Here is a 72089-nt window from a genome sequence, read left to right on the forward strand (position 1 = left end):
TTGCACTATACTGTGCATGCTCCCCATGAGCACATGTTGAATCTTTATAAATATTTTCAAATGAGGAAAATGAATCTATAACTCAACTGAGTATGACCTTCCTATCATCAAGGACTCATACTTAAATCAATCACTCAACCAAGTGGGGATGCATATTTGACTCAACCACCCAACCAAGTGGGATTACATATTTGACATGACCTCAAAAGTCCATACATGAATGAATATGACAATTATTACATCATAGGTATCAACATGACCTTTACATCAAATGACAGATATGACATTAATAACTGAGACCAAAATTTCTTAGTAGTAGCATAATTCAACAACCATAACGCCAACAATGTGTTATCACTCAGGTTGTCCTTAAGCTCCTGAAAGGATACGACCGAGGTAACCACAAACCAATCTTTGGACTGCAGGTTCTAGCCCACCTGCAATCAGAGAGGGCTCTCTCTTTCTGATTTAGCTTTGTTGATGATGATTTTAGCCTAGTTATTGGGTTCAAGGGGTTTTGTTTATGTTTTGGTGGGAAGGAGGATGCTTTCAAGTAAAGAGGCAAAGCATAGTGTGATAAGTTTCAAACCATTGGGCGTGGAGTCATGGAGTAAGACTGCTGGTGCGTTTTCTTGGTCACAAGAGAGGAAAATGGAGTAAGACAGCTGCATATGAAACAATCGTTCAAGGTAAAGAGATGGATTGAAAGGCTAAGGAATGAGAGGCAATTAAGAATCTCTCATTAAGGTTAGCAAGGGGAATATAAATGAACCCTATCTAGGAGCAGCTAAGAATTCCTAGATAACAGTCATTCGTAAGTGAAATAGATCGAACATGAGCCATATTGCAGCACAAGAATTCCAAATTCATCCTTCAAAAACCATTAAAAACACATCAAACAGTCCATTCTCCAAGCTTTCAGCAATCTTTGATTAAGAAAAACATATCATATATACAATGCGAGTCTCTCTTGGAGTACATTTGCCAACCAACCCTTTTTATAGTGCAGAGGGTGGTATATATACAAAAACTCGATACAAAAATATCTAGATGATGAGTTAATAGCTCATAACTTCTTTACCAACTCCTAAGGAGCGGTTGATGAGAAAGTAAATGTTGAAATAAAGACAAATGTAACAGTTGTTCTTTTTTGTCAGCGAATGTTGACCTTTGAGTTCATTCGAGTCGACTGGACTGCGCTCTCAAAAATCCGCGCTCTTAGGCTTGTCGTCCCAACTCTTTGCTTCGTGGTTTCTCCAACCTGCTCTGCGTGCTCCTTAACTGCCCTGTCTGGTGTTTGCTGCTGACCTGTAGCTGACCGAGATTTTGAAATAAACAAAAAAGGGGCAAAAGCTGAAATTAACCAGGCAAAATGGCCAGCATTGCCTGCCACCAATCCTCGGGCGGTAACTGATGCTTTTGTATTTTGAAAAGTGTATCATCGGCCTTTGTATACTTGTAATAGTTGGGTGGCATCTCAAATAGATGGTTAACTTCATGTTCCATGTAAAATAAGTTTTCCAGCCTGTCATAGAGAGTTTGTCCTGAAGGAGGTCCTGCTTGTGTTAGAGAACTTGATGAAGCAGTAAGTTATTTTTGTGACATAATTATTGAGCCTAGTTGCATATTGGTCACGTGTCAATAACTTTCCAGTGCTGGTTAGTAGGCTGGGAAATCCTTTAGTCTGTAGTGCTGCAAGCTTTATTTCAAAATTGTCTACATCCCTTTGTATTTCTCGACATCTTGCTTCTAGAGTTTGCACAAAGCTTCTCAATGTGAGCACCCTCTTTGCTGTCAATATGGCATCTGTTCTGTTCATGATATGCGGTGCTGCCAGCTCTTCCTTAGTCTGATGATTTAGAAAATTGATCATTCTGTTGGCCTGCTCAGGCATGTTTCCCAATGCTGCTTTGGCTCTCTGAGTTTCAAACTGAGCAAGGCCAATTAGTTCTACTTGTTCATACATTGCCTGAATTGACCTCCATTGGTTGGTGATTGACTGATTAATTTTGGCCCACAGAATCTTCTTTATTTCATCCAGGGTTTTGTCCAATGACAGCTCTTTCTCCAATGTTTTAACTTTGTCCTTCAGGGCCTTAATTTCCCTTGTCTGCTCAGCCACTGTCATCTTGGACTTATCATATTTTTCTTCCAGTTTGGCCAGCTTTCTTTGGCCTCTTTTATCTCTATTGCTTGCAGCTCTAGCTCCTTGATAGCTTTTGCCAATTCATCCATGCTCATGCTAGAGTCAGGAGCTATTGTTGTTTCTGCTGTAGCATCTGTAGCTATTGTGGTTGCCGGAATAATTGGAGGGGTCGTTGCTGCTGGTGCAGGAGGAAGAACAACAACAGTTGGAACTATCTGAGGTGGCTGGGAGGTCGAATCTCCCTGCTTTTCTTGTAGTGCTCTCTCCAATTCTCCTTCCATCTCAATTACTCTCTCGTTCAATTGCATCAACAAATCCAATGTATCCTCAACTTCTTTCTCTTTCACCAGTTCTCCTGTTTGAGGGTGCTCAGTAGGAAGCAACCTCAATCGCTTTTTTAATGCAGCAATATCATCATATTTCTTCTTCATAAGGGCCCTCACACCCTTAGGATCCTTAGGATCATGTCCTAAGTCAATAATAATGTCCTCCAATGTTTTAATTCTGTTGTCCTTGGCTGTGGAGGACATTCTTTCCAAGTCAAGCTGAGTGTTTGTATTCTTTAAAGATTCCTTCAACTCATGGGCCAATGTGGCCTTCTCTACAAGGGTGGCATAAACCATCTCCCCTGTTTGCTTATGTAACTCTATTTGGTCCATGGGGTGAATGTCCTTGGCTAGAACCTCTAACCTTGTCTTAACAAAGTCTACGGCTGACTGTGGCTGTTGAACCTTGGGCTTGAAGTGACTAAGAACCATCTTTTCTTGCTTGATATCATATGATTCCATCAACCTTTCCTGCTTGGCAGGTGTTGCCTTAAGAAATTGGTCATACAATTGCACTCTTAGTAGCTCATTTTGAGCTTTGATTTCTTTGAAGCTGGCTTTGATGCTAGCTGGTCTCTTGCCTTGTTGTGTGGAGGAAGACACCTCCATGCCATGCTGTCTGTCTTGCTCTTGCTGAAAGGAGATTGTAGGTGTATGTTGGTTTGCTTCCCTTCTCGGGCTTTCTCTGACCTCTTCACTGACCTCCTCCTCAATTTTAGGATCAACTCTTTGCCTCTTAGCTTCGGGCTGCTGTGTAGACCCACTAGTAGGTGTGGAGTCTTCTTGGTCTCATTTTCTACCTCTTTCTCCATTGACAGGAGTCTGTAAGACTGGCATTTGGAGTGCCTGTGTTTGTTTTGGAGGGGCCCATTCTTGGGAGTATTCCATTGAAGTGACAGGCTGTTCTGTGACCATTTCTTACTCTGTCTCCATTGGCTCTTTACCTTTAGCTATACCTGTTGCTGATGTAGATGCTCCTTGGGTAACTTGTAGAGCTGGAGCTGTAGATGTGCCCTCTTGAACTTGGTATGGCAGCTTGAAAGTTACTTGGTCAGCAGAATCCAAGTCAATAGTTTTTTGAAGATCTTTAGCAGTTTGCTCCAAAATTTCCTCTTGAGTGAATTCTCCAACTAAAGTGCCTTGTGCCCACACATCTTGATTAGCATATTTTTCAATCTGTGGGATTTTGCAGTGTTCATAGGGTGTCAATCTATATTTGAATCTTCTAGCATTAATAAAGCCAAGCGGGTCATAAGGGACCCACTAGAAACTTCTTTTCAACTTAAGTTGATCCTTGAGTATCAGGTCAGCATCTTGCCAACCTTCCTTCTTGTTCATGATGAAGGGGCCTAGGTGGTCTTTAAATTTCAGTTGAGCCTTCTTCTTGGTGCTGTGAAAATGAGTCAAATCTGAATTGATAAGCTGCCTGTAGTATTCCAAGGCAAACAACCTCATTAGTACATATCTTGGGAGCCTGTAAGGACAAAGCTCGCAGCCATAGATTCTGATGACAGTGTGATCCTGGTATAGGTACCAATCACCTAATTTGTAGTTCTTAGATAGCTGCAATATCTTCTGCATCTCATAAGTTATTCTGGAGGGGGAGCTTTCATTAAGAGGCAGGAGACTGGATAAACAAATTGGTCAATGAACTCACAGTATGAGTAAGGAGAATGTTGGACTTGATGGAATACTGATGACCAGAAGACAACAGATCTCCTTGCTCCCTTTGAATCCAATTTCTTGATGGGACACTGGAAGCTTTCAGACTGATAATACATGAACAAATGATAGATGTATGAGGAATATTTGAAAACACCCTGCCTATCTAGCTTAATGAGCTGGTCATCGATTCTATTTGCTATGAAATTGGCATAATTATACTTGACAGCAGGAGGTTGTCCGTGGCTGAATGAAGACAACAGAACCAACACTGTCTCATCTACATGTTCACTTGTTGTGAAGCCTAACACATAGGATATCATGTCTACAAGTAGCTTGCCTACCTCATTGAAATGGTCATAAAGGAATGGGGGTGGTTCCTTAGGTTGGCAATCTGCCCTCATGAATGTCTTAGCAATTCTTTCAATCTTGGGGCCAGGGAGCCAGGAGGCTTCTTCCAGCAAGTTATTCATGGAGAAGGGCAATAGTATCTGATTCTGCTTGAAGTTCAACATCTGGTTGATGGAGTCAGGAGTGATGCAAAAAAGTACGCTCCCAGATGGAGACTTAACAACCCTCTGACTTGGCTCATAATTTGCAGCACACAAGGTGAATAATCTTAGGAAAAATATTGACAGAGGGGAGGAAATAGTGTGGCAAATTGGACTCCCATATGCCATTCATGTCAGAGTTGTTTAAAAAATTGTTTCTCAGCTGGCAGTAGGTATGCAGATGATTCATGTTCCCAACTAGGTCTTGAATAAGGTAATCTGTGTCAGCCAAGGCCATTGACTCAAGCTCTTTACTTGGTGGGTTCATGGGAGTGATGTTTAGAGCAGATGGAGTGGCCATTACGCAGCTTTTGAATTCTTGTGCTGAAAGGAGCACTAATGCAACAACTGGCTAACAAACTTGCTTGCACCAATTAGCAGAAGTAGGTTGAACTGAACTTAAATGCAATAGTAGCTTGACTACTTGGGAACTTATGCTGTGAGAGACCAACTTTGCGGAGTTTTGGGTCAAATTCCCTTCTTTTAGTGAATTCTTTGGAGCTAGAGATCGTGAGGAACAACTGCAAAGGGGCTGAGGACAATTATAGTTTCAGTGGATTGACTTAAACAGTGCAATAAGGTAAAATAGGGCAATGCAGAGCTACTGCGAGACTTTTCCTGCAGGCCGAGCTCTAAACGGAACTCGCTAGTGAAATTGTAAATGGGCACAAGGTTTACGAGGCTTTTTCTGAAGTGAAGGGTTTCCAATGGTTTTGAATGAAGATTTAAGCATGGCAGAGCTGCCAATTGGGGAAATCTGCAGGTTTACAGTATGTGCAGTGGATTAAATGAAGAACAGGAGCGAAAAAAGGGGAAGATATGACAAATACCTGGTTCAAACAGCGTCGAGAGTGGACGAGCTGGAGCAAAGGTATGCTATGAAGCCAAATTTGCAGGTCGCAGCAGCTCAGCTGGACGTTTTTAGCTTTGGGAATGCAGAGAGTAACAAGGAAGAACCAATACTTAACCAACGGGTCAATAGAAATGAAAAAACAATGGTCATTTGCGTGCTTTTATGCAAAAATAGTTATTTGGCGCTTTTGGTGTTTTTCCCGAATGACATCTGCATCATGGCCTTGGCGGGTCTCGGGTACGGACAGGTGATGTGGCAGCTGACATGGTGGCAGGGTGGGGAGAGGTGAGAGATGAGGTGGCGGGAAACATGGTACAGCAGCGGGCTGCAGGAAGGTGACGCGTGGTGAAACGTGGCGCTGATGTCATGCAGGCGAGGGCAGTATCCAGGTTTTGTCGCACTGCTTTAGCGCCTGGGTGGTTTGGGAGGAGGGGGCTCCACCACAGTCGAGGAGATGACGCGTGGGAGGAGTACAACGGGAAAACCGCCGATCTCCCGGACGCTAACCCTCGGCATGTCGGGGCATGAAAACACCCGCCAACCGTAGATCTTGGGGGAGCCAGATCTGACGGCTAGCGGAACAGATGAGACGGCAGAGGGATAAGGGACGGGGCCCGCGGTGCATTCAATTAATTTATTATATGGTGGGGGTTTAAACATTAGGAAAGTGGGTTTATGGGGTTATACGCGAGCGGGGTAGATATTTACAGGCAAAACTTTAGGATAAGGGAGGATTATGGGTGTTGTAGGGTTAGGGTTAAGGAGGAATGGTTATTAGTCTGACCAGTTGTCAGACTAACTCCAATTACGACGCGGATGGGTTAGTAGGAGCCCCAGATGGACTACTGCCTCCCGGACTTAGAAAATATGGCTATAGTGCCAGGAGGGTTATTTAATATTTTTGGGATTTTATATAGCTTTTTATATAGTAGGGGATAGGGAAATGATTTAGGGAGCTAAATAATAGAGTTAGAGGTTAATATGAGTTTATGAGGTGAAAGTAGAGCGGAAGACTAAGTTTGAGAAGTCAAACTTAGACATAGGGGTAAATGAGAGTGAGAAGTGATTTTACACAAGAAATGTGGCTTCTTTTCATTGAACAAAGCCAAAATTTACCTTGATGTTTCACAGAAATGAAGCAAGACTAGGACTTATTGGGTAGATCCCAAGGTCCTTTAGGGGGATGTTAGTAAGAGACTTTTTAGGGGGAGTAAAGGGAAATTAGAACATGCTTCCAGAATTCTGCCATCAAAGCACTGCTTTGCTACCTCTGCCACTGATGAGATGAGCTTTCTTTGTCAAGGCCAAGACTGAAGATGATCTTTCTTCTGCAACCCCAGGCTACCTACCTAGCCTAATACACCTAGCATTTCTATTACTTCAGGAAGGGTGCACTTGGACTTGCAAACCCTGATTGCTTCTTTCTTTTTAACTGCCCTCCTATCTAAAAACTACCCTTATTACTTCCAAGGGCCCAGATTAAGCAGTTGGGTGCCTTCATTCTCTACCTAGCTACTAATCTGCCAAGCTTAAACTGTTTGGACAAATTTTCCTTCTCTATTCTACAACATCAATTTAAACCTAGCGAAGCCAAGCTTAGGCTATTTGGTCTTCCCTTAACTGAGAAATCTTTCAAAAATGGAACTTTTGCAGCATGAAAAAGATGAACATTTTTGGAACTTCCACTATCAATCATGAAATATGAAACCTATTGCAATAGGAGGCTAACAGTGGCTCCACTTGGGGATGGATTTTCCTTGTGAAAAGCCAAGAACAACAGGTCAGATTGCCTTAATCTTCAATTATTTGTTGTATTCTAAAAACTTTCCCTTTGCTGGCTGCTTTATTTATATATATGACAACAGACTTGAAGGGCTTAGGGCCTTCACTTCAGGCTTCAACTGCATCAAGCTACTATCCAAACAGAAAACTGAAATCCTACCTACCTACCCTAATCAACACCTGTTTGCTGGTTAGGTAAAATGAAACAACTAGTGCAACCACTTAAGCACTTGTAGAAAGAAACAAACTGTTTGGCTTATAGTTGGTGAAATCAGAAACATTGTTTGGTCATGTGCCCCCATAATCAAAATTGTGACATATAAAGGCCACTGCTGAACTACTTGGTCCTCATAGAGAAAATATGTTAAAGATTTTGAGTGGAGAAGATCCTCCATGTAATCTGCTACAGGATCAACAAAAGCATCATGTGGGACAGTTTCTTTTGGATCTTCTTGGTCTGATGGAACAACTGTATCCTTAGTAACAAATTTTGCAGGCAATACTTCAGTCCTTCTCTTGAAAGCTTGATTATCCTCCATCTGTAAGTCAAAAGGTAGTACAATTTCCTCATGACCCGGAGAAGGAAGATTTTGAAAAAATTCTTTAGGATCGTGAAAATCATATGACTCGATTTGAGAATGCAAAAGTTCAATCTCATTTTCATGTTCTTCCACAACTAAATCAAGAAGACACATCTTGATTCGAGGCTGTTGTATTGCTTTAACCTTTGACAACACCAATCTAAAAAAATTTCATCAAGTTCATATTCTGATAACAACCTGCTGAATTCATTTACAGCTTGTTCAAATTCATCTTCCACACACCCGGTCATCCTGTTTGACTATTATTACTTTGAAACGGGATTAATTGGCTATAGTGGTGTTGTGAAACTTGAAGCTTTTGGTTTTGAACAAAAATATTCTGACATTCCCTTTTCAAGTCCGTCCCTCTAGTGGAGTCTTGTTTGAAAATAAAGTGGAGTCGCCAGGTGGATGATCAACTTTGGAGTGCCTGATCTCTGTCCACCATCACAGATCAGAACTCAACTTGTAAAAATGGTTCTGAAGGAAACAGATGACCTTCTCCAGAAAACGAGAAAGAAACTTTTGAAGGTCTGGTTCTTTCCCAGTGGAGCTTCCCAACTTGATTTGTGAAATTATCTGAGGATTGTCCCCAGTTGAGTCACCATTATGTTATCACTCAGGTTGTCCTTAAGCTCCTAAAAGGATACGACCAAGGTAACCACAAACCAATCTTTGGAATGCAGGTTCTAGCCCGCCTGCAATCAGAGAGGGCTCTCTCTTTTTGATTTAGCATTGTTGATGATGATTTTAGGCTATTTATTAGGTTCAAGGGGTTTTGTTTGTGTTTTGGTGGGAAGGAGGATGCTTCCAAGTAAAGAGGCAAAGCATAGTGTGGTAAGTTTCAAAGCATTGGGCGTGGAGTCATGGAGTAAGACTGCTGGTGCATTTTCCTGGTCACAAGAGAGGAAAATGGAGCAAGACAGATGCATATGAAATAATCGTTCAAGGTAAACAGATGGCTTGAAAGGCTAACGAATGAGAGGCAATTAAGAATCTCTCATTCAGGTTAGCAAGGGGAAGATAAATGAGCCCTATCTAGGAGCAGCTAAGAAATCTTAGATAACACTCATTCGTATGTGAAATAGATCAAACATGAGCCATAAAAGAATTCATATTTATGCCTAAATCAAGAGGAAAACATTAAGAATCCACAGAAACAGAGCGTAGAGTGCAGCTAAGAAAATTCTAAACCAATCCTTCGTTCTGTAACTTGAGCATATATGAAATTGAAATAACATAGGTGAGGAACACTTATTGATTCATATTGCAGCACAAGAATTCCAAATTCATCCTTCAGAAACCATTAACAACACATCAAACAGTCCATTCTCCAAGCTTTCAGCAATCTTTTATTAAGAAAAACATATTAGATATATAGTGCGAGTCTCTCTTGGAGTACATTTGCCGACCAACCCTTTTTACAGTGCAGAGGGTGGTATATATACAAAAACTCGATACAAAAATATCTAGATGATGAGTTAGTAGCTCATAACTTCTTTACCAACTCCTAAGGAGTGGTTGATGAGAAAGTAAATGCTGAAATAAAGACAAATGTAACAACTGTTCTTTTTTGTCAGCGAATGTTGACCTCTAAGTTCATTCGAGTCGGCTGGACTGCAGTTTCAAAAATCCACGCTCTTAGGCTTGTCATCCCAGCTCTTTGCTTCATGGTTGCTCCAACCTGCTCTGCGTGCTCCCTAACTGCCCTGTCCCGTGTTTCCTGTTGACCTGTAGCTGACCGAGATTTTGAAATAAACAAAAAAGGGGTAAAAGCTGAAATTACCTGGGAAAAATGGCCAGCATTGCCTGCCACCAATCCTCGAGCGGTAACTGATGCTTTTGTATTTTGACAAGTGCCTCATCAGCCTCTGTATACTTGTAATAGTTAGGTGGCATCTCAAACAGATGGTTAACTTCATGTTCCATGTAAAATAAGTTTTCCAGCCTGTCATAGAGAATCTGTCCTGAAGGAGGTCCTGCTTGTGTTAGAGAACTTGATGCAGCAGTAAGCTGATTTGTGACATAATTATTGAGCCTAGTTGCATATTGGTCACGTGTCAATAAATTTCAAGTGTTGGTCAGTAGGCTGGGCAATCCTTTAGTCTGTAGTACTGCAAGCTTTATTTCAAAATTGTCTACATCCCTTTGTATTTCCCGACATCTTGCTTCTAGAGTTTGCACAAAGCTTCTCAATGTGAGCACCCTCTTTGCTGTCAATATGGAATCTGTTATGCTCATGATATGCAGTGCTGCTAGCTCTTCCTTAGTCTGATGATTTAGAAAATTGATCATTTTGTTGGCCTGCTCAGGCATGTTTCCCAATGCTGCTTTGGCTCTCTGAGTTTCAAACTGAGCAAGGCCAATTAGTTCTACCTGTTCATACATTGCCTGAATTGACCTCCATTGGTTGGTGATTGACTGATTAATTTTGGCCCACAGAATCTTCTTTGTTTCAGCCAGGGTTTTGTCCAATGATAGCTCTTTCTCCAATGTTTTAACTTTGTCCTTCAGGACCTTAATTTCCCTTATTTGCTCAGCCACTGTCATCTTGGATTTATCATATTTTTCTTCCAGTTTGGCCAGCTTTTATTTGGACTCTTTTATCTCTGTTGCTTGTAGCTCTAGCTCCTTGACAACTTTTGTCAATTCATCCATGCTCATGATTCAAGAGCTGTTGTTGTTTCCACTGTAGCATCTGTAGCTGTTGTGGTTGCCAGAATAATTGGAGGGGTCGCTGTTGCTGGTGCAGGAGGAACAACAACAACAGTTGGAACTATCTGAGGTGGTTGGGAGGTCGACTCTCCTTGCTTTTCTTGTAGTGCTATCTCCAATTCTCCTTCCATCTCAATTACTCTCTGGTTCAATTTCATCAACAAATCCAATGTATCCTCAGCTTCTTTCTCTTTGACCAGTTCTCCTATTTGAGGGTGATCAGTAGGAAGCAACCTCAATCGCTTTTTTAATGCAGCAATATCATCATCTTTCTTCTCCATAAGGGCCCTCACACCCTTAGGATCCTTAGGATCATGTCCGAAGTCAATAATAATATCCTCCAATGTTTTAATTCTGTTGTCCTTGCTTGTGGAGGACATTCTTTCCAAGTCAAGCTGAGTGTTTGTATTCTTTAAAGATTCCTTCAACTCATGGGCCAATGTGGCCTTCTCTACAAGGGTGGCATAAAACATCTCCCCTGTTTTCTTATGTAACTCTATTTGGTCCATGGGGTGAATGTCCTTGGCCAATACCTCTAACCTTGTCTTAACAAAGTCTGCGGCTGACTGTGGCTGTCGAACCTTGGGCTTGAAGTGACTAAGAACCATCTTTTCTTGCTTGATATCATATGTTGCCATCAACCTTTCCTGTTTGGTAGGTGTTGCCTTAAGAAATTGGTCATACAATTACACTCTTAATAGCTCATTTTGAGCTTTCATTTCTTTGAAGTTGGCTTTGATGCTAGCTTTGATTTTGTGTGTTGTCTGTCTTGATCTTTCTGAAAGGAGCTTGTAGGTGTATGCTGGCTTGCTTCCCTTCTCGGGCTTTCTATGACCTCTTCACTAACCTCCTCCTCAATTGGAGGATCAACTATTTTCCTCTTAGCTTCAGGCTGCTGTGTAGACCCACTAGCAGGTGTGGAGTCTTCTCGGTCTCATTTTCTGCCTCTTTCTTCATTGGCAGGAGTCTGTAAGACTGGCATTTGGGGTGCCTATGTTTGTTGTGGAGGGGCCCGTTCTTGGGAGTATTCCATTGAAGTGACAGGCTGTTCTGTGACCATTTCTTGCTCTGTCTCCATTGGCTCTTTACCTTTAGCTGTACCTGTTGCTGATGTAGATGCTCCTTAGGTAACTTGTAGAGTTGGAGCTGTAGATGTGCCCTCTTCAACTTGGTATGGCAGCTTGAAAGTTACCTGGTCAGCAGAATCCAAGTCAAGAGTTTTTTCAAGATCTTTAGCAGTTTGCTCCAAAATTTCCTCCTGAGTGAATTCTTCAACTAAAGTGCCTTGTGCCCACGCATCTTGATTAGCATATTTTTCAATGTGTGGGATTTTGCAGTTTTCATAGGGTGTCAATCTATATTTGACTCTTTTGGCATTAATAAAGCCAAGCGGGTCATAAGCGACCCACCAGAAACTTATTTTCAACTTAGGTTGATCCTTGAGTATCAGGTCAGCATCTTGCCAACCTTCCTTCTTGTTCATGATGAAGGGGCCTAGGTGGTCTTTAAATTTCAGTTGAGACTTCTTCTTGGTGCTGTGAAAATGATTCAAATCTGAATTGATAAGCTGCCTGTAGTATTCCAAGGCAAACAGCCTCATTGGTACATATCTTGGGAGCCTGTAAGGACAAAGCTCGCAGCCATAGATTCTGATGACAGTGTGATCCTAGTATAGGTACCAGTCACCTAATTTGTAGTTCTTAGATAGCTGCAATATCTTCTGCATCTCATAAGTTATTCTAGGATGGGGAGCTTTCATTAAGAGGCAGGAGACTGGATAAACAAACTGGTCAATGAACTCCCAGTATGAGTAAGGAGAATGTTGGACTTGATGGAATGCTGATGACCAGAAGACAACAGATCTCCTTGCTGCCTTTTAATCCAATTTCTTGATGGGACACTGGAAGCTTCCAGACTGATAATACATGAAAAAATGATAGATGTATGAGGAATATTTGAAAACTCCCTTCCTATCTAGCTTAATGAGCTGGTCATGGATTTTATTTGCTATGAACTTGGCATAATTATACTTGACAGCAGGAGGATGTCCGTGGCTGAATGAAGACAACAGAACCAGCACTGTCTCATCTACATGTTCACTTGTTGTGAAGCCTAACACATAGGATATCATGTCTACAAGTAGCTTTCCTACCTCATTGAAATGGTCATAAAGGAATGGGGGTGGTTCCTTAGGTTGGCAATCTTCCCTCATGAATGTCTTAGCAATTCTTTCAATATTGGGGCCAGGGAGCCAAGAGGTTTCTTCCAACAATTTATTCATGGAAAAGGGCAATAGTATCTGAGTCTACTTGAAGTTCAACATCTAGTTGATGGAGTCAGGAGTGATTCAAGAGAGTACGCTCCCAGATGGAGACTTAACAGTCCTCTGACTTGGCTCATAATTTGCAGCACACAGGTCAATAATCTTAGGAAATATATTGACAAAGGGGATGGAATAATATGGAAAATTGGACTCCCATATGCCATACATGTCAGAGTTGTTTAGAAAACTGTTTCTCAGCTGGCAGTAGGTATGCAGAGGATTCCTGTTCCCAACTAGGTCTTCAATAAGGTAATCTGTGTCAGCCAAGGCCATTGACTCAAGCCCTTTACTTGGTGGGTTCTGTTATCTACCTATACCAATAGGTTTCATATTTCATGATTGGCAAAGAAAGTTCCAAATATGCTCTACTTTGATGATGCAAAGATCCCATATTTTCAAGGAAAGGCAACATGTGTATATAGCTTGATGTTGTCTCAATTTTGATGGATGGTCTAACAGCCTAATCTGGATCATGCCATGTTTCAATTTTTTGTTGTAGAATAGAGAAAGAAGTCTGTCCAAACTGTTTAATCTTGGCAGACCAGTAGCTAGGTAGAGAATTAAGGTTCCCAACTGCTTAGTCTGGGACTTTGGAAGCAATAAGGGTAGCCTGAGGTAGAGAATCAAAATAAAAAGCCAAAAGAAAAGAAAAGGCACATGAGGGTCTGCAAGTCTAAGTGCACCCTCCATGAAGAAACAATAAATGCTAGGCAAGTAGATGGGTAGGTAGATGGGGTTGCAGAAATGTCATTCGTTTCAACTGAATTTTGCTGGTCTAGCATAAAGGAACATCAGTGGATAGGGAAGCTCCTCTTCTCCATCATGTTGCAGCAAAGCAAAGGAGCATGTCTAACTTCCTATTTCCCCCCTTTCACATTCATTACTAACATCCCTTCATCAGTTGTGTTCATGAAAGAATTTAAGGTTTTATGTTGGTTCTTATTCCTTTAAAAGCCACATTTCTTGTCTAAAATTCTTTTCATTTTGATCTACTCCCTAGGCTAAGTTGTTTTTATATAAACTTAGTGATATCACTCCTCATTCACCTCTTCCATTCATATTAACCCCTAACTTCTTAGTATCTAAATCCCCTATGTTACCTTTTCCCTATTATTATAAACACTATGGTGTATAAACCCCAAGCATTCTATAAATATCCCTTCCCCCCATGGCATTATAGCCATATGTTCACAGTCAGGGATTAAATTGACCTCTGGTCAGTTTAAGAACCCAAACCCTACCCCTCTTCCCCCTTCAGAAGTTATCTAAACCATTAACCCCTTAATTTGCTAAAGAACCTTGTAAAAAACCCCATTTTCACCCCTAACCCGCTTCATTTGCAAAATATACATAAAAACCCACTTTTCCCATTTTACCCAAAGTATTGGCGCAATGCGCGTTTTGATAAAATACATTGAAAAGTCATACAAATTCGCCAAAGTCCACAGTCCTGTTGGGCGTGCTTTTCAAACAAATATATTATTTTAATCTCCACCCACGTCCGTATCAACCTGGCACCTTAACGATCCGTCGACCGTCGGATCTGGCCCTTTTCATCCGACGGCTCTCATACATTTCGGACCGGTCCCGACGTCCGTAAGTTACCTTCCGAAATTTGTCAGAGGGTGACGTCAGGCCTCTGCCACGCGTCACCCCCAAATCGTATCGGAGCGCCCTCTGACAATTCTGCTTCCGTATAGAGAGCAGTGCGATATTATACCGCTTACCATTTCTGGTTTTTGTGAACCCGCCTTGCCAACGTCACTGCTACATCACCGCCGCGTCAGCGCCCCCGTCTGCCATTACTCTGACCTGCCCGCCACCTCACCATCCCCGTGGACCACTCCCATGCCGCCACGTCACTCGATGACATCATGCTAACGTCATCCGACCTTGACCCCACCTGATGACGTCATGCTGACGTCATCCAAAAAAAGCGCCAAATAACCCAAAAATCCATATTTTGGCCAAAAAATCGTGTTTTTCATTACTTTTGCAAAAAACGACTGTTGCACCTCTGGATGTATTTTACGACCAAACAAGCGTCAACGTGCTGAATTCGACCCGAGGACCATTGGTGCGCCAATTCCACCTGCATTTGTGACTATTGCCGACAGTTACCAGGTATTTATCCCAGTCTTTCCCTCTGCGCCTGGTTCTATCCTGCATTCTCCAACAATAGCTTAAAGAGTAAGAAAACACTGTGTTTACCGGTAAATCCCCTGCGGCTAGCCTCCATTTTCGATTGTAAAATCAAAATTCCCCGGCAGAGCCTTGTTTACACAAGTTTTCACAAAACATACGGTTGGTTCGCGCATTCGTGAACTGAGAACCCAAGCTGCATCAATTTACCATGAAGAGAGTCTTTAAGGCCAAGCATTTGCCCTATCAGTGCTCTGTGCAGTGTTTCAATTGCTGCCATTGCCATTTTATCCTCTGTTCCTCAGTAAATCACCTCTCTCTCCAAGAAATACTCCTTTGTGTTGCTCTGCATAGTAACACCAGTGCATACAAACAGAATCCTGAAGTAACCATGGATGCACCAGTAGCTCCTGTAGCCTTGAATATTGCTCCATTAAATGCCCCTCAGAGAGAATTGGAATGGCAACCATTAGCAGACCTGGATTATCAAATATCAGAAGAAATGCTAATGCACAACAAGTACCACATCCACTTGTTAAACGAATTGAAGATTAAACACGAGACTGGAACAGATGTATTGGGCATTTGGGATTCTTTCCTCCCTATCTTCAAGCTCCCTCAGGTCAACCAGTTTCCTGACCTAATCCACCTATGTGCTGACTCCTATGACGCCACTCAGAGGGCTGTGATTGACCCTTCAGGCTCAGTTGTCTTTTATATCACCCCTCAAGCCATCAGAGAGATGCTGCACTTCAAAACTGATAAGAAACTAGTTCCTTTATCACTGGAAGATCTGATAAAGCAAGGAGCTAAGCTGACAGATGCTCAGGTCACCAAGCTGAATCAATTGTACATTGACTCTGACACTGTGAGGTATCCTCCCATTTCTCATGTATACCTCAACCAATTGGGCAGGCACCTTGTAGACATGATCAATCCCATTTTGGGCTATAATTCAATTGAGTTTGTTGATGAAACTGTGTTGGTGATGATGCTCATGTTCTCCCCTGGCAAGTCTCCAATCTGCTATGACTATGCCACCTACATATCTGACAAAATACATGAGAAATTGATGAACTTGGCAAGAGAAAGGGTTTTCAGATACACCTCCTACATCTACCACTTAATTTTGTATTATCAACATGAGAAATTTCATTTTGTTGTGAAGAGAGTGGATGCACAAGGCAATCCAAGGTCAGTAGTCTATTGGTCCTCTGCTATCCACTGCAGATCTTGTTCTCCATATTACACTTATTGTGAGTTTATAGACCTTTTCATCCACCCAGCCATGTCTCTGCTTCTGAGCTCACCTCCTCCTAGACTAACTGATGAGATGCAGAGGATTCTTCAGCTGTCCAAGGTATACAGCATTGGGGATTGGTACTATTACCAAAACCACACAGTTATCAGAATATATGGGTGTGAGTTTCCCCCATACAGATTGCCCAAATATGTGCCCATGAGATTGTTTGCCCTTGAATACTTCAGGCAGTTTGGAAATGCTGATGTGCTACATTTTTCAGGCAAAGGCAAGAAATCACAGCTCAAAGTAGGAAACCAATTAGGCCACTTCATTTACAACAAAAGGGAGGAAGGTTGGCAAGAAGCAGACAGAATGCTAGAATCCCTTGGCCGACAGACCAGTTTCCTTTGTAAACCTTATGACCCCAATCACTTTATAAATTTAAGAAGGGTCAAGTATAGGCTAGCCAGTTATGACCACGTAAGGTTGCCTCACATAGAAAAATATGCAAATCAAATAAAGTGGAGGAGAGGCACCTTAGAGGAAGTTGTCACACAAGAAGAATTAAATCAAAGAGCAGTTAAAAATTTCCAAAAGATGGCTGACTTAGAGCTTTGTGCACAGGTATTTGCTCTTCCAGGCACTCAAGTGGGAGCAGCTGCCTCATCCTCCACAGCACATCAGCAAGCAGCCAAAGCTACTGATCAAACCTCTAGCAAAGGCAAAGAGAAAGAGATGGAGCCAGAGCAGCCACCTCATGAACAGGTGCAGCAGCAGGAAGTGCAGCAATAGCAACAGGTACAACAGCAACAAGGGGGGCAGCAAGAAAAAGAACAGCCAGTGCAACAAGAGCAAACATCACAGGCCCCAAAATCCACTAGGCAGCAAGCTCAGGACACTCTGCCTCCTAGGCAGGAGACAACACTGGAGGCCTCAGTCCTCCAAACCCAACAAAAAGAAGACATAAGTAGAAAGAGAGACAAAGAAACTCCCCTCACAACATCAACAACTCATGGGGAGAAAAGACACAGAATGAATCCCCTCTTAGAGGAAGAAATGCCTATAGGGCAATCTTTGGGCATGGGCCCACCTAGTATGGAAGCATCAGCAAGTTCCTTCCAGCAGGAACAAGAGAGGACAATGGGAGGAGAAGTCAGCTCTTCAAGCCAGCAAGGAGGAGGTGAACTGGGCATCAAGCAACAATTCATTGATATAAAGAAGAGGAATGAGCCCATAAGAATACAGCTATATAATCATTTGTTGAAAATGTCTCCCACTAACCAGCAAAGACTAATGTCTGCATGTGATGTCCAGCAAGGCAAAATGATCATGAGCCATTTTATGCCAGCAGTGTTGCAGCCGCAGTCAGGTGCAGATTACATAAGGACCAACCTTGAGGTCCTTGCCGGGGACATCCACCCAATGGATCAAATCGAATTACATAAGCAAACAGGTGAGATGGTGTATGCCTCCTTGGCAGATAAGACATTGGTGAACTACAGGCTAGAAAATAGCCTAAATAATACAGCTGCCCAACTAGAGTTGGAGAGAGCATCCTCTCAAGAAAAGGACAATAGAATCAAAGCCTTAGAGGAGATAATCATAGAACTTGGGCATGATCCCAAGGACATCAAGGCTGTACAAGCATTATTGAAGTTAAGAGATGCAGATATGGCAGCACTAAGGAAAATGGTAAAAGTCCCAGCAACCATTCACCCACAAACTGGAGAAGTTGCCCAGCTGAGACATGACCAAGATGCAACAGCTATGCTGGTGTCATTATACAAACAACTGATCCAGACACAGGAGAAATTGGGAGAATCAGAGGCTGCACAGGCTGCACTGCAGGCAGCATTACAACAAAAAGAAGGAGGACAAACATCTCAGCCTCCTCCAGAGATAATTAACCTTGAGGAACCTCCTCAAACTACTGCTCCTCCCCCTGAAAAGACAGAACAGGCAGCGCCTTCCACATCAGCACCAGCGCCAACCAGAGAGCAGGCTCCAAGCCTGGACATGCAGAAGTTAAGGAGTGAAATCCAAGCCCTGGAAGCCCAAATGGCCGAATTAAATGAGGCCAGGGAAAATTTGGTCAAATTGAATGAAAGATATGATAAATCAAAACAAAGTGTTGCTGAGAAAGGAAGAGAGATAAAGGGTCTCAAAGAGAAGATAAAGGAGCTGGAGAAGGAGCTCACACTTGATAAAGTAGTGGCTGAACTCAAGAGAGTCCTATGGGCCAACATTGGCCAATCCATAACTGATCAATGGCAATACATTGAGACCATTCATGAGAAAATAGAGCTCATAGGGAAATCACATAGAGAAATCCAAAGAGCAAGGGCATCTCTAGGCAAAATGCCTGAGGTTGCCAACAGAATGATTAATGTACTTAATAACAGAACAAGTGCTCAACTAGCAACAATGGGAATTTACAACAGGACTGAGACCATTTTGCTAATAAAAAAGTCCTAACACTAAGAAGCCTGGTGCAAACATTAGAAAGAAGAAGCCAGGATATGCAGACAGAGGTTAATAAGTTCATGGACAGATTTGTGGCATTGCAAAATAGAGGTCTTCCTAGCTTACTGAACAGCGCAGGAAGACTACTTTCTAATGAAAATTATGCCAAAAGGGTCAACACATTTGCTACAAATCAGATTACAGAAAGGCGCAGTACTTCAGAAGAATCAGGGCCAGCATCAGGGCAGAGTCTCTACAACAGGGTTGAGAACCTATTTTTCATCATGGATGAGATCAAACATTTGTTTTAAGTGCCTCCAAATTTCTATAAATAAACAGAGGCAGATGAGACATTAGAGGCAATCCTGAGACATCAATTGCCCACACAGGAGGTCTGGACCAAAATGATACAGTTAATACTGTAAACCAGAGCCTGTATTCAAGTTTTTTCATTTAAATATATAAGTTATCATGCACAGGAAAATTTTGATAAAATCAGCATGTATGGAAAAGAATGGGCTGAGCCAACTCAGCAAAACTATTCGGCCACTAAAGCAGCACTGACAGTCACAGGTGATAAGGCCGAAAAGATACAGGAGGACAGAGCCACAAAGACACGTCATCCACCATTTATAACAGAACATTCAACCGTCTCAGCGGCCTCCAAAGGTCAAAAAAGTCTTCTAACAGAATTGAAGAGCATTTATGTTGTATTCAAAACTGTAATAACTTCTTATCTGTTGTTCTGTACAAGTTGGTGAACATATTTATTTCTCAGATGACTCAACGCTTCAGATATTTTGTATCACCGTTTGTATATATTCCCCCCTCGCATAAGCTTGCACGGGGTTGTTGTTGATTTCTCTTCTAGAGTTCTTATGCTGTAACTTTTCAGAGTATTAATACAAAAGATGATGGAATTTCCAAATCTCTGTGTTATCTGAGGCATTCTGGTGTTTTGCTGAGAGTTACAGGATTCCTGCGTACTTCATGGCACAATAAGTTCTCCTTAAAAACTCTTCGTTATGTGTTTTGTTATCTTTTCATAGCTCATTCATGTTTCTGTGTCTCATAGTTAATGGCAAAGAAAAAGAATAGTTCCAGGATTTATTCACAGAATACCCTGAACTCAATCTATGCTGTTATAAGTGTTTTTCTTCAGTTATAGTCATAAGGTGTAATTCTTAACTGTTGCACCTCCAAACTATATCTTTCACAGTGATTGTTGTTTCAGGAATTCAAGTTTGCTCCAGTGCAATATATCTCTTTCTTACACCCCAGGTTAGTGGAAGATTCTTAATTGCTTTTCACTGGTTAATCACAGTTCATAATCACAATTTAACTTTTGTTTCATGATGTATTTGAATGGCCCTGCAGTTTCAACAACTCAACTTAATATCTCAGACAACCTGTAGCCACAGACTCCATTGCCCAATGGACTAGAATTATCTGAAGATTTCCACCTTAGGTACAAAAGACATCCCTCAACCAAAACACAAAACCAAACCCCTGAATTCATAACTAGCCTAAAATCTTCACAAAACAGAGACAAACCTTAAAGAGAGAGCCCTCTCTGATTACAGTTTGGCTAGAAGCTGTAATCCAAAGATTGGTTAGTGGTTACCCCGGCCATATTCCCGTGGGAGTCAAAGGGAACAATAGGTTTCATATTTCATGATTGGCAAAGAAAGTTCCAAATATGCTCTACTTTGATGATGCAAAGATCCCATATTTTCAAGGAAAGGCAACATTTGTATATAGCTTGATGTTGTCTCAATTTTGATGGATGGTCCAACAGCCTAATCTAGATCATGCCATGTTTCAATTTTTTGTTGTAGAATAGAGAAAGAAGTCTGTCCAAACTGTTTAATCTTGGCAGACCAATAGCTAGGTAGAGAATTAAGGTTCCCAACTGCTTAATCTGGGACTTTGGAAGCAATAAGGGTAGCCTGAGGTAGAGAATCAAAAGAAAAAGCCAAAAGAAAAGAAAAGGCACATGAGGGTGTGCAAGTCTAAGTACACCCTCCATGAAGAAACAAAAAATGCTAGGCAAGTAGATGGGTAGGTAGATGGGGTTGTAGAAATGTCATTCGTTTCAACCGAATTTTGCTGGTCTAGCATAAAGGGACATCAGTGGATAGGGAAGCTCCTCTTCTCCATCATGTTGCAGCAAAGCAAAGGAGCATGTCTAACTTCCTATTTTTCCCTTTCACATTCATTACTAACATCCCTTCATCAGTTGTGTTCATGAAAGAATTTAAGGTTTTATGTTGGTTCTTATTCCTTTAAAAGCCACATTTCTTGTCTAAAATTCTTTTCATTTTGATCTACTCCCTAAGCTAAGTTGTTTTTATATAAACTTAGTGATATCACTCCTCATTCACCTCTTCCATTCATATTAACCCCTAACTTCTTAGTATCTAAATCCCCTATGTTACCTTTTCCCTATTATTATACCCACTATGGTGTATAAACCCCAAGCATTCTATAAATATCCCTTCCCCCTGGCATTATAGCCATATGTTCACAGTCAGGGATTAAATTGACCTCTGGTCAGTTTAAGAACCCAAACCCTACCCCTCTTCCCCCTTCAAAAGTTATCTAAACCATTGACCCCTTCATTTGCTAAAGAACCTTGTAAAAAACCCCATTTTCACCCCTAACCCGCTTCATTTGCAAAATATACATAAAAACCCACTTTTCCCATTTTACCCAAAGTAATGGCGCAATGCACGTTTTGATAAAATACATTGAAAAGTCATACAAATTCGCCAAAGTCCACAGTCTTGTTGGGCGCGCTTTTCAAACAAATATATTATTTTAATCTCCGCCCACGTCCGTATCAACCTGGCACCTTAACGATCCATCGACCGTCGGATCTGGCCCTTTTCATCCGATGGCTCTCATACATTTTGGACCGGGCCCAACGTCCGTAAGTTACCTTCCGAAATTTGTCAGAGGGTGACGTCAGGCCTCTGCCACGCGTCACCCCCAAATCGTATCGGAGCGCCCTCTGACAATTCTGCTTCCATATAGAGAGCGGTGCGATATTATACCGCTTACCGTTTCTGGTTTTTGTGAACCTGCCTTGCCAACGTCACTGCTACATCACCGCCGCGTCAGCGCCCCCTCCGCCATTACTCTGACCTGCCCGCCACCTCACCATCCCTGTCGACCACTCCCAAGGCACCACGTCACTCGATGACGTCATGCTGACGTCATCCGACCTTGACCCCACCTGATGACATCATGTTGACGTCATCCAAAAAAAGCGCCAAATAACCCAAAAATCCATATTTTGGCCGAAAAATCGTGTTTTTCATTACTTTTGCAAAAAACAACTGTTGCACCTCTGCATGTATTCTACGACCAAACAAGCATCAACCTGCTGAATTCGACCCGAGGACCGTTGGTGCGCCAATTCCACCTGCATTTGTGACTATTGCCGACAGTTACCAGGTATTTATCCCAGTCTTTCCCTCTGCACTTGGTTTTATCCTGCATTCTCCAACAATAGCTTAAAGAGTAAGAAAACACTGTTTTACCGGTAAATCCCCTATGGCTAGCCTCCATTTTCGGTTGTAAAATCAAAATTCCCTGGCAGAGCCTTGTTTACACAAGTTTTCACAAAACATACAGTTGGTTCGCGCATTCGTGAATTGAGAACCCAAGATGCATCAATTTATCGTGAAGAGAGTCTTTAAGGCCAAGCATTTGCCCTATCAGTGCTCTGTGCAGTGTTTCAATTGCTTCCATTGCCATTTTATCCTCTGTTCCTCAGTAAATCACCTCTCTCTCCAAGAAATACTCCTTTGTGTTGCTCTGCATAGTAACACCAGTGCATACAAACAGAATCCTAAAGTAACCATGGATGCACCAATAGCTCCTGTAGCCTTGAATATTGCTCCATTAAATGCCCCTCAGAGAGAATTGGAATGGCAACCATTAGCAGACCTGGATTATCAAATATCAGAAGAAATGCTAATGCATATCAAGTACCACATCCACTTGTTAAACGAATTGAAGATTAAACACGAGACTGGAATAGATGTATTGGGCATTTGGGATTCTTTCCTCCCTATCTTCTAGCTCCCTCAGGTCAACCAGTTTCCTTACCTAATCCACCTATGTGCTGACTGCTACGACGCCACTCAGAGGGCTGTGATTGACCCTTCAGGCTCAGTTGTCTTTTATATCACCCCTGAAGCCATCAGAGAGATGTTGCACTTCAAAACTGATAAGAAACTAGTTCCTTTATCACTGGAAGATCTGATAAAGCAAGGAGCTAAGCTGCAGATGCTCAGGTCACCAAGCTGAATCAATTGTACATTGACTCTGACACTGTGAGGTATCCTCCCATTTCTCATGTATACCTCAACCAATTGGGCAGGGACCTTGTAGACATGATCAGTCCCATTTTGGGCTATAATTCAATTGAGTTTGTTGATGAAACTGTGTTGGTGATGATGCTCATGTTCTCCCCTGGCAAGTCTCCAATATGCTATGACTATGCCACCTACATATCTGACAAAATACATGAGCAATTGATGAACTTGGTAAGAGAAAGGGTGTTCAGATACACCTCCTACATCTACCACTTAATTTTGTATTATCAACATGAGAAATTTCATTTTGCTGTGAAGAGAGTGGATGCACAAGGCAATCCAAGGTCAGTAGTCTATTGGTCCTCTGCTATCCACTGCAGATCTTGTTCTCCATACACTTATTGTGAGTTTATAGACCTTTTCATCCACCCAGCCATGTCTCTGCTTCTGAACTCACCTCCTCCTAGACTAACTGATGAGATGCAGAGGATTCTTCAACTATCCAAGGTATACAGCATTGGGGATTGGTACTATTACCAAAACCACACAGTTATCAGAATATATGGGTGTGAGTTTCCCCCATACAGATTGCCCAAATATTTGCCCATGATATTTTTGCCCTTGAATACTTCAGGTAGTTTGGGAATGCTGATGTGCTACATTTTTCAGGCAAAGGCAAGAAAGCACAGCTCAAAGTAAGAAACCAATTAGGCCACTTCATTTACAACAAAAGGGAGGAAGGTTGGCAAGAAGCAGACAGAATGCTAGAATCCCTTGGCCTACAGACCAGTTTTCTTTGGAAACCTTATGACCCCAATCACTTTATAACTTTAAGAAGGGTCAAGTATAGGCTGGCCAGTTATGACCACGTAAGGTTTCCTCACATATAAAAATATGCAAATCAAATAAAGTGGAGGAGAGGCACCTTAGAGGAAGCTGTCACACAAGAAGAATTAAATCAAAGAGCAGTTAAAAATCTCCAAAAGATGGCTGACTTAGAGCTTTGTGCACAGGTATTTGCTCTTCCAGGCACTCAAGTGGGAGCAGCTGCCTCATCCTCCACAGCACATCAGCAAGCATCCAAAGCTACTGATCAAACCTCTAGCAAAGGCAAAGAGAAAGAGATGGAGCCAGAGCAGCCACCTCATGAACAGGTACAGCAGCAGGAAGTGCAGCAACAGCAACAGGTACAACAGCAACAAGGGGGGCAGCAAGAAAAAGAACAGCCAATGCAACAAGAGCAAACATCACAGGCCCCAAAATCCACCGGGCAGCAAGCTCAGGACACTCTGCCTCCTAGGTAAGAGACAACAGTGGAGGCCTCAGTCCTACAAACCCCACAAAAAGAAGACATAAGTAGAAAGAGAGACATAGAAACTCCCCTCACAACATCAACAACTCATGGGGAGAAAAGACATAGAATGAATCCCCTCTCAGAGGAAGAAATGCCTATAGGGCAATCTTTGGGCATGGTCCCACCTAGTATGGAAGCATCAGCAAGTTCCTTCCAGCAGGAACAAGAGAGGACAATGGGAGGAGAAGTCAGCTCTTCAAGCCAGCAAGGAGGAGGTGAACTGGGCATCAAGCAACAATTCATTGATATAAAGAAGAGGAATGAGCCCATAAGAATACAGCTATATAATCGTTTGTTGAAAATGGCTCCCACTAACCAGCAAAGACTAATGTCTACATATGATGTCCAGCAGGGCAAAATGATCATGAGCCATTTTACGCCAGCAGTGTTGCAGCCGCAGTCAGGTGCAGATTACATAAGGACCAACCTTGAGGTCCTTGCCAGGGACATCCACCCAATGGATCAAATCGAATTACATAAGCAAATAGGTGAGATGGTGTATGCCTCCTTGGCAGATAAGACATTGGTGAACTACAGGCTAGAAAATAGCCTAAATAATACAGCTGCCCAACTAGAGTTGGAGAGAGCATCCTCTCAAGAAAAGGACAATAGAATCAAAGCCTTAGAGGAGATAATCATAGAACTTGGGCATGATCCCAAGGACATCAAGGCTGTACAAGCATTATTGAAGTTAAGAGATGCAGATATGGCAGCACTAAGGAAAATGGTAAAAGTCCCAGCAACCATTCACCCACAAACTGGAGAAGTTGCCCAGCTGAGACATGACCAAGATGCAACAGCTATGCTGGTGTCATTATACAAACAACTGATCCAGACACAGGAGAAATTGGGAGAATCAGAGGCTGCACAGGCTGCACTGCAGGCAGCATTACAACAAAAAGAAGGAGGACAAACATCTCAGCCTCCTCCAGAGATAATTAACCTTGAGGAACCTCCTCAAACTACTGCTCCTCCCCCTGAAAAGACAGAACAGGCAGTGCCTTCCACATCAGCACCAACGCCAACCAGAGAGCAGGCTCCAAGCCTGGACATGCAGAAGTTAAGGAGTGAAATCCAAGCCCTAGAAGCCCAAATGGCCGAATTAAATGAGGCCAGGGAAAATTTGGTCAAATTGAATGAAAGATATGATAAATCAAAACAAAGTGTTGCTGATAAAGGAAGAGAGATAAAGGCTCTCAAAGAGAAGATAAAGGAGCTGGAGAAGGAGCTCACACTTGATAAAGTAGTGGCTGAACTCAAGACAATCCTATGGGCCAACATTGGCCAATCCATAACTGATCAATGGCAATACATTGAGACCATTCATGAGAAAATAGAGCTCATAGGGAAAGCACATAGAGAAATCCAAAGAGCAAGGGAATCTCTAGGCAATATGCCTGAGGTTGCCAACAGAATGATTAATGTACTTAATAACAGAACAAGTGCTCAGCTGGCAATAATGGGAATTTCCAACAGGACTGAGACCATTTTTCTAATAAAAAGAGTCCTAACACTAAGAAGCCTGGTGCAAACATTAGAAAGAAGAAGCCAGGATATGCAGACAGAGGTTAATAAGTTCATGGACAAATTTGTGGCATTGCAAAACAGAGGTCTTCCTAGCTTACTGAACAGCGCAGGAAGACTACTTTCCCATGAAAATTATGCCAAAAGGGTCAACACATTTGCTACAAATCAGATTACAGAAAGGCGCAGTACTTCAGAAGAATCAGGGCCAGCATCAGGGCAGAGTCTCTACAACAGGGTTGAGAACCTATTTTTCATCATGGATGAGATCAAACATTTGTTTGAAGTGCCTCCAAATTTCTATAAATACACAGAGGCAGATGAGACTTTAGAGGCAATCCTGAGACATCAATTGCCCACACAGGAGGTCTGGACCAAAATGATACAGTTAATACTGTAAACCAAAGCCTGTATTCAAGTTTTTTCATTTAAATATATAAGTTATCATGCACAGGAAAATTTTGATAAAATCAGCATGTATGGAAAAGAATGGGCTGAGCCAACTCAGCAAAACTATTCAGCCACTAAAGCAGCACTAACAGTCACAGGTGACAAGGCCGAAAAGATACAGGAGGACAAAGCCACAAAGACACGTCATCCAGCATTTATAACAGAACATTCAACCGACTCAGCGGCCTCCAAAGGTCAAAAAAGTCTTCTGACAGAATTGAAGAGCATTTATGTTGTATTCAAAACTGTAATAACTTCTTATCTGTTGTTCTGTACAAGTTGGTGAACATATTTATTTCTCAGATGACTCAACGCTTCAGATATTTTGTATCACCGTTTGTATATATTCCCCCCTCGCATAAGCTTGCAGGGGGTTGTTGTTGATTTCTCTTCTAGAGTTCTTATGTTGTAACTTTTCAGAGTATTAATACAAAAGCTGATGGAATTTTCAAATCTCTGTGTTATCTGAGGCATTTTGGTGTTTTGCTGAGAGTTACAGGATTCCTGCGTACTTCATGGCACAATAAGTTCTCCTTAAAAACTCTTCGTTATGTGTTTTGTTATCTTTTCATAGCTCATTCATGTTTCTGTGTCTCATAGTTAATGGCAAAGAAAAAGAATAGTTCCAGGATTTATTCACAGAATACCTTGAACTCAATCTATGATGTTATAAGTGTTTTTCTTCAGTTATAGTCATAAGGTGTAATTCTTAACTGCTGCACCTCCAAACTATATCTTTCACAGTGATTGTTGTTTCAGAAATTCAAGTTTGCTCCTGTGCAATATATCTCTTTCTTACACCCCAGCTTAGTGGAAGATTCTTAATTGCTTTTCACTGGTTAATCACAGTTCATAATCACAATTTAAATTTTGTTTCATGATGTATTTGAATGGCCCTGCAGTTTCAGCAACTCAACTTAATATCTCAGACAACCTGTAGCCACAGACTCCATTGCCAATGGACTAGAATTATCTGAAGATTTCCACCTTAGGTACAAAAGACATCCCTCAACCAAAACACAAAACCAAACCCATGAATTCATAACTAGCCTAAAATCTTCACAAAACGGAGACAAACCTTAAAGAGAGAGCCCTCTCTGATTACAGTTTGGCTAGAAGTTGTAATCCAAAGATTGGTTAGTGGTTACCCCGGCCGTATTCCCTTGGGAGTCAAAGGGAATAACCTGGGTGTTAACAGGTTCATGGGAGTGATGTTCAGAGCAGATGGAGTGGCCATTACGCAACTTTTGAATGCTTGAGCTGAAAGGAGGACTAATGCAACAACTGGCTAACAAACTTGCTTGCACCAATTAGCAGAAGTAGGTGGAACTGAACTTAAATGCAACAGTAGCTTGACTGCTTGGGAGCTTATGCTGTGAGAGACCAACTTTACAGAGTTTTGGGTCAACTTCCCTTCTCTTAGTGAATTCTCTGGAGCTAGAGACCGTGAGGAACAACTGCAAAGGGGCCAAGGACAATTATAGTTTCAGTGGATTGACTTAAACAATGGAATAAGGTAAAATAGGGCAATGCTGAGCTGCTGCGAGATTTTTCCTGGAGGCCGAGCTCTAAACGGAACTCGCTAGTGAAATTGTAAATGGGCACAAGGTTTACACGGCTTTTTCTGAAGTGAAGGGTTTCCAGTGGTTTTGAATGTAGATTTAAACCCGGCAGAGCTGCCAATTGGGGAAATCTGTAGGCTTACAGTATGTGCAGTGGATAAAATGAAGAACATGAGCGAAAAGGGGAAGATATGACAAATACCTAGTTCAAACAGCGTCGAGAGTGGACGAGCTGGAGCGAAGGTAGGCTATGAAGCCGAATTTGCAGGTCGTGGCAGCTCAGCTGGACGTTTTTAGCTTTGGGAATGCAGAGAGTAACAAGGAAGAACCAATACTTAACCAACGGGTCAATAGAAATGAAAAAACAACGGTCATTCGTGTGCTTTTATGCAAAAATAGTTATTTGGTGCTTTTGGCATTTTTCCCGAATGACGTCAGCATGATGGCCTTGGCGGGTCTCGGGTACGGACGGGTGATGTGGCAGTTGACATGGTGGCAGGGTGGGGAGAGGTGAGAGATGAGGTGGCAGGAAACATGATACAGCAACGGGGCACAGGAAGGTGACGCATGGTGAAACGTGGCGCTGATGTCATGCAGGCAAGGGCGGTATCGGTGTTTTGTTGCATTGCTTTAGCGCCTGGGTGGTTTGGGAGGAGGGGGCTCTGCCACAGCCGAGGAGATGACACACGGTAGGATTACAACGGGAAAACCGCTGATCTCCCGGACGCTAACCCTCGGCATGTCGGGGAATGAAAACACCCGCCCACCGTAGATCTTGGGGGAGCCATATCTGACAATTGGCGGAACAAATGAGACGGCGGAGGGATAAGGGACGGGGCCTGCGGTGCATTCAATTAATTTATTATATGGCGGGGGTTTAAACATTAGGAAAGTGGCTTTATAGGGTTATACGCGAGCTAGGTAGATATTTACAGGAAAAACTTTAGGATAAGGGAGGATTATGGGTGTTGTAGTGTTAGGGTTAAGGAGGAATGGTTATTAGTCTGAGTAGATGTCAGACTAACTCCAATTAGGACGCGGATGGGTCAGTAGGAACCCCAAATGGACTACTGCCTCCCGGACTTAGAAAATATGGCTATAGTGCCAGGGGGGTTATTTAATATTTTTGGGATTTTATATAGCTTTTTGCATAGTAGGGGATAGGGAAATGATTTAGAGAGCTAAATAATAGAGTTAGAGGTTAATATGAGTTTATGAGGTGAAAGTAGAGTGGAAGACTAAGTTTGAGAAGTAAAACTTAGACATAGGGGTAAATGAGAGTGAGAAGTGATTTTACATAAGAAATGTGGCTTCTTTTCATTGAAGAAAGCCAACATTTACCTTGATGTTTCACAGAAATGAAGTAAGACTAGGACTTATTGGGCAGATCCGAAGGTCCTTTAGGGGGATGTTAGTAACATACTTTTTACGGGGAGTGAGGGGAAATTAGACATGCTTCCAGAATTCTGCCATCAAAACACTACTTTGCTACCTCTGCCACTAATGAGATGAGCTTTCTTTGTCAAGGCCAAGGCTAAATATGATCGTGCTTTTGCAACCCCAGGCTACCTACCTAGCCTAATACACCTAGCATTTCTGTTGCTTCAGGAAGGGTGCACTTAGACTTGCAAACCCTGATTGCTTCTTTCTTTTTAACTGCCCTCCTATCTAAAAACTACCCTTATTACTTCTGAGGGCCTAGATTAAGCAGTTGGGTGCCTTCATTCTCTACCTAGCTACTAATCTGCCAAGCTTAAACTATTTGGACATATTTTCCTTCTCTATTCTACAATATCAATTTAAAAGTAGGGAAGCCAAGCTTAGGCTGTTTGGCCTTCCCTTAACTGAGAAATCTTTCAAAAATGGAACATTTTCAGCATGAAAAAGATGAACATTTTTGGCACTTCCACTGTCAATCATGAAATATGAAACCTATTGCAATAGCAGGCTAATAGTGGCTCCACTTGGGGATGGATTTTCCTTGTGAAAATCCAAGAACAGCAGGTCAGACTGCCTTAATCTTCAATTATTTGTTGTATTCTAAAAACTTTCCCTTTGCTGGCTGCTTTATTTATATATATGACAGCAGACTTGAAGGACTTAGGACCTTCACTTCGGGCTTCAACTGCATCAAGCTGCTATCCAAACAAAAAACTGAAATCCTACCTACCTACCTTAATCAGTACCTGTTTGCTGGTTAGGTAAAATGAAACAACCAGTGCAACCACTTAAGCACTTGTAGAAAGAAACAAATTGTTTGGCTTATAGTTGGCGAAATCAGAAACATTGTTTGGTCATGTGCCCCCATAATCAAAATTGTGACATATAAAGGCCACTGCTGGACTACTTGGTCCTCATAGAGAAAACATGTTAAATATTTTGAGTGGAGAAGATCCTCCATGTAATCTGCTACAGGATCAACAAAAGCATCATGTGGGACAGTTTCTTTTGGATCTTCTTGGTCTGACGGAACAGTTGTATCCTTAATAACAAATTCTACAGCCAATACTTTAGTCCTTCTCTTCAAAGCTTGATTGTCCTCCATTTGTAAGTTAGAAGGTAGTACAATTTCCTCATGACCCGGAGAAGGAAGATTTTGAAAAACTTCTTTAGATCGTGAAAATCATATGACTCGATTTGAGAATGCAAAAGTTCAATCTCATTTTCATGTTCTTCCACAACTAAATCAAGAAGACACATCTTGATTTGAGGCTGTTGTATTGCTTTAACCTTTGACAACACCAATCTAAAAAAAATTCATCAAGTTCATATTCTGATAACAACCTGCTGAATTCATTTACAGCTTGTTCAAATTCATCTTCCACACACCCGGTCATCCTGTCTAACTATTATTACTTTGAAACGGGATTAATTGGCTATAGTGGTGTTCTGAAACTTGAAGCTTTTGGTCTTTGAACGAAAATATTATGACATTCCTTTTTCAGGTCCGTTCCTCCAGTGGAGTCTTGTTTGAAAATAAAGTGGAGTCTCTAGGTGGATGATCAACTTTGGAGTGCTTGATCTCTGTCCACCATCACAGATCAGAACTGAACTTGTAAAAATGGTTCTGAAGGAAATAGATGACCTTCTCCAGAAAATGAGAAGGAAACTTTTGAAGGTCTGGTTCTTTACCAGTGGAGCTTCCCAACTTGATTTGTGAAATTATCTGAGGATTTTCCCCAATTGAGTCGCCATTATGTTATCACTCAGGTTGTCCTTAAGCTCCTGAAAGGATACGACTGAGGTAACCACAAACCAATCTTTGGACTGTAGGTTCTAGCCCACCTGCAATTAGAGAGGGCTCTCTCTTTCTGATTTAGCTTTGTTGATGATGATTTTAGGTTAGCTATTGGGCTCAAGGGGTTTTGTTTGTGTTTTGGTGGGAAGGAGGATGCTTTCAAGTAAAGAGGCAAAGCATAGTGTGGTAAGTTTCAAACCATTGGGCATGGAGTCATGGAGTAAGACTGCTGGTGTGTTTTCTTGGTCAATAGAGAGGAAAATGGAGCAAGACAACTGCATATGAAACAATTGTTCAAGGTAAAGAGATGGATTGAAAGGCTAAGGAATGAGAGGCAATTAAGAATCTCTCATTCAGGTTAGCAAGGGGAAGATAAATGAGCCCTATCTAGGAGCAGCTAAGAATTCCTAGATAACATTCATTCGTATGTGAAATATATCAAACATGAGCCATAAAAGAATTCATATTTATGCATAAATCAAGAGGAAAACATTAAGAAGCCACAGAAATGGATCATAAAGTGAAGCTAAGCAAATTCTAAACCAATCCTTCATTCTGTAACTTGAGCATATATAAAATTGAAATAACAGTGGTGAGGAACACTTATTGATTCATATTGCAGCACAAGAATTCCAAATTCATCCTTCAGAAACCATTAACAACACATCAAACAGTCGATTCTCCAAGATTTCAACAATCTTTGATTAAGAAAAACATATCTGATATACAGTGCGAGTCTCTCTTGGAGTAGATTTGCCGACCAACCCTTTTTACAGTGCTGAGGGTGGTATATATACAAAAACTCGATACAAAAATATCTAGATGATGAGTTAATAGCTCTTAACTTCTTTACCAACTCCTAAGGAGCGGTTGATGAGAAAGTAAATGCTGGAATAAAGACAAGTGTAACAGATGTTCTTTTTTGTCAGCGAATGTTGACCTTTGAGTTCATCCGAGTCGGCTGGACTGCGCTTTCAAAAATCTGCGCTCTTAGGCTTGTCGTCCCAGCTCTTTGCTTCATGGTTGCTCCAACCTGCTCTATGTGCTCCTTAACTGCCCTGTCTGGTGTTTGCTGCTGACCTGTAGCTGACCGAGATTTAGAAATAAACAAAAAAGGGGCAAAAGCTGAAATTACCTGGGCAAAATGGCCAGCATTGCCTGCCACCAATCCTCAGGCGGTAACTGATGCTTTTTTATTTTGACAAGTGTCTCATTGGCCTCTGTATACTTGTAATAGTTGGGCAACATCTCAAACAGATGGTTAACTTCATGTTCCATGTAAAATAAGTTTTCCAGCCTGTCATAGAGAGTCTGTCCTGAAGGAGGTCCTGCTTGTGTTAGAGAACTTGATGCAGTCGTAAACTAATTTGCGACATAATTATTGAGCCTGGTTGCATATTGGTCACGTGTGAATAACTTTCTAGTGCTGGTCAGGAGGCTGGGCAATCCTTTAGTCTGTAGTGCTGCAAGCTTTATTTCAAAATTGTCTACATCCCTTTATATTTCCCGACATCTTGCTTCTAGAGTTTGCACAAAGCTTCTCAATGTGAGCACCCTCTTTGTTGTCAATATGGCATCTGTTCTGTTCATGATATGCAGTGCTGCCAACTCTTCCTTAGTCTCATGATTTAGGAAATTGATCATTCTGTTGGCCTGCTCAGGCATGTTTCCCAATGTTGCTTTGGCTCTCTGAGTTTCAAACTGAGCAAGGCCAATTAGTTCTACCTGTTCATACATTGCCTGAATTGACCTCCATTGGTTGGTGATTGACTGATTAATTTTGGCCCACAGAATCTTCGTTATTTCAGCCAGGGTTTTTTCCAATGACAGCTCTTTCTCCAAGGTTTTAACTTTGTGCTTCAGGGTCTTAATTTCCCTTGTCTGCTCAGCCACTGTCATCTTGGACTTATCATATTTTTCTTCCAGTTTGGCCAGTTTTTCTTTGGCCTCTTTTATCTCTGTTGCTTGTAGCTCTAGCTCCTTGACAACTTTTGTCAATTCATCCATGTGCATGCTAGAGTCAGGAGCTTTTGTTGTTGCCGCTGTAGCATCTGTAGCTGTTGTGGTTGCCGGAATAATTGGAGGGGTCCCTGCTACTAGTGCAGGATGAACAGAAACAACAGTTGGAACTGTCTGAGGTGGCTAGGAGATCGACTCTCCCTGATTTTCTTGTAGTGCTCTCTCCAATTCTCCTTCCATCTCAATTACTCTCTGGTTCAATTGCATCAGCAAATCCAATGTATCCTCAGCTTCTTTCCCTTTGACCAGTTCTCCTGTTTGAGGGTGCTCTGTAGGAAGCAACCTCGATCACTTTTTTAATGCAGCAATATCATCATCTTTCTTCTTCATAAGGGCCCTCACACCCTTAGGATCCTTAGGATCATGTCCTAAGTCAATAAAAATGTCCTCCAATATCTTAATTCTATTGTCCTTGGCTGTGGATGACATTCTTTCCAGGTCAAGCTGAGTGTTTGTATTCTTTAAAGATTCCTTCAACTCATGGGCCAATGTGGCCTTCTCTGCAAGGGTGGCATAAACCATCTCCCCTGTTTGCTTATGTAGCTCTATTTGGTCCATGGGGTGAGTGTCCTTGGCCAGGACCTCTAACCTTGTCTTAACAAAGTCTGTGGCTGACTGTGGTTGTTGAACCTTGGGCTTGAAGTGACTAAGAACCATCTTTTCTTGCTTGATATCATATGCTGCCATCAACCTTTCCTGCTTGGCAGGTGTTGCCTTAAGAAATTGGTCATACAATTGCACTCTTAATAGCTCATTTTTAGCTTTGATTTCTTTGAAGCTGGCTTTGATGCTAGCTGGTCTCTTGCCTTGTCGTGTGGAGGAAGAATCCTCCATGATGTGTTGTCTGTCTTGCTCTTGCTGAAAGGAGCTTGTAGGTGTATGTTGGCTTGCTTCCCTTCTCGGGCTTTCTATGACATCTTCACTAACCTCCTCCTCAATTGGAGGATCAACTCTTTGCCTCTTAGCTTCGGGATACTGTCTAGACCCACTAGTAGGTGTGGAGTCTCCTCGGTCTCATTTTTTGCCTCTTTCTTCATTGACAGGAGTCTGTAGGACTGGAATTTGGGGTGCCTGTGTTTGTTGTGGAGGGGCCCATTCTTGGGAGTATTCCATTGAAGTGACAGGCTGTTTTGTCACCATTTCTTGCTCTGTCTCCATTGGCTCTTTACCTTTAGTTGTACCTATTGCTGATGTAGATGCTCCTTGGGTAACTTGTAGAGCTGGAGCTGTAGATGTGCCCTTTTCAACTTGGTATGGCAGCTTGAAAGTTACCTAGTCAGCAGAATCCAAGTCAAGAGTTTTTTCAAGATCTTTAGCAGTTTGCTCCAAAATTTCCTCCTCAGAGAATTTTTGACCTAAAGTGCCTTGTGCCCACACATCTTGATTAGCATATTTTTCAATGTCTGGGATTTTGCAGTGTTCATAGGGTGTCAATCTATATTTGACTCTTCTAGCATTAATAAAGCTAAGCGGGTCATAAGGGACCCACCAGAAACTTCTTTTCAACTTAGGTTGATCCTTGAGTATCAGGTCAACATCTTGCCAACCTTCCTTCTTGTTCATGATGAAGGGGCCTAGGTGGTCTTTAAATTTCAGTTGAGCCTTCTTCTTGGTGCTGTTAAAATGAGTCAAATCTGAATGGATAAGCTTCCTGTAGTATTCCAAGGCAAACAACCTCATTGGTACATATCTTGGGAGCCTGTAAGGACAAAGCTCGCAGCTATAGATTCTGATGACAGTGTGATCCTGGTATAGGTACCAATCACCTAATTTGTAGTTCTTAGATAGCTGCAATATCTTCTGCATCTCATAAGTTATTCTAGGAGAGGGAGCTTGCATTAAGAGGCAGGAGACTGGATAAACAAACTGGTCAATGAACTCACAGTATGAGTAAGGAGAATGCTGGACTTGATGGAATACTGATGATAAGAAGACAACAGATCTCCTTGCTCCCTTTGAATCCAATTTCTTGATGGGACACTAGAAGCTTTCAGACTGAAAATACATGAACAAATGATAGATGTATGAGGAATATTTGAAAACTCCCTGCCTATCTAGCTTAATGAGTTGGTCATGGATTTTATTTGCTATGAACTTGGCATAATTATACTTGACAACAGGAGGCTGTCTGTGGCTGAATGAAGACAACAGAACTAGCACTGTCTCATCTACATGTTCACTTGTGGTGAAGCCTAACACATAGGATATCATGTCTACAAGTAGATTGCCTACCTCATTGAAATGGTCATAAAGGAATGGGGGTGGTTCCTTAGGTTGGCAATCTGCCCTCATGAATGTCTTAGCAATTCTTTCAATCTTGGGGCCAGGGAACCAGGAGGCTTCTTCCAGCAAGTTATTCATGGAGAAGGGAAATAGTATCTGAGTCTGCTTGAAGTTCAGCATCTGGTTCATGGAGTCAACAATGATGCAAAAAAGTACGCTCCCAGATGGAGACTTAACAGCCCTCTGACTTGGCTCATAATTTACAGCACACAGGTGAATAATCTTAGGAAAAATATTGACAGAGGGGAGGAAATAATGTGGCAAATTGGACTCGCATATGCCATCAAGGTTAATTTTAGGGGCAAATAATAGCCCAAAGGCGAAATTTAAGACTTTTTATATTTTAATAGGGCGAATTTTTAAATAAAATAATAATTTTTTTTTTTATATAATTAGCCCATATTTTATTTAAAAATTAATTTATTTTTTTATTTTAGCCCAGGGCGGATAAACTAACCGAATCGAATTTGATCAAAATCGCCCCATTTTGATATTTGCGGAATCGTATTTGATCAAAATCGCCCCCATTTTGATATTTGCTCCTGGTTTGGGAGAGCAAAATCGCCATTTTTGATTTACAGTTTGGGTTTTCTGGTTTGGGAGTGGTTTGTGAGGGTCGATTTAGTCCCGGGAGTGGTTTGTGAGGGTCGATTTGGTCCTGGGATGTTAGATTTGTTTTGAAATGGAGGGCGGAGCTTAATTTGTTTTCAAATGGAGGGCGGCTCCCTGTTTTGACGGATTCAGCCCGCTGTTTTGGTGTAACGGATTCAGCCCGCTGTTTTGGTGTATATTGCTCCAGCGGCTCTGTTTCTGTGGATGTCGAAATGATTCCTTGGGGTGGGCAGGTAAATGCACTGTGCAGGTTTTTCATTGAGATAAAAATGCCCTGCTAATTGGATCTCAGTTTGCATTCACCTTCATATTCGGTTCTGTAGAGATTATGTACAGGCATTGAGGAAAATTGCGAGACATTGTGCTGGGTGTCCTAAATTTTGTCTGTGAATGCCTTTTATGGGTTTGGCTTTGTTGTGTGTCAGACCAGCATTGCCACTTGGGGGTTTCTTTTAACTTTTGAACCATTTTGCCTGCAAATGTGTCTTGGCTTACATTATTGTAATGGTGTGACTTTGAATGCAGGAGCATGTTGTGCAGACTAGCCATGGGCCAATCTCTGTTTTTGTATGCGGAGACCAGGGGAAGCCTGCCCTTGTTACTTATTCGGATGTTGCCTTGAACTGTGAGTTTCATCTCTGTATCTTATTGACATGATTCTTAGCGTCTTGCAGATTGATTACGTCAGTCATTTCACGCAAAGGCAATGTTTGCGCAATTTGCATGATGGTTGTGCTTTGCTGGTAGCCCTGTATAAGTTATTGAGCCCACCGTGGGCATTTGTCATGGTAGCTTCTATTCTATTATTTGAGATAATCTGAAGCAATGATGAAATTTCCATATGTTCTGTTGCATTCGAAAAAATGACTCTGTAAACAGGGATCATCATTTGTATATTGGTGATCAACTTACGATCTCGATACATTTCCATGCCCAACATCTCTATGCCGATTTCAGGTTTGATTAATTCCTCAAATTTCCTATCATGGTGGACATGGAGTGAATCTTAGACTATATTGTATTTGTTCAATCAGCATGCTCAAAATCACTTTGTAGTTTGCCCTGATAGCATCCTGGTGTAGCAAACTCTTGATGGCACCTCATTTTCGCAAGTGTCTCTTGCATTTTTTTCCATTTATGAAATCATTTGCTTTTATTGATTGCCGCCCTCTTGGTGTTTCCTTTTCTCTTCAACGATACTGTTAAAGCATTCAGACATGCAATGTGCATTCTGGGCTAATGAGTGAAATTATTGAACTTACTTCTTTAAAGCAGTATTTCACACCAACAAGTTTTTGTGCATTCTGGGCTAATGAGTGAAATTATTGAACTTACTTCTTTAAAGCAGTATTTCACACCAACAAGTTTTTGCTAATCTGGCAAGCAATGAGTGGAAATATGTTGATGGGCTGATGCCATTTCTGTGGTTATTATAACATCTTCTTTTTCTTCCACAGCAATACATTACATTGATGGAATAAGAATTTTGAAGTTTTGTAAATTAATAAAATCAATTGATTGACAGAACCTTGTGATTAACCGTGTAATTTGTATACTAAATTATTTGTCGTTACTAACTGGTCCGGCATCTATTTGTTTCTTGAACAGACATGTCATGCTTTCAAGGGTTGTTCTTCTTCCCTGAGGCTGCTTCGTTATTCTTTCACAATTTCTGTATCTATCATATTGATGCACCTGGACATTAGCCTCATGATAGATATTAGCCTCATGCTGATCGTGTTTTTGCAGGTGATGATGAATTTGCTTTACTTTTATGGCATGTGTGGAATTCCAATACATCTCTATGCCGATTTCAGGTTTGATTAATTCCTCAAATTTCCTATCATGGTGGACATGGAGTGAATCTTAGACTATATTGTATTTGTTCAATCAGCATGCTCAAAATCACTTTGTAGTTTGCCCTGATAGCATCCTGGTGTAGCAAACTCTTGATGACACCTCATTTTCGCAAGTGTCTCTTGCATTTTTTTCCATTTATGAAATCATTTGCTTTTATTGATTGCCGCCCTCTTGGTGTTTCCTTTTCTCTTCAACGATACTGTTAATGCATTCAGACATGCAATGTGCATTCTGGGCTAATGAGTGAAATTATTGAACTTACTTCTTTAAAGCAGTATTTCACACCAACAAGTTTTTGCTAATCTGGCAAGCAATGAGTGGAAATATGTTGATGGGCTGATGCCATTTCTGTGGTTATTGTAACATCTTCTTTTTCTTCCACAGCAATACATTACATTGATGGAATAAGAATTTTGAAGTTTTGTAAATTAATAAAATCAATTGATTGACAGAACCTTGTGATTAACCGTGTAATTTGTATACTAAATTATTTGTCGTTACTAACTGGTCCAGCATCTATTTGTTTCTTGAACAGACATGTCATGCTTTCAAGGGTTGTTCTTCTTCCCTGAGGCTGCTTCGTTATTCTTTCACAATTTCTGTATCTATCATATTGATGCACCTGGACATTAGCCTCATGATAGATATTAGCCTCATGCTGATCGTGTTTTTGCAGGTGATGATGAATTTGCTTTACTTTTATGGCATGTGTGGAATTCCAATACATCTCTATGCCGATTTCAGGTTTGATTAATTCTTCAAATTTCCTATCATGGTGGACATGGAGTGAATCTTAGACTATATTGTATTTGTTCAATCAGCATGCTCAAAATCACTTTGTAGTTTGCCCTGATAGCATCCTGGTGTAGCAAACTCTTGATGACACCTCATTTTCGCAAGTGTCTCTTGCATTTTTTTCCATTTATGAAATCATTTGCTTTTATTGATTGCCGCCCTCTTGGTGTTTCCTTTTCTCTTCAACGATACTGTTAATGCATTCAGACACGCAATGTGCATTCTGGGCTAATGAGTGAAATTATTGAACTTACTTCTTTAAAGCAGTATTTCACACCAACAAGTTTTTGCTAATCTGGCAAGCAATGAGTGGAAATATGTTGATGGGCTGATGCCATTTCTGTGGTTATTGTAACATCTTCTTTTTCTTCCACAGCAATACATTACATTGATGGAATAAGAATTTTGAAGTTTTGTAAATTAATAAAATCAATTGATTGACAGAACCTTGTGATTAACCGTGTAATTTGTATACTAAATTATTTGTCGTTACTAACTGGTCCGGCATCTATTTGTTTCTTGAACAGACATGTCATGCTTTCAAGGGTTGTTCTTCTTCCCTGAGGCTGCTTCGTTATTCTTTCACAATTTCTGTATCTATCATATTGATGCACCTGGACATTAGCCTCATGATAGATATTAGCCTCATGCTGATCGTGTTTTTGCAGGTGATGATGAATTTGCTTTACTTTTATGGCATGTGTGGAATTCCAATACATCTCTATGCCGATTTCAGGTTTGATTAATTCCTCAAATTTCCTATCATGGTGGACATGGAGTGAATCTTAGACTATATTGTATTTGTTCAATCAGCATGCTCAAAATCACTTTGTAGTTTGCCCTGATAGCATCCTGCTGTAGCAAACTCTTGATGACACCTCATTTTCGCAAGTGTCTCTTGCATTTTTTTCCATTTATGAAATCATTTGCTTTTATTGATTGCCGCCCTCTTGGTGTTTCCTTTTCTCTTCAACGATACTGTTAATGCATTCAGACATGCAATGTGCATTCTGGGCTAATGAGTGAAATTATTGAACTTACTTCTTTAAAGCAGTATTTCACACCAACAAGTTTTTGCTAATCTGGCAAGCAATGAGTGGAAATATGTTGATGGGCTGATGCCATTTCTGTGGTTATTGTAACATCTTCTTTTTCTTCCACAGCAATACATTACATTGATGGAATAAGAATTTTGAAGTTTTGTAAATTAATAAAATCAATTGATTGACAGAACCTTGTGATTAACCGTGTAATTTGTATACTAAATTATTTGTCGTTACTAACTGGTCCGGCATCTATTTGTTTCTTGAACAGACATGTCATGCTTTCAAGGGTTGTTCTTCTTCCCTGAGGCTGCTTCGTTATTCTTTCACAATTTCTGTATCTATCATATTGATGCACCTGGACATTAGCCTCATGATAGATATTAGCCTCATGCTGATCGTGTTTTTGCAGGTGATGATGAATTTGCTTTACTTTTATGGCATGTGTGGAATTCCAATACATCTCTATGCCGATTTCAGGTTTGATTAATTCCTCAAATTTCCTATCATGGTGGACATGGAGTGAATCTTAGACTATATTGTATTTGTTCAATCAGCATGCTCAAAATCACTTTGTAGTTTGCCCTGATAGCATCCTGCTGTAGCAAACTCTTGATGACACCTCATTTTCGCAAGTGTCTCTTGCATTTTTTTCCATTTATGAAATCATTTGCTTTTATTGATTGCCGCCCTCTTGGTGTTTCCTTTTCTCTTCAACGATACTGTTAATGCATTCAGACATGCAATGTGCATTCTGGGCTAATGAGTGAAATTATTGAACTTACTTCTTTAAAGCAGTATTTCACACCAACAAGTTTTTGCTAATCTGGCAAGCAATGAGTGGAAATATGTTGATGGGCTGATGCCATTTCTGTGGTTATTGTAACATCTTCTTTTTCTTCCACAGCAATACATTACATTGATGGAATAAGAATTTTGAAGTTTTGTAAATTAATAAAATCAATTGATTGACAGAACCTTGTGATTAACCGTGTAATTTGTATACTAAATTATTTGTCGTTACTAACTGGTCCAGCATCTATTTGTTTCTTGAACAGACATGTCATGCTTTCAAGGGTTGTTCTTCTTCCCTGAGGCTGCTTCGTTATTCTTTCACAATTTTTGTATCTATCATATTGATGCACCTGGACATTAGCCTCATGATAGATATTAGCCTCATGCTGATCGTGTTTTTGCAGGTGATGATGAATTTGCTTTACTTTTATGGCATGTGTGGAATTCCAATACATCTCTATGCCGATTTCAGGTTTGATTAATTCCTCAAATTTCCTATCATGGTGGACATGGAGTGAATCTTAGACTATATTGCATTTGTTCAATCAGCATGCTCAAAATCACTTTGTAGTTTGCCCTGACAGCATCCTGGTGTAGCAAACTCTTGATGACACCTCATTTTCGCAAGTGTCTCTTGCATTTTTTTCCATTTATGAAATCATTTGCTTTTATTGATTGCCGCCCTCTTGGTGTTTCCTTTTCTCTTCAACGATACTGTTAATGCATTCAGACACGCAATGTGCATTCTGGGCTAATGAGTGAAATTATTGAACTTACTTCTTTAAAGCAGTATTTCACACCAACAAGTTTTTGCTAATCTGGCAAGCAATGAGTGGAAATATGTTGATGGGCTGATGCCATTTCTGTGGTTATTGTAACATCTTCTTTTTCTTCCACAGCAATACATTACATTGATGGAATAAGAATTTTGAAGTTTTGTAAATTAATAAAATCAATTGATTGACAGAACCTTGTGATTAACCGTGTAATTTGTATACTAAATTATTTGTCGTTACTAACTAGTCTGGCATCTATTTGTTTCTTGAACAGACATGTCATGCTTTCAAGGGTTGTTCTTCTTCCCTGAGGCTGCTTCGTTATTCTTTCACAATTTCTGTATCTATCATATTGATGCACCTGGACATTAGCCTCATGATAGATATTAGCCTCATGCTGATCGTGTTTTTGCAGGTGATGATGAATTTGCTTTACTTTTATGGCATGTGTGGAATTGTCAAAGAAAGTTTACTTCAACGGTATTTTAGCCAGGTAATTTAAATAATCCACTTCTTTCGTTTCTTTTTTCATGGGGTTTCCAACCCTGTTTTCTTTCTGATTATTCTGTTTACACTGTTGGAACCATTGTGGGTATGGCAGGAAGTGCGCTGCAATATACAAGGCTTGGAGTCTGATATTGTGCAGGCTTGCAGAAGGGTAAGCATCCTTTGCACTGAAATATGTACTTTATGGAATTGGGGTTCAAGGTATCTGACTGTGTGGATTTCATCTTATTTACCCTTTGTTGTGGAATACTCTCTAAATTCCGATGGTTGTGTACACAGCCGCTGGATGAGAGGCAGAGCAGTAATGTTATGCGCTTTATGCAAGTGATGAGTCAGTAAGTTTCAAATTTGTGAAATAATTTCTTATGTTTTGAGAAGCAGTTTTAGGTTTGAAATTGCTGATCGAATTCCCATTGGAGATTTCTCCATATTCTACGAACTTCCTGTAGAAGAGGCTTGAGATTTTTCTGTCAATTCATTGATGGTTTGCCTTCAGTGAATGCTAGGTGTCCCTGTGAATAACGTGTGTTTTGTTTTTTCATTTTTCTTCTAAGAAAACTGATATTTTTTTGCCTTAGAAGAAAATCATCTACTTTTTCATATTGAAAATAAAAAAATATACATTACATATATTTCACCTGAAGTTTATAAAAAAACAACATCATATAAGTTGTCCATTGGTCTGAATAAAACTAGTAAAAGATATGTCTCCAAGGTAGCACCTTCCATCAAAAAGTTGATACCATGAGCTCCCTGGCCCATCACACCTGTTTTTTGATAGACAATTTGCAACTTGGTTCTAATCCCTCGTCGCATGCTGGCAGGAGCAAGACTGAAAGTGAGTCTTGAGGCCCGTATCAATCCAGCATTCCAGTGTTTCAATGAGATAATACGCCATAATCAAAGAGAAGATCCACAAGGAGAGGCGGTTAAGAAATCATGGCTTCAACTAGACACAATGTTGTGAAAAGTCAAAGACTTGTGGAGGGTAAGAAGACAAATTGCACTGTTGCTAAAGAATTAGTAAAGCTTTTGGCGCACAATGAAGATGTGCAGTGCATTATAAGTTTTACTATTGCAGATCATATTGGTCCTCAAATTAGAAGTTTGATTAGTTCTTGTAAGATTTGGACTAGGATTCTCTAACAGAACAAGGATTCTCTATTCTAGGAAATGACTGTATGCATTTTAAATGATTGGTTGTGTATATCACTGTTTATACGATACGTATTCAGGATGTGCAAGATCAATTTGGAGCAGTTGATGATAGAATTGATCCTAAAGTTCGTAGTGCCACTGTTCCAATGGTTGAAAAAAATGTTTCAGCCATTTGTGACCAGTGTGAATGCCACTCATAAATTGGCTAACTTTCTTGGTGGAATGTTACTGCAGAAAGAACATTGCTGGAACAGATTCACTTAAAAGAGTGTATACCGAGCACTTACACTGAAATCACTAAGAAGAAAGGGAAGAAGTCTGCATAGAAAAGTTTAAAGGAAACTTCACAAAAAACCCTTGAAAAATGATGTTGTATCAAGCAGGGCCATTATTGCAGAGATTGTGTCAAGGCCCATTACCACAGTAAATATATATTATTTAGAACTATGTTGTAATTTTTGTCAGGGTTCATGTTTAGGTTCAACTATCACTGGCTACCCTATTCTGGAAGAGCTTTTGCTCTCCTGAAGACATCTTGATCTAACTCTTCATTCTTTGTTTTCACCTCCATAAAAAATCTCTAGTGGATTCATAAATTTTCCTTTTATTGTGACAGACTATTTTATGTGGTATTGTTGGCATACCTCCTTCAAATGGTGTTATTCCTGAATCTCCAATGCACATGAAAGGCTTAGCTACCCTCAAACATCAGGTACTAATATATTGGAATTATCAATTGCAGCTTCTCAGGGAAAAGACACAATTCAGACATTTTATAGACGAGTAACTTACAAGTACTTTTGTTACAGTTGGTGCTTAGCAAGTTAGTGACAACAATCTGGAAAAGTATGCAGAAAAATTCAACCTTAGGGCAATTATACAGAAACATGCAAGAAGCCTATGAGCAAATGCAGACCCCAATGGTTTATCAGCCTCCACCTGCCTTGGTAATGGTCTTATTTTTGAGTTTGGGTGTTTCATTTTATCTAATTTTCCTCTCCCTTTATTTATTTGTCTTGTCATGTCCCAACCATTTATGCAGGCACTTAAGGAATTGAAAGAGACCACAATTCAGTTGGCCGCAAGTACTGGGAATATGGATGCCTAGTTGATGAATCAATTTTTAATGTTGACAAGGACGTGGATGGCCTGCTTCCTGTTGAGGTGAAAGAACAACAATTGAGTAATTTGTTGCAATCTCTGATGGCGGTTGGCTGCCTTGCAGTAATGCCCATGATTAGAAAGATCCCAACTTCTATGCTTTGGGGTTACTTTGCCTTCATAAACTTGTGTTATTGGTCTGTTTTCCCATCGGGAAAATCAATAATGCAAGGTCAAATCAGTTGTGAATGATTGATGGCATAATGAAAAGGCGAACCTTTACTCAAAAAAATAATAATAGATCATTTTTTATAAATGTAGCTTTAGAATGATCTTGCTTTGAAGTAGAGACTAAAATCAAGGAAATGATAGGAAGCCTACAATGCTGGATTAGTGCTTAGTTCAAATAAGCATGACAATGAGAGGCCTTTTGAACATGATTGTGAGGTTATTGTTGATTCAAATATTTTTTCAGCAGACAAATAAAGCATGGAGTGAACATTTAGTGCACAAATATCCCCTGTTTTAATGGATGACTAAAACCAGGAGGCCTTACAACCATATATGTAAAGTCAAGTCAATGGTTCTACATGGTTCAGTCATTTAATATACTCAAAACTTTAGCCCAAAAATTAATACAATATAAGTCTGCTCTAGAATACAACAGAAGCAAAATAGATCACATATATGCCCTTCCCACACTCATTTCTTCTGCTAATTTTGGACACTGACTACCATTTCAGTTCTGGGCATTTTTGTGGTATTGATGTTTGGCCCAACGGATACCAGCCGAAGTCCCTTCCTTCACCATTTTGGCCCCAGCAGACGCCGCACATTTCATCTTCTTGTTAGTTGTTATAATCTGCTAATCTGGTCAAGACCACAAACTTGTTTTTCTGTGCTGTGTCCTGGTCGTTGTATGAATAATCCCACTGCTTAGGCCCATGTAAGCCCAAATGAATTTCTACGCTCATTGGAAGCCATTAATGCAATCAAATACTGTTCACACAGCGCTTCAATATTTCTAAAATAGTTAAATTGATGTTCACTAGAAGTGTAACAGAGGAACTGAAACTATGAACAGGTTGGACAATCATTGTTGATTCAAATATAACAAAAGATATAATTAATGTTTCTAGAGTAGAAGATACATTTGAGTGGAATTGTCCTTAGCTCAATTGTAATCGCAGCGCTATGTCTTTATTTAAATTCAGTGACTGCAAAAAAATATAATGGGTGTGGATGGTTTCTAAGGTTGAAAAGGAGATGTCAATATGGTGTAATAGATGGTTATCATCAAGGGGGATAAGTTAGTGCTGGTGAAATCCCTACTTGAAGCCATCCCTGTGAGCAAATGCAGACCCCAATGGTTTATCATCCTCCACCTGCCTTGGTAATGGTCTTATTTTTGAGTTTGGGTGTTTCATTTTATCTAATTTTCCTCTCCCTTTATTTATTTGTCTTGTCATGTCCCAACCATTTATGCATGCACTTAAGGAATTGAAAGAGAGTACTTTGAGACATTTGAGAAGGAAAGGGCCAGTGAACTAGGTTTCTTTGGTTTTTAGTGCATTTGTTTGCATTCTATATTTGTAGAGATTACATCTCAGATTAAACTTTGAGTTGGGCTCATGCTCTGACCATCAAAGCATTTGAATGCTGGGGGTTTTACACCCCTTTAAAGTTTTGCAGCGATCTTTTGATTAGATCTTCAATGTAAGACTTCACGGAAGTCAAAAACTGGCAGGCAGAAAAAGTCCTGCATGCTGTACTGACAATGAGATGTCTAGGGTAGTTTAAAATAACTTCTTGTTTCTTTTGAATAAATCTTCTTGTAATACTAGATAGGCCACTCAGTTTTGGTGATATTTTCAGTGCTTTGTTTAGTTATGTGAATTCGTTAGATGCAAAACAAGTATTGGTTAATTTCATGAAAACCAATCTGCAGAATTGGAAATGTAAGCATATGTGCATGAATGTAGTAGAGAAAGGGGTACTGTTCTAATTGAAGTGGGAGTGAAAGAGACCTTTTGAAAATGTTATTGTTTCAAGCAGTTGGAACGGTATCAGTAGGAATCAGTATGTAGAAATTAAACAAAATAAATGGGAATCAAGGCGAATCAAGCATTGTATTGCATATCAAATCTAATAAATTACCAATGATTCTACAGCTCTGGTTAAGTACTCAATAGTGCTTCCAAGGTTGCAGAACTTCAATCTACAGTCATAGATATTGAATGGGTGTTTGCAGTTATATTGTTCCTCTGCCAAGAACTCTGCTCTTTTGGACCTCAATTCCCCTCAAATAAAAAAGTTCTGTTTAATTGGAACTTATTTACATCCTAACATGCAGGTCGATTGCCCACGGGGCTTTGGATTGACGGTGAATGGGTGCGATGTTAAGGCACTCCTTGCGATAGGTCATCGGTTCAAATCCCCCGTGGGTACTTAGGTTAGTCTAAACTAGAAAAAAAACATGCAGGTCGATTTCTCCAAGAGAATGTACCTGGGCAACAAATGATATCCAAGTTGAAATCTTAACAATGGAATTAACTAATTATTTTCAATCGATTTCCTTCATTGTTGCTAGTTGATTTTTCCTGGGATTATCGACATCTCATTTATTGGGTTCACCTCACCCTGATTTGAACTTCTTTCATTTGAATCAACTTCATCTCTGGTTAGAACATTTTTTGATTGATTTCATTTTCCAACAAATGTGGTATTTAAGTTACTTTCTTCTTGCAAGTCGATTTTACCGTTATTAGTACACTGCTAGTAGATTTGTTTGACATGATCATTTTCTTCAATTTCAGGGTCGACTAGCTTAATGATAGTGTCCTTTTGCTTCAGCTCATGTTCATTCATCAGTTCTCAATTGATTCTCTCTGTGTTCAAAATGGATTCAAGTAGCTTAGGAATTACATCGATTTCCATGTTCATTCATCAGTTCTCAACTGATTCTCTTTGTGTTCAATGGATTCAAGTAGCTTGGAAATCACATCAATTTCCTTTTATATTGTATTAAAATGTACAGGAATGTCATAGTGGAATTGCTTTCCACAACAATACTTCTTTGTAACTATGGACTTTATCTCAACTCAACTGGATTTCATTTCTAACAAGAGATTTCCTTAATAAATTCCTCTTGACAAATTTTTCTGTTATAAAACTTTGCAAAAGCATACCCTTGGTATAGCTAACTACACAAGAAAATTCATATTTGAAGCATAATTCTTATACTTGCAACTTTCATTTCTCTGTATAGACTTTCTAGAAAATAAATTGCGTGTAAAGAGTCTATATTCCACTCTTGGATTCATTTTGTTCGAGAGTTATGTGAAGGACTAACGAACCTAGTAGTCACAGGACGAAACAAACCCTGAGGCATTAAAAATTTGTACATGGGTCCACATTTGCTCCCGTTATGGTCCTTACAGAGAGTGCATTGAAGGTAGGTATGTTGCAGTTGGTAGAATATGACGAATGTGCTCCCTTCATGTTCTCTAAGACGACAACTTACAATTATTTGACAATTTCCTCATCCAAATGATTTTGAATGAGTAATTTCATCTAAATTTAACTGATTTTCAAACTGGGATTTAGTCTTCTTAATTTAACAGATTTTCAAACTGAGATTTAGTCAGTGTTATTGAGGAGTGAAATAGAAACTGATTTTCTCTTGCAGAGAATAACAAGGATTGGTGTGAGCTTATACTCTGCCTTATAGACCTTCAAATACAAATAAGCTCTTGTATCCCTATTTCAATCACATAATTTAAATGAATATAATGTCATTTTATTAGAAAAATGCAATGAGTATGAAATAGATCATCAGAATGGCCACTGTAGCCCAGGCTGGTGAGAACTTGAGTATTTTATATCTGACTAAACACATGCACATGAAAAGAAACATCACCTGACACAGACATGAACAGGACAGAATCTAGATATTAGAATTTTGGGGAAAAACAATTGCGCCTTAACAGAGAGCTTCTTATCCTACACCACACATTTCACTCTTTCAAGGTGGAGTTACAAACTGAACATGCAATGACTGAGCTGCATGGTCACCAAAGTTGTAACACACCCAAAAAAACAATGCTTCATATCGGCTTCTCAATTATGTGTGTTTAGCATTAGTGATATAGTCTCTTCTGAACTTTTATTTCAAGTAGAAATTTGATTAAATTTCAGAAGTGCAAGAAATCACAGAAAACCCTCCGGCAGTAAATTGATAGGAGAAATGAGAAATCTTCAAAAAAACCTGGAAGCTGTCTTGTTCATATTGTCCTGGACTTTTCAGCCAAGTTAATATATCTGTAAAGAATACTATTTTATCCTAAGAAAAGATTGACACTTTGTTTATCACCAGATGAAAATAAATTAGAAGCAAAACATCAGGTTGGTGACAAATCCAAAACAAGTTGCAACACTGTAACCCAATCTGCAAAACATCAAAAAACTGATTGTCCCAGAGTGGGATGCACTATGGGAAGCTGTGCTGTCCCATCTTTTACTAGTGTCAGCTTCATAGCACCTGCTTCCATTTCCAGCAGCTCTGTCTTTAAGAGAGCATCGACCTCTATCTTGATAGTGTTGTCATCAAGAGATTTGTAGCTGACTTCCATTTTTAATCTTTATGGCAGCTGTTTATAGTCCTGTAGGACTGAAAGTATGGATGTTGCAAAGCTTCATTAGCTGTTATTCTTTTGTTTCCATCCACTTGTAACATTTGTTTCAGCAAATCCACACCTTCTAGACACCCAACATTTTTAACAAATCTTGTGAGGGATGGGAAAGGCTTTCCCGGATTTGGAAATATGATATCCAACTGCTCCTTTACAGATTGCCCACGAAATAGCGGCTCACCGATGAACAATTCTGCCGACATGTTATTTGTTGCTTTTTTCTAGACTAGCTCTCACAAAGCATTTTAGTTGTTCCTGTTCCTGGTTGGTTTTTTTATAATTTTATAGACAAGTTCCATGTCGTGGAAATGTGAAAAAAGATAGTGATATTGCCACCATGTGGCTCTTATCATATATGGTTTTATACTTCTTCAAAAAATTCTCTAAGAGTTCACAATGCTAAAATTCACTAGGACTTTACAAAGTTTTATTATTTAGTGAAAGACTTGCCAAGTTCTTACAAGATTTTATAATTGAGTAAAATATTCGCCATGCCTGGTGAGAGATTCGCCAGAAAATTATATATACATATTATATTATTGATAAAATCGCCTTCCATTTTTCCTATATACCATGGAGATTCGCCCAATTATTATATTTATAAATTTGGGGGGGGTTCTTAAAATTTTCCCTGTATGCCATACATGTCAGAGTTGTTTAAAAAACTGTTTCTCAGCTGGCAGTAGGTATGCAGATGATTCTTGTTCCCAACTAGGTCTTGAATAAGGTAATCTGTGTCAGCCAAGGCCAAGGACTCAAGCTCTTTACTTGGTGGGTTCATGGTAGTGATGTTCAGAGCAGATGGAGTGGCCATTCCGTAGCTTTTGAATGCTTGAGCTGAAAGGAGGACTAATGCAACAACTGGTTAACAAACTTGCTTGCAACAATTAGCAGAAGTAGGTGGAACTGAACTGAAATGCAACAGTAGCTTGACTGCTTGGGAGCTTATGCTGTGAGAGACCAACTTTGCGGAGTTTTGGGTCAACTTCCCTTCTTTTAGTGAATTCTCTGGAGCTAGAGACCGTGAGGAACAACTGCAAAGGGGTCGAGGACAATTATAGTTTTAGTGGATTGACTTAAACAGTGGAATAAGGTAAAATAGAGCAATGTTGAGCTGCTGCGAGATTTTTCCTGGAGGCCGAGCTCTAAACGGAACTTGCCAGTGAAATTGTAAATGGGCACAAGGTTTACGAGGCTTTTTCTGAAGTGAAGGGTTTCCACTGATTTTGAATGAAGATTTAAGTGCGAGAGAGCTGTCAATTGGGGAAATCTACAGGTTTACAGTATGTGCAGTGGATAAAATGAAGAACATGAGCGAAAAAAGGGGAAGATATGACAAATACCTAGTTCAAACAACGCCGAGAGTGGACGAGCTGGAGCGAAGGTAGGCTATGAAGCCAAATTTGTAGGTCGCGACAGCTCAACTGGACGTTTTTAGCTTTGGGAATGCAGTGAGTAACAAGGAAGAACCTGTACTTAACCAACGGGTCAATAGAAATGAAAAAGCAATGGTTATTCGCGCACTTTTATGCAAAAATAGTTATTTGGCGCTTTTGGCGTTTTTCCCGAATGACGTCAGCATGATGGCCTTGGCAGGTCCCGGGTACGGATGGGTGATGTGGCAGCTAACATGGTGGCAGGGTGGGGAGAGGTGAGAGATGAGGTGGTAGGAAACATGGTACAACAGCAGGGCGCAGGAAGGTGACGCGTGGTGAAACATGGCGCTAATGTCATGCAGGCGAGGGCGGTATCCGATTTTTGTCGCACAGCTTTAGCGCCTGGGTGGTTTGTGAGGAGGGGGCCCACCACATCTGAGGAGATGACGGGTGACAGGAGTACGACATGAAAATCGCCAATCTCCCAGAAGCTAACCCTCGGCATGTCGGGGCATGAAAACACCCGCCCCCCGTAGATCTTGGGGGAGCCAGATCTGACGGCTGGCGAAACAAATGAGATGGCGGAGGGATAAGGGATGGGGCCTGTGGTGCATTCAATTAATTTATTATATGGCGGGGGTTTAAACATTAGGAAAGTGGGTTTACGGGGTTATACACGAGCGGGGTAGATATTTACAAGCAAAAATTTAGGATAAGGGAGGATTAGGGTGCTGTAGGGTTAGGGTTAAGGAGGAATGGTTGTTAGTCTGATCAAATGTCAGACTAACTCCAATTAGGATGCAGATGGGTTAGTAGGAGCCCCAGATGGACTACTGCCTCCCGGACTTAGAAAATATGGCTATAGTGCCAGGGGGGGTTATTTAATATTTTTGGGATTTTATATAGCTTTTTGCATAGTAGGGGATAGGGAAATGATTTAGGGAGCTAAATAATAGAGTTAGAGGTTAATATGAGTTTATGAGGTGAAAGTAGAGCAGAAGACTAAGTTTGAGAAGTAAAACTTAGACATAGGGGTAAATGAGAGTGAGAAGTAATTTTACACAAGAAATGTGGCTTCTTTTCATTGAAGAAAGCCAACATTTAGCTTGATGTTTCACAGAAATGAAGTAAGACTAGGACTTATTGGACAGATCCCAAGGTCCTTTACGGGGATGTTAGTAAGAGACTTTTTAGGGGGAGTGAAGGGAAATTAGACATGCTTCCATAATTCTGCCATCAAAGCACTGCTTTGCTACCTCTGCCATTGATGAGATGAGCTTTCTTTGTCAAGGCCAAGACTGAAGATGATCTTTCTTCTGCAACCCCAGGCTACCTACCCAGCCTAATACACCTAGCATTTCTGTTACTTCAGGAAGGGTACACTTAGACTTGCAAACCCTGATTGATTCTTTCTTTTTAACTGCCCTCCTATCTAAAAACTACCCTTATTGGTTCCAAGGGCCCAGATTAAGCAGTTGGGATCCTTCATTCTCTACCTAGCTACTAATCTGCCAAACTTAAACTGTTTGGACATATTTTCCTTCTCTATTTTACAACATCAATTTAAACCTAGGGAAGCCAAGCTTAGGCTGTTTGGCCTTCCCTTAACTGAGAAATCTTTCAAAAATGGAACTTTTGTAGCTTGAAAAAGATGAACATTTTTGGCACTTCCACTGTCAATCATGAAATATGAAACCTATTGCAATAGGAGGCTAACACAACGCATTATATTCTACAAGGATATTTCTCCCCCTGAACCCATGCTGCATGTTCATTGTCAACAAATAATTCATCAAATCATCTTTTTCAATCAGATAAATAACAAGGAGAAAAACATAACTCAATGCCATATCAGCAAACTGTACCCATCAACACTAGACCAAGGAAAATAAAACCATAGCTATCAGTAGCATTTCAGAGGCTGATCTTGGGTTTAACCCACTTTTTTTCTACCATAGAAAAACATGCATGACTCTCTACAAAAAAATCACATATATACATGATTTTGCTTCATGAAACCCACATATAGAAAGAAACCTTTTGAATTCTCACCTGTAGACTAAGAAGACTATATTAACAACAAAATGAGGTAAAGACAACTCCTAGTTTATGTCTGAAATATTCAAATGCTTCTCAAGGAATAGGTTTATTAAATATATAAGCAATTTGTTCTCTGGAGAGAACATACTCTAATTTACCCATTTTCTAAAGGACTTGTTCTCATAGAAAGTGATACTTAATAAGAATATGCTTCATCTTGGAGTGCATAACAAGATTTTTTGAAATACTAATAGCACTTTTATTATCACATAGGATGGAGATGGGTGGAGAATATTTGATTTGTATATCTTGTAATGTTCCCATCATCTAGAGAATTTTTGTGCAACAAGATGAAACAACCACATATTTTTCTTCTACTATAGATAAGGCAACAGAACTTTGTCTCTTGCTGAACCAAGATACCAATTGGGGCCCCGTGTAAAATGCACCTCCACTAGTGCTTTTCTGGTCATCAACATTTCCATCTCAATTTTCATCTCTATATGCATGAAGGGTAAGATTTGCATCTTTAAGATACCATAGACCAAACTCTTGGGTTCCTTGGAGATATTTGAATATTCTCTTTACTACCTGAAGATGTGATTCCTTTGGATTAGATTGGAAACATCCAACAATTCCAACTGCATGCACGATATCTGGTCTGGTACCAATTAGATAAAGCAAACATCCAATCATATAATTGTACTGTGGTTGGTTTACTACGGCAGAATCATCATTAGAACTGAGGCTAAATCGTCTCATCATGGGAGTACATATAGGTTTACAATCTTCCATCCCATACTTCTATAGAATTTTCTTGAGATATTTTGTTTCTGAGAGGAGGATGCCATCTTTTGCTTGTTGCACTTATAAACCAGAAAAATATGTTAGTTCCCCATGTAAAGACATTGCAAATTCTTGTTGCATAACAGAAGCAATTTTTTGACTCATAGATTCTTCGTTACTGCCAAAGATGATATCATCAACATAAACAACAATAATTAATAGTTTATCATTCAAAATTTTTGTGTACATGTTGTTGTATGTGGATCCTTTAGTGAAACCTTGTTGTTGAAGATATTTTTGCAGACGATAATACCATGCCTTTGGAGTTTTTTTTAGCATGTATAAATCCTTTTTGAGTTTTCATACAATATTTTCATCATTCCCCAAAATTAATCCTTGTGGTTGTTCAATATATACTTCTTCTTCTAGATCTCCATTAAAGAAATCAAATTTTCTTATGGCAAGATATATTCTTATGGCTTCAAGTCTGGCTACTAGTGCAATTTTTCTTCAAATTCTACACCTTCTTCTTGAGAATAACCTTTACAAACAAATCTATCTTTGTTCCTAATGAAATCTCCATTTTCATTAAATTTATTTTTGAATATACACTTTTTCCCAATAACAATTTTATCATGAGGCCTTGGAACCAATTCCCAAGTATCTTTCTTTTCAATTTTATAAATTTCTTCATTCATGGCCTTAACCCAACATTCATGTTTTCTAGCTTGATTTACATTTTGTGGTTCAATGGTTGATAATAAAGATTTATATCTAAAATATCCTATAAGGGTTATTCTTGTTTGTACCCCAAATTCATTTTCTCATAGAATTTGAGTTTCTGGATGATTCTTTCGAACATACTTGGATGGAGACTTTTCTTTGTCTAATGTGTCTTCTTCTGTTGCTTCATTAGTTTTTTCTTCTATATCATTTTGATTTGACGTGGGAAAAAATTCATCATCATCATCCTCTTTTGTTGATGTTACCTTTTTGGGATCTGTGCATGCTTCATTAATCACAACATCAATGCATTCAACAATTTTCCGAAGTCTCTTATTGTAACATTTGTATCATTTTCTTCTAGATGAGAAACCAAGATTTATTCCTTCATCTTCTCTAGCTTCAAACTTACTGAGCTTTTCATCATTTGTTTTGATGAAATATTTCCTTCCAAAAACCATAAAATTATTTATAGTGGGAGGCTTACCATACCAAAGTTCATACGGAGTGTATCACTATTCACATGAACATGAGCCTTGTTGAGAATATTTATTGCGATATGTGCAGCTTCACCCTAGAAGGTGTCAAGAGTTCCAGACTCATCAATCATAGAACAAGCCATTTGTTTAAAAATTCTATTCATTCTTTCTACCACACCATTTTGTTGAGGAATTTTAGGTACAGAAAATTGAATTTTTATGCCATGTTGTTCACCAAAATCAAAGGATTCATCTAATATGTATTCTCCTCCTTGGTCAGATCTGAGACATTTTATTTTTATATTTAATTCATTTTCAACTAATTCTTTGAAGACTTTGAATTTATCAAATGCTTCACTTTGTGTTTCAATAAACCGATCCATCACATTCTAGAAAAGTCAACAATGAATAAGATACAGTATTGTTCTCCACATGGTGAATGTTTCCTTACTAGTCCACATAAATCAGTATGTATAATTTCAAGCGGCTTACTTGCTGATCCTTCTTTAGCATTGAATTGAACATTGGTTTTCTTACCGAATTGACACGACTTACATATGGTACTTTCTGGTATGGTGATGTTAGGTAGATCACGAACAACTTTGAGCCTTCTTGATTTGTGTATTTGAGAGAAGCTTAGATGTCCCAACCTTTCGTGCCATAATAATTTTTCATCTGCATTTCCTAGGTAACATTGTTCTTTCCGAGATTGATCAGTGTTCTTGTTCCTTTTATTATGGTCTTTCCTATGTCAAGTTCACGAGCCACACGTTCTTTTCATCTGAATACCACCTCATTTCCTTGGTCACACACTTGGCTAACACTGAACAAGTTATGCTTTAATCCAACATCATACATAACGTTACCAGCTTTAACATTTTCTTTTAGAAAATAGAACATTTACCCTTAATGACAGCAAGTGAGTCATTTCTAAAAGTGAAATTCTTTTCTTTCTCTAAGGAATTGTATGAAATAGTTTTATCTTTATCACATTTCATGTGTTTTGAGCATCCGCTATCAATGTACTATTGTTTGAAATTTTCTCTTTTTGAGATGTTGGCTGTAATTTTCTCCTACGTTCATATTCTTCATGTCCAAATTTATTACAAAATCAACATTCAATTTCTTCTCTAAGAGGTGAGAAGTTATTATAAGTGTTCTTCTTGATTCTTGTTTCATTCCTTTGTTTTCTTGCTTCGCTAGTCATGATGGTTTTGTATGCAACACATTGAGAAGTCGTATGACCAAAATTATGACATGAGAAACATTTTCCATTAAGGAAGAAATTTCTATGATCATAGAATCTTCTAGTGTTGTTTACCTTTTGACTGGTGCTTCTATTGTTGTTCATCCTTGGATTAGAGTGAACATGATTTACCTGTCGAATGTATTTATTCTTTTATTGAGGACTAAATCTTTGTTGATTGGTTTTTGCTACATTTATATAGCTTCCGATGGTAGATGAAACTTTTTTGTTTGAGATGTTTCTTCATTATATCAATGCTGAGGAATAAATCTTTGTTGACTACTTTTTTCTACATTTAGAGAGCTTTCGGTGGCGGCTGAAGATTTTTATGTTTGAGATGCTTCTCCAGTGTATCCAAGACCTGTCTTCATAAGAGGAGAGCATTGTACCTTGATAATTTCATCTAAGGTTTCAAATCCTTTAGCAAATCTAAGATTCAAAGTTTTTATTTTCTCAAGTTCCTTTCTTAGACTTACTAATTCACATTCTAACTTGTCATTATGCATTTCCTTTTCTATGAGTTGATGCTTCAATGTATCTTTGGCTACTTTGTTTTCTTGCAAAAAAAAAATGAGTTGATTAATTTCTTCAAATAAATATTTTTCCTCTAAAGCATCCATAAATTTCTCAGTAGACTCATCAGCATTTTTCTCAAAAGCCATGAGTAATTTAAGATCTTGATCAGATTCTCCTTCTTCACTATTTCGCAAGTCATCACTACCTTCATGAGTATAATAACTTCTTCTATTGTCAAACTCTCTCCTATTACCTTTTGCAGTATCCTTCCTTTTGTCATGGTTATCTTATGAGGAAATGTAGAAGCATAATGACCAACTCTACCACAAGAAAAACATTTGAAGGGAAGCTTACCTCTAAACCTTCTTGTGCCCAGTTGAAGTTTCTTTACAAAGTTCACCTCATCTTCTTCTGATACATATCCTAATTCCTTGTGTTCTTCCTTTTCTTTTTCTTTTGCAGACACTTTAGATTCAGCTTCTCTAACTTATGAGAGACCTCCTTTCCTCATTTCAAAAGCAGTTAGGGTTCAAAGAAGTTGAACAAGAGTAAGAGCCTGCACATCTTTCTTCTCTTCAAAGGAAAACACTTTTGACTCAAATTTAGGAATTAGAGATCTTAGGATTTTCTCTACTAAAGTGGTGTCCTTTATTTCTTCATCCAATTTTTTCATGTGATTTACAATCTTGTCTATACTGAGAAAGAAACTAGCAATACTTTCATAATTATGCATTGTGAGAGTTTCGTATTGAATTTTGAGAGTTTGGAGTTTAGCACTTTTTACCTTGGTATCACGTTCATAGATTTGAGTGATTATATCCCATATTTGTTTTGCTATCTTTAACCCCATAACTTTGACAAATTATTATTTTGTTAATGTTCCTAATAATGCATTGAAAACTTTGGAATTGGTTTCATATGTCTTGTTTTTTGTTGCATCTGTGGGAACAACGGTTGGATATTAGGAACCTCCTTCCACAATTTCCCAAACATCTACTCCAAGGTACTGAAGATAGGATTTGTTTATTTTCTTGCAATATATTAAATTATTTTCATTGAAGAGTGGTGGTCTGATAGATGTTGTTCCGTCCTAATTTCTCATCTTAGGAGATCTTCCTTCAAGCGATCAAGTTTCTTTTTAAGGATTTTCTCTCATACCAATTGTTGGGAAAAATATCAAGAGGGGGGGGGGGGTGAATCTGTATTTTAAAAGCTCACAATAATAATTTTCTTTTTGGAACATATACACAACTTCACTGAACCCAACTCGTGTATGCACACAACTGTTGTAAAAGAAACTATCCTATGCTTATTAAAATTGTAAAAGAACTAATTATTTATATGTTAAACGTAAGCCATAATGTAAGAGATTTACCATGCATTTGATATGTAGTAAGCAAGTGTAGTAAGAAAATAATAAAGTATCACACATAAGAAACACACATGAACACCAAGATTTAAGGTGGAAACCCAATGTGGGAGAAAACCACCATAATTCTTATTTTATTCTTAAAACGTACTAATATAAAAAACTTCTTACATTATTATACTAGTGCGGATTCATACCAGTACTCAGGCACCCACCTTCTAAAGGCTACAAGCGTCACTCATTCTCCATCTCCTACTAAAAGGGAGCTCTAACCCCCTAATCTGATTACCAGCTACTACTAGCAGGAAGCTTCGACTTATTTACTAAAGCCTCCAACCCCTTCATCTAATTACCAGCTTCTACTGGAATTAAGCTTCGACTTCCACATTGAAGGCTCCAACCCTCAACAGCATCCATGGAACACATTTCATAAATTTTCACATTCGATCCACCTGCTTTAATACATAGAAACTTATAGATCAACTTAAGAGAAAACTAACTTAATTCCAATAGAAAAATGAGATCAATGTAACCAGAACAAAAATCTGAACTTAGAATACTGCATCAACACATAGAATCAATGCCATCTCCCCTCTCAAACACACTAGTAAGAGGGTGTTGCTACACAATTTTGGACATCTGTTACTAAGGAAGAGGGCCCCACTTTCAACTTAGGGACATAGGGGCAAAATCGACTTTTTAGCTACTAGTGGAATGTGGGGGCCACTCACATAGGAGTTCGAATTAGTCATTCAATATGTTTGGAGGGAAAATTAAATGGGTGGATGGAGAGGCCCGCATCAGGCTAAGGGGACCCAAGGAGTTATAAGGAGAGATCAACTCTCATTTTGTTTTCATCCTGAGTATTGTTGGGTTGTGTTATATTCTTTCCACGTACTTAACAAGGGGTTTGAAGGGCACCTGTAACCCCACTTTATGGGGTCCGGGATAGCGCCCCTGAAAATTTTGGTTTTGGACCCTATGTTAGGTTGGGCGAACCCACCTATGGTTTTGTGCATGATTTTCGCACATGTTTTTTGGACGTGATGGTTTTCGGTCCATGGTATTGGACGCGATCATTTTCAGTCCATGGTATTGGACGCAATCGTTTTTGGTCCGTGGTATTGGATGCTTCGACATGTATAAATATGTATTGTAATATTGAAAGGAACATAATGAAAAAAAGCAAGCTAGTAGTCCTGATTTTGGGATCCAAGGGGAAATCTCTGTGTATATGTGTTTTATGTGTTATGATCTCTCATTGTTTATTTTCTGTGTTTTAAAATTCACATGCAGGGAATTTATGTTCGGGGTTAAAACCTACATTTGGTATCAAAGCTGATTTGGCTTCAAGGGGACGCCTTTTTTGCTAAGGGGTTTCGCTCGTGCCTGTGGTAGACCCTGTTCAGTGGGAGATCTGTGAGATCAATTCTGGTGGTGAAAGAAGATGGTGAGCAATGGAAAGATAGAGATCGAGAAATTTAATGGTCAGATTTTTGAGCTGTAGAAACTCAAGATGGAGGATATGTTGGTGGATAATGACCAGTGGATCATGGTAGATCCAGGTACTAAAGCAACAGGAGTGTTTGATGAAGAATGGAAGAAGTTGGATCAGAAGGCAAAGAGCACAATATGATTTTCTGTCTCAGATTCAGTATTGCTGAATGTATCAGGGGAAGCTACGATGAAGGCTTTGTGGGACAAGTTAGGGACTTTGTACCAATCTAAGTCTCTGGTGAATAAACTGTTCCTGCGAAAAAAGTTGTATAACCCGAGGATGAAAGATGGAGACTCGGTGACAGAGCATCTGAATGCATTTAATACTGTGGTAAATCAGTTGGCATCTTTTGATATTAAAATTTCAGATGAAGATAAGTGCATCAGTTTGTTGTGTTCTCTACCAAATTCGTGGGATAGTCTAGTTATTGTAATAGGTAGCAATGCAACTACCTTGCATTTTGATGAAATAGTCTCATCCTTGCTGACGGAGAAGATGAGATGGAAAAATATGGAGAGCCAAAATGGTGATGCCTTGTTTGTACGAGGGCGGACCCAGAACAGAAACAAAAAGAATACATCGAGTGGGATATCTAAATCTAAAGGGAGATCTAAATCTCCAGGAAAACCTATAAAGGTGGTGTGCTGGAAATGTGGAAAGGAAGGGCACTACAAAAGGGACTGTAAATCTAAAGCTCCTGACAAAGCAAAGGGATCTAATGAGGCTCCTTCTGCAGAGGTGAAAACCACCTCAGATGAAGGTGGGGATGTGTACTTGGCTTCTTCAAGTACACATGTAGATCATGAGGTATGGTTGATTGACTCAGGTGCATCCTTTCACTTCACCCCCCATAGAGAGTGGTTCTGCGAGTATGAGAAATATGATGGTGGTGATGTATTCTTGGGGGATGACAGGAAGGCTAGAATCATTGGTCGTGGAAAAGTAAAGTTGAAGTTGCAAGGTGGAAGGGTTAGAATGCTTCTAGGTCTTCTACATATTCCTACATTAGACAGAAATTTGATTTTTGTTAGCAAGCTGGATGATGTAGGTGTAAAAATAGTGTTCGAGAAGGATACCTGCAAGATGGTTCGGGGAGCACTAGTATTGATGCGGGGAGTTCGGATTGGAACTCTATACAAGCTGCAATGTAGCACTGTTATTGATGGGTGCAATAGTTCTATGGTTCTTGAAAGTGGAGCAGAAAATCTAGTGGTCTCTATAGAGAATACCATGCTGTGGCATCAAAGGCTTGGACATATTGGAGAAAAGGGCATTCGGATACTTCATGGTAAATGTATGGTAGAAGGTATGAGTAATATCTCTCTGGATTTTGATTTCTGTGAAAATTATGTATATTCAAAGAAGAATCGGGTGAGTTTCCCTTCTGGTAGTAAGAGCGCGAAACAAATATTAGAACTTGTGCACAATGATGTGTTTGGACCTGTGAAGGTTCCATCACTAGGTAAATCTGTGTACTATGTATCATTTATAGATGACTTCTCAAGGAATACATGGATATATTTCCTTAAGAAGAAATCTGAAGTCTTTGACAAGTTTAAAGAATTTAAGGCTCTGGTGGAAAACCAAACAGAGAAGAAGATAAAGGTGCTAAGAACAGATACGGTGGAGAGTTTTGCAGGAAGGAATTTGAAGAATTCTGTAAGAAGTGTGGTATAGCATGGAAGAAGACTACTCCATATACACCTCAACAAAATGGAGTTGCAAAAAGAATGAATAAGACGTTGATGGAAAGGGCAAGAAGCATGCTCAGTGGTGTCGGGTTAGGACAAGAATTCTGGGCAGAGGCGGTGGATACTGCATGTTACCTGGTCAATAGGTCACCTTCATCAGCGTTGGAGGATAAGACTCCACAAGAGGTATGGACTGGTAAAAAACCCTCTCTTTCACATCTGAGGGTATTTGGATGTGATGCATATGTACATGTTCCAAACGAGAAACGAACCAAGTTAGATAGTAAATCTGAAAAGTGCATCTTTATTGGGTATAAGGATGGTTTAAAGGGTTATAAGCTTTGGAACCTAGTCACAGAGAAGGTTGTGTACAACTGAGATGTGGTTTTCAGAGAGGTGAAAGATGTTATTAAACATGAATTCCAATGAAAGCAACTTGAGAAGATATAGTTTGAGCTAAAGGAGGAAGAATCAGACTCTACAGCAGAGGAGGAATCAAAATATGAAAAGCCACAAAATTCAGCTGTGAGAAGATCAGTTGGAGAAAGAAGGAAGCCTCAAAGGTATAGTCCATCTTCTTTCTATTCAAATTTTACTTTATCTATTACTGACGATGATCCCAGGAATGTGAAGGACGCAGTAGATTCAGAGGATGGAAAACTCTGGAAAGATGCCATGGTTGATGAAATGGCATCTTTGCACAAAAATGAGGCTTGGGATCTGGTGGAGTTGTCGACTGGAAGGAAACCCATTGGCAACAAATGGGTGTTCAAAAGGAAGACAAGTGCAGAAGGAAAAGTGGAGAAATACAAAGCTCGATTCGTAGCAAAAGGTTATTCCCAGGTGCCAGGAATTGATTTTAGTGATATTTTTTCTCTTGTTGCCAAGGTAACTTCCATTAGATTACTTTTATCTGTTGCTATTGCTTTTGATTTTGAGGTAGAACAGATGGATGTGAAGACAACATTTCTTCACGGGGATCTGGAAGAGGAAATCTACATGAAGCAACCTGAAGGCTTTGCAGTGAAGGGTGTTAGTTTCAGTCTTTACAGCCTTCCTCCAGTGATCAAATGTGCTCTTACATAGTGATTTTGAAGTGTCAAGGTCAAATTTTGTCATTTCAGTGAGTCTTCAAGCAAAATTTGGTCACTAGGCATTAGGTCTAGGGTTTGCCCAAATGTCAGTCCATGTCATCATTCAGCTGAGTTTATCATCATTCATAGGGTTGTCATTATCATGTCAGTGTCTAATGAGTCATTTCACACCTTGTCCATGCTTCAGTTGCCACCCAGGCAAGGTCATTTCCCTCTCCTAGGGTTTTGAAGGAAATTTCTCTTGGATGGTCAAATCACCAGCAACACTTGTTTCCTGATGTTCATACACCTTCCCCTATCCTTAAAGTACCTTATCAAGCACTTCCCAACACTCAAATCCCCCAAAATCCTCATTTTTGCACAAACCCTAGTTTCTAGCTACAACCTGGCAATTTTCTAGGTTTGGCCTGTGTTTTGTCCTTTTCGACCCCTTCCCCTCACTCAATCTCTGAGATTCCACTTTCCCCTGCTTCCTAACATCCCTCCCCACTCCCAAAAATTTCCTCAAGAATTTAAAAGCCCTCTATCCCCTTCATTTCGCTCCATTTCGACAAAATCCCTTGTTTCACACATCGGGACAAGTTTCACTCAAAAGTTGTTTCTGAGCAATCAAAGATGAATTTTGCAAAACTGAGAGAGGTTTTTGCCCACAACATGCCAAGGAAGAAAAACCTCTTTCACGTTTTACACAGGTGTCATGGTTTGAGAGAAATGTCAAAAAGACCGGCGAGAATGAAGGTGCTCCAAGGACGGTTGGCCAAAGCACAAAAACGAAGGAAAACGCCCGATCCACTCCAAATTTTGGCCAAAGCCTCTTTGACTGAGCATGGTACTTGATTGGGGACTCCCAGCCCAAATTTCAAGAAATTTGGAGAAAATTTTGTCATTTGTGAATTTTTTGTGCAATTACAGGTTTTTGCCCATGAAATGGTCGTGCCCCGCGCGCGACCATTTTGGAGGACTGCTCGGAATTTTGAAAACCAAGCTTTCCAATGAGCCATCTTGCACCTGATTTGGATCAGTGGAACCCACTCAAAAGTAGCTGCAAAGGGGCGCGACCATTTGAACAGGGGGCGCGACCATTCGAGCCAGCTTTGCCAGAATTGACCTTTTTTGTCAAAAAACACTATTTTGACTATGGTTGACCATTTTTACTTGTAGATGATGGATAAATGTAATATTTTCATGGCACTTTGATAGATTTTATCTCTCTTTACCCTTATAGAAGCTTCCTTGATGTAAAAAGTGAATAATTAATGCATGAATCAGTTAGCTAAGTAATAGAGGCAAGTTGTTGGACTGCCTATTATCTAGTGCTTAATTTAGAATTAGTTCAAACTGCCCCTAGGAAGCTGAGCTCGACCCCTAGAGGTGGGGAAAGGTGTTAGATGGTCTAGATGGTCTATATTATGCTCTCTCCTTCTCATTTTCATGGTTGGACTCTTGTGGGAGAAGCATTATTGTATATTGTACATCTATTACTGCAATTTAAGGAAAAGGAAGGCCAGGGTTTTGCAGACATCATTGTGGATTCTTGTGGATTGTTGTGTTGATGGTGTGTTCTCTACATGTTATTGTAAGTGTGTTTATGTGTTTCATCTCTTTCTTTGCTGCTAATTGAACAGATGAAGTGATAAAGTTTGAATTCATGCATGCCATGCTCAACTTTTAATTTTGTTCAATATCTATGTTTTCCACTGTCTAAAGAGGATTCAAAGTTGTTGTTTGCCCTCTTTAGCTCCTCCTCTATCATTCCTGATCATCCATCTCAGATTAAGGCATCAACACTCACTCCTACCTTGCCCCAAAGATCCCCCTGCAAAGACTGAGCCCAATCCCCGCACCCTGAATAGCACTCCCTCCAATTGCCACCAAAAACCCCAAAAATCTTTAAATCAACCTCCCTTATCAATTTACTAGCCTAATATCAGTGTTCCTAATTGGGTCAGCTCATCCTATTGAAAGATCTACCGAGTTTGACCGGAGAGAGCCTTCTCATACCCCGTAGGGCTAGCTACGAGGTGAAATGGTTTGATGTTGCCTTGAAGGTTTACCTTCTTCAGCCTAGGGTGAAATCTCAAGCGCTAACAAAGGGTAAGAAAGAACTTGTATGAAAGTTAAAGAAGTCTCTATATGGGTTAAAAAAGTCACCAAGGATGTTGTATCAGAAATTTGATACATTTATATGGGGACTTGGCTTCACCAAAAGCAAAGAAGATCACTGTGTGTATTTTAATTTAATTGGTGACCATGTTATTTATTTGGTCTTGTATGTGGATGATATGTTGCTGGTTGGAAATGACAAAGAAATTATCCAGGATTTGAAGACCCAATTGTCCTCCAAATTCGAAATGAAAGATCTTGGTGCTGCAAACTATATTTTGGGCATGGAAATTAAAAGAGATCGGGGAAAGAGGAAGCTTTGGTTAAACCAGAGGAAGTATGTCAAGACAATATTGCAAATGTTTAATATGCAGGATAGTAAATCGGTGAAGGTTCCTATTCCTGTAGGTGTGAGGTTATCTGCTGAACAATATCCCAAGACACAAGAAGAGGAAGAGGACATGTCTCGTGTTCCATATGCAAGTGCAGTCGGTAACCTGATGTATGCAATGGTTTGTATTAGACCAGACATTGCACACGCAGTGGGAGTATTGAGCAGGTTTATGTCAAAACCAAGAAAGGAGCATTGGACAGCAGTGAAGAAATTTTCAGGTATTTGCATGGCACTAGTGATTATGGTTTGTGCTACCAAGGAAGACCAGGATTGGACAGAGTGTTGGATATTCATGGCTTTGTTGATGTAGACTGGGCTAGAGATCTGGATCAGAGAAGATATACAAGTGGGTATGTGTTTAAACTATTTGGAGGTGCAGTCAGTTGGATGAGTAAGAAACAATCTATAGTGGCACTATCAACTACAGAGGCAGAATACATGGCAGCCACTCATGCAATCAAGGAAGTAGTTTGGTTGCAGAGATTGTGTTCAAGTATGGGGTTAGTACAGGAAGCTATAAGGATAGACTGTGACAGCCAGAGTGCAATTTTGGACCCTATGTTAGGTTTGGCGGACCCACTTATGGTTTTGTGCATGATTTTTGCACATGTTTTTTGGACGCGATGGTTTTCGGTCCATGGTATTGGACGCGATGGTTTTCGGTCCATGGTATTGGACGCGATGGTTTTCAGTCCATGGTATTGGATGCTTCGACATGTATAAATATGTATTTTAATATTGAAAGGAACATAATGAAAAAAATCAAGCCGGTAGTCTCGGTTTTGGGATCCAGGGGAAAATCTCTGTGTATATGTGTTTTATGTGTTATGATCTCGCATTGTTTATTTTCTGTGTTTTAGAATTTGTATGCAGGTAAATTATGTATGGGGTTAAAACCTACAAATATTTAACAAAAAAACACACTCATGTACACTCTACTACTTAGTGAGTCTGATGGCTGCTTAACCATGAGTCTTCTGTGGGGAAGATTCAATCTCTACTTCAAGGGATCATCTGTGCCCACCCTAGGGAGGCTATTCCATAGAGATTGTATGAGTTTTCTCCAGCGGTTCATAGCTCAACTAGCCACGTAGAGGAAGGGACTGCATGTTTTTTGGGCACCCAAAAATACGTAGAGGTTGATTTAGCCACCCAAGAGGCCAAACATCCAAAGTAAAAAACAGAGAAATTTCCTTCCGGATTTCTCTGGGTCTTGTCCAAGGAGTCTAAGGCCACACGGGCATAATTGTTTGGGCAGGTTTTGGGCTCTTTCCAACAGGTTGAAAGGTAGGGAATATAGATAGAGAGTAGTGCCCAAAAGACCGAAAATCCAAAGTCAAAATCAGAGAAATTCCCTTCTAGGTTTTTCTGGGTTTTGTCCATGGATTCTAAGGCCAAGTGGGAAGAATTTCCTGGGCAGTTTTTGGACACTTTCTAGCAAGCTAAATATCAACAGATGTGGTCAAATAGTAGGTCCCAAGGGGCTAAAAATCCAAAGTCAAAATCATAGAAATTCCCTTCTGGGGTTTTCTGGGTTTTGCCCAAGGAGTTCAGGGTTAAAAGGGACAAATTTTCTGGGCGGTCACCTAGAATGAGGTGGTGAGGATACAAAAAATGATGATTGATGTGGGGAAGAAGCTGATTCATTCCTTAGTTGGGAATTTGGCCATGATTTCAACTGATGTGGAGTTATTGGGGGGAAGATGGAGTGGATACCAATCATTGGATCATTGTGAACTAAGGGGTATGCACAAACCAATGTAGATTCAATGGGATTTTGCAGGGATGATGAGAAGTATTCAGAAAAAATATGAAAGAGTAGTTGAAGGGGACATGGTTGGAAAAGAGATAGCTGAGCATACACCCATTGATGAGGTATTCGGGGTTGTGACCAAGTTCTCAGGTGATAAAAATTCACAACAGGTTAGTGAGGTGCCGAAAGACAACTCCACTATTATTGAGGAGCCAATAGGTACAAAGGCCTCCATATCTATGATGGAGTTTCCATATGACAGTCACCTACAACTAACTGGTGAGAACATCATGCATATTGGGATGTCTATGGAGGAGAAATTGAAGGCTCATGTTGAGCCCATGATGGAGGAGGATGTGCAGCCATCCGTTGCACTAGCCATTGACGAGGGGCAACATAGAGACCAGACGTTGGGATTTCAACATAGTTCACTTCAGAGGCACACTGACAGGATCTACAACGTTATCAGCCCATACTTACACATTGGATTGAGGTAAGTGAAGCTGTCTAGACATACCAAAGAGGATGACTAGGTTAGAAACACTGTTGGGTCACCTTTGACCATTGGAGAGAGAGAGACAAATCTACCTAGTCAGGTCTCATGTGTTGACTTGGGTAGTGGGATGCGATGAGCAGAGATGTAGAAGATGCAACATCCGCATGTCAAACTTGTTCTATGTACTAGATTTTGTGCATTCAATCCCTCTCTTGGGTTGGATGGTGAGATATTCTGAGTTGGTACGTAGTGGAGTGGGCTACACTCATGAATATTGTCATAGTTCGTAGTAAATATGAGTGGTAGCTATGAGACATTGAGAGTGTTTGAGGCCCAAGTTTGCATTAGGATCTAGGCGGGGCTTCCTATCCTATACCAAACATGTGGGATGGTTATGGCATTGATGTGGTAGTCAACCCCATGCTTGAGTGCATGCATTCCTTAGGGGAGCTCTAGTTAATGCTAGTGGTGAGGTGGTTTGTGAGCAGAATCCAGTTGTTGTTTTGGCATGTTGGTTGTGCATGGGGGCAGAGGATGATTAACATTCTCTAGCATGAGATGATTTGAGGAGGTGGCTTAGGTAGGCCAGAAAACTAGATATTGTATGGAGACAATGTTCACCCATTGAGGTTTAGGACTCAGGGGTCAGAGATGATCGACACAATAGAGATATCCTCCCTAGTAGGAGTGGAGTTAGGGTGCTCTGGTCTACGAGGATGGATGAGGGGATATGACGCATGTCATGGTGGGGTCACTATTAGAGTGGTAGACACTTTGGCACATGTAGGATACCATATGTTACAGGGTGGTATGATAGTAGGTAGTAGTACACAAGACTATGCAGAGTCAGGTCGTAGCATTCAATGTTATATAAAGGGATGTGAACTGATGCATACAAACCCAATTCTAGGCCATAATACTGAGTGGTGTGCAGGGCTATGCAGCGAGGAGTAGTGATGTGTAGAGGAGCATGGAGATATATGGTGGTATACCATAGGATGTCAGTTTACATTGTGGGTTAGGAGGAGTGAATGGTATCTCATTGAGGATGTGCAGGGAGTGACAGTTGAAGTAACACAGGAAGGACACAAGAGGGTAAAAGATGGTATAGTCGTAATCGAGGGTATCCAGTGGTGTATAGGGATAGTTTGCGACATACAATGGCATCTCATGGAATGTGGTGTTACTTAGTAGTATGTAGTGACACATGATGCAGTGCAACATGCTCTTGGAGCTTTGCCTCCAGGGAGACTTATGGACAGGGATAGTAGGTGTACTATCGGATGCAACTCACCTAGGATCAACGAGGACATTGTCGAGCATTTGCGGACACCATGTTTAGTGGAGGCAGGGCCTCGAGGGAGTTATCAATAGCTCTGAGGCGAGGAGAGGTTCATCTGTAGGATTACTCTTGAGCGTTCCGGCAGACTCTTGATCATACTCTTTTGTACATACCCACCCATCATCTTCTAGTGTTGCTTAAAATTGCAGAGGATTTTTTTGTTTCACTTTAACGCTCTCCATTCAAGCAACATGGCATGGGGGACTCTCCCTATGCACTTGGATGAGACATGACGTGTCATGGGTCGAGAGGAGACTCTCTGGTGGAGACACTTGGTAGGTGCACAAGTTGACGGTTACAGACATAGGGATGGCATGGTTGATTGTCAAGGTAGCATATGTTTCACCCCTAGGTTCACACTTGGAGAGGTGACCGAGATGGAGTTACATGGTGCTTTTTTGGTTTGACAGCTTGAGGTGTCAGGGGAGCATGAGGTGTGGAGGATAGTAGTGCTTGTTGGAAGGATGATGCCTAGGCTTCTGGCAGTACGCGAGCACATCATCAAGAGCTGGGATAACTGGATATTTGCGGCACGGGTTTTTGATGCTCATTGCCTAGCTATTAGATAACTACAGGAGGCAAAGACAGGGCACAAAATGGTCCCAACAATGCATCATATCATAGCAATAGCTAGAGAGGATTGGGATATGTGGACCTCAAGTATGGTTATGGGATCTAGGGATCCAACAGATTGGTGGGATGCTCCACTCCTCAGTGAGCATGGTCGTGATAACAAACAAACTGATTCGTTCATAGGCGGACACAATGGCGATCATTGAAGTCCTCACTATAGGAATAGAAAGATTGTTGCTCAGGATTTGGGCTAGCCATGAAGCGATAGGCACTAGTACTATTGAGTCACTTTGGCAATATTGGCCTAGCCTCCATCATCACATAGATTATGCTGGGGAGTTATGGGAGAGGAGGTTTTGGTATGAGCATGCTAGGTATTCATTCATGATCAAAGTGTCACGATGTCAGCAAGATATGTTCCTTCTGCGATTTGTAGGAGATTCTGGCATAACAGGGCTGAGAAATTCAACTACCCATACAGGTGATCTAGTTTCTACAGGGGAGGGTTATGGAGATCTTCCATTTGGTTATAGTGATTCATTGATGTTGTGGGTAACTTCACTAGTGTGGAAGGGTGATTGACAGGAGGAGATCAATGGAGGCCTGAGTAGACGAGGGTTCAATTTCACGAGCATTCGATTGCATCTTCAGGAGTTTAATTTTGTAGTACATGAGATCGACTATTCAATAGAGCAAATTCATGAGGATTGGGGCAGAGTTTTACATCGTTAGGATGTTATACCTATTGGTGATAGACACGGGGGTTATAATGCTCATATATGAGAGGATGGTGAGTAGAGAAAGGGGGGCGTCACGTTGATCAGGTTGGCTTGGGATCCTAATATCGAGGGACTCCTTCACTATAGGATAGTACAAAGATCAGGGATGATCCAATGGCACATTTTAGACCCTGGAGAAGTTTGTAGTGATAATGGGGGGTCCACAATCAGAGACGATGTTGTTTCAATCATTACTTGAGGACAAGTGATGTTTGGTGCATTGGAAGAACTTGTTGGATGAGGATGCTACCTGGGAGGGTGACCATATTTTAGAGCACCCATCTTTGAGGTTGCTTGAGGGAAGGCAACCTTTGGAAAGGGAGGACTGTCATGTCTCTTCTCAAACACATTAGCAATAGGGTGTTGCTACACAATTTTTCACATTTTGTACTAAGAGGACCCCACACTTTCGACTTAGGGACTTAGGGACCAAATTGACTTTAATTAGCTGCTAGTGGAATGTGGGGGACACCCACATAGGAGTTCAAATTATCCATTTGATATGCTTGGAGGGAAACTCGAATGGGTGGATGGAGGGGCCCACATGAGGCTAAGGGGGCCCAAGGAGTTATAAAGAGAGATCAACTATAATTTTGTTTTCACCCTGAATATTTGACAAGTAAACTCACTCTTGTATGCTCTGCTTCTTAGTGAGTCTACCGGTAGTTTAGCCACAATTCTTCCGCATGCAAGATTCAACCTCTACCTTAGGGGACCATCTCTGGCTACCCTAGGGATTTTGTTCCATAGAGATTGCAGGAGTTTCTAGCAACGATTCATAGCTCAGCCATCTATGCATAGGAAGGGACCACATTTTTTCTAGGCAGCTAGAAATATGCAGAGGTTGATTGAGCCACCCAAGAGGCCAAAAATATAAGAGAAATTCCCTTGTGGGTTTTTCTGGATTTTTTTGGGTTTTGTCCAAGGAGTCTAAGGCCAAGAGGGTATACTTTTGTGGGTAGTTTGTGGGCATTTTCCAATAGGCTATGTTATGTTCCTATAACAATAGGTGTCATAATTTTTGGATGGCTGAGGTCAAATATGTAATACGTACATACCTTGGATCTGGGAAAATGTTTTCCCTATTTGTAAAAAATCAAAAAATAAAAAAATGTAAAGAGGGTATGTCCTAAAAGAAGAATCAAAGGACGAAAATAATGAAAAAGGTCAAAAAAGATGACCCAAGGGAAAAGAAAAAGACCATGAAAGTGTGCAAGTCAAAAGGCCACTACTATTTTACTTTGCGTATAATAATGATTGTGTGTAAATTTTTGTTTATGTCACAATACATGGTAACCAAATAGTTTAATCTTGGTTATTCCATGTTTTGAATTTCATTCTTAGAGATAGAGGATAAAATCTGACCAAACTGTTTAATCTTGGTAGATAAGTAGATAGGTAGAGTAAGTAAAAGGAGCTCAACAGTTTAATCTGATCCCTTGGATGTAATAAGGATAGCCTAAATTAGGTTACTATTGTAAAAGAAAACAAAATTTTTTGATAAGGGTTTGCCAGCTTAAGTGCACCATAATAAAGAGTAGAAAAATGGTAGGATGAGTAGATGGGTAAGTAGTTGGATGGCTGCATAATTATTGTGATTGATTGGATAAAGTCATATCATTTACTTTCATCATCAAGTTGCTAAGAGTGTGGATCATAATGGAACATTTAAAAAGTCAAATTATTAATGCCCCAATTCATTTCACCTTTAAATTACTAATTTCCCATGAGCAAAGTCAAAAGAATCTAAAACCATAAGTTGAAGGGGCTCAGAGCATTTCTCTAACTTCTAGAGGGACCAGACCCTTGGCCTAGTAACTTATAGGGACTAAGTACTGAAACCCCCCTTATCAACATTCACTTCCTCCATAATTCATTCATTTCACGTAAAAAATCCATTTTCCTAAGGTGAAATCACCATTTTCCTAGGGAAAGTAATTACCCCCATACAAAACCCCTTTTTCATAAAAACCCACAAAAAACATTTAACCTAAGTTATAATGTGTAAATGTGGATATATAATAATATCAATACATTATACTTTGCAAATTCCATTTCCCGCTTTCATTTTGATATTAAATCTAATTATCATTATATTTATTTAACTCCCGAAAACAACCCTTTTGTTGTATTATTTATTTAACCCATATGATAAATATCCCGCTCCCAAGGTTTGAAATATAAACCTTATTTAACTAAATTAAATAAATGGATTAATTAGTCAATAAACGAATGATTAAGAACCATAAACCTCCACCAAATAAAAAGATTAATTAGTCAATCAGTGATTAATTAAATCTGTCCCCGCCAATCAAACCATCGCTGATGTCATTCAGTCTCCCTAATCCACAATTAATATCCCATTGGGTCCTTCCATTAACTCCTCGATCAAATCACTGCCCTGATAACCGTGCGATCTGACCCCTTCAGATCCAACTATTAATGCTCACATCGGGCAGCCTCCACAGGCCGACCTTTACCCGCCCGATGTGAGTAGTTTCACTGTTCACCCTGCCGCTATGTGGCGCCCGATGAATGGCATCGGGCAACCTCCCCCCAAAACCACTTATCCCAAAAAGAGATGTGATAGATTGCACTTAACGCCTTCCACTACACGCCAAAAATGTCACATCCCCTGATTAGTTTCAACTGTCCTTTCCCACTGTACCTACCAATAATATTGACTTTACACATAAAGCCAAAACAACTCATAGTTTTTCGTTTTTATCGTGAAAAGAACATTCTAACTCCATGCAAAGCAAAGAGTACATTCAACTACCAACCTGCTAGCAACCGTTAACTTTCCAAAGCTGCTAAACTCTAGACTACCATTTCAATCCCATGCACTTCTTGCAAATAGTGCACATTCACCATTTCACTATTCAAACAGCCAAAACAAGGTATTTACCCCATTTCCACTAAGAAACGCTATTTACTTGCCGAACCTAAAC

At 40.1% G+C, this 72089-nt stretch overlaps 1 protein-coding gene across 5 annotated transcripts; it reads left to right on the plus strand.

The window, feature by feature from the left end:
- The first annotated feature begins 40996 nt into the window (after positions 1-40996).
- On the plus strand, positions 40997-44191 carry LOC149256011 (protein NDL1-like). Of its 5 annotated transcripts, XR_016266440.1 has the most exons (8): positions 41216-41916; positions 42025-42081; positions 42210-42265; positions 42755-42918; positions 43323-43511; positions 43705-43800; positions 43898-44035; positions 44131-44191. XR_016266440.1 is itself a non-coding variant. In XM_089457361.1 (4 exons), the coding sequence occupies exons 1-4, from the start codon at positions 41779-41781 to the stop codon at positions 42777-42779; spliced, it is 276 nt and encodes a 91-aa protein (XP_089313487.1). In that variant the 5' UTR covers positions 41216-41778; the 3' UTR covers positions 42780-43310. The 5 variants fall into 5 exon arrangements, 1 of the variants encoding a protein (XP_089313487.1); XR_016266442.1 differs by lacking the exons at positions 42755-42918; positions 43323-43511 and adding an exon at positions 40997-41119 and having other exon boundaries at positions 41839-41916; XR_016266441.1 differs by lacking the exon at positions 43323-43511 and having other exon boundaries at positions 41215-41916.
- Positions 44192-72089: the final 27898 nt, after the last annotated feature.

The sequence above is a fragment of the Pinus tabuliformis genome, chromosome 7 (assembly GCF_031772625.1).
Source record: "Pinus tabuliformis cultivar Carrire ecotype Pingquan chromosome 7, CPIR1, whole genome shotgun sequence".
NCBI classification, from domain to species: Eukaryota; Viridiplantae; Streptophyta; class Pinopsida; order Pinales; family Pinaceae; genus Pinus; species Pinus tabuliformis.

What these genes read in the sequence shown, in the direction of transcription:
- LOC149256011 (XM_089457361.1), top strand. Translation starts at nt 41,779, where the DNA reads ATGCACCTGGACATTAGCCTCATGATAGATATTAGCCTCATGCTGATC. An exon ending in TTCAACGGTATTTTAGCCAG is followed by an intron (nt 41,917 to 42,024) that starts GTAATTTAAATA and finishes TGGGTATGGCAG; the next exon opens with GAAGTGCGCTGCAATATACA. An exon ending in TTTATGCAAGTGATGAGTCA is followed by an intron (nt 42,266 to 42,754) that starts GTAAGTTTCAAA and finishes GCATGCTGGCAG; the next exon opens with GAGCAAGACTGAAAGTGAGT.